Raw genomic sequence first — 71744 nt, forward strand, 5'->3', positions numbered from 1 at the left:
GGCCAAGTTTTTTTAAAACAAAATTGGAAATAACCCTTTTTTGTGTGTGATTTTGATTGAAAAAACCTTGTAGGCAGTATCTGGTTCCAAACAATCGGATAAGAGAAAGGTGAAGATTCCATTTCCATGTATTCCTTCCCTTTTATAATGTTCTTGACAACTTACACCACCCAAATTTCCATGAACATTGACTAATGTGCATTTGGGGACCAATATGTAATTTTCTAGGAATAGCAACGAAAGTGGTAAAAAGTAGTAAATATAGAAAGTGGAGAAAGTTATTTGGAATTTGGATCGTATCCGGATTTTAATGTCGGGAGCCTAAGGATTAAGAAATTTGAGTTCTTAGTTTGTGTGAAAGAGAAATCAGATCCCTTGATTTGTGTGAGGCAAACCATTTGAATGAGTTAATTGATCATTAAGGGTACTTATTGGATCACCGTTTTAAGTCTTAAGGTGACAGAGGGTAGAAAAAGGAAGTTGCTTTATTTACAATTACAAAAAAAGAATTTAGGCACATCTTATTGTTGGACTCGTTTGAGTGGTTCGTATTGCTTGGTCTTGAACTTCAGATAGTGAGATCCGTAGTGGATCTTTGTTTGGCAACTTTTGATGCATATGCACAGTGTATTTACAAAGATGGAAGCTATTTTGGGCATTTGCGTTACGATTTTTGCGAGGTGAAACCCATAATTGTCATTAGCAAAATTCCATTCAATAATATAAATATAAATGAGAATAAACTCAGTAGGATTTTAGCAAGTGAGAATATGGTTTTGGATTGTGTTTGCATAGTTCCATTTTTTTATGGTTTGAGAAAATTGTAGGTATCCACCCATCGTTCGATCTTGATACAATGGTGGACGATAAGGTACAACATCAAAGGCTAAATAATCACCTACCGTTAGATTAAGGTCAAATGATAGGAGATCATAATTTCCTTGGACCATGGGGGTAAGAGAACAATACCGACAACTTGCATACCATTGTTAGTAAAAATCACAATACGATATTAACTAGTTTTCAATCTAAGTTGGTGACAAACACACAATTTTATAGTTGTTTGCCAAACGTACAAACCACAAGAATCACAAAAACCACAAACTCATATCTGGATAATGATTGTCGCTCTAAGATCCTAAGTTAGGCACTAAGGTATTGTCACTACAAGAAACTCTCATCGATAGAGCGAGTGAGTGATCACAACAACGAAGGCTCTCCTCGATAGAATGAATAACGACCACAAACAAGAAATGAAAATGGTTAGAAGGTAACAAAAACATTAAATGGAATAGAGGGAAAAAACCAATCCAGATTGCCACCGACCGCAAGGCCAAAGAGAAATGTTGTCAATGTGAGTTTTTTCCTTTGTTTTTTTTTTTTTTCTCTAGCTACTTGGATAACAAGTATTGGGTAATGCTAGGGAAACTAAATTTGCAAACCAAATAATGTGTCACTAATAAGAAACATGCACGTTAATCAACGGTTAAGTAATAATCCAATCATCAACAATTACATCATTTGGTTTACAAATTTAATTTAAAAAAATTTGATCTCCATAGCATTATTAAAAAATACTTGGATGTAAAATTTCAGTAATATGGTCCAAAATTAGCAGCCTAAACTCCAAGTGTGTACTTTGACATGGATCAAGATGGTTAAATAGACAGAAAGTGAAAAATACACCCACGGAGAGACGGTAGGTTTCAAGTGCAAAGAGGCAAAACCCAAAAAGTTGCAGCAGCTGCCTGCATCAGCTATAAATACTCAGCCAAACCCTTTTCTCTAATCCCTACCTTTTCTTCTCTTTCTCTCTCCCTCTCTGCAACTTTAATTGAGAAAATGGGAAGAGGAAAGTTCAAGGGCAAGCCCACCGGCCACCGCCACTTCTCCACTCACGAAGAGATGGGTAAAAATCCTCCCTCTTTCTCTATCTCTCTCTCTTTACTTCAAATCTGGTTCGAACAATTTATATGTTTTTCTCTATATCTGTATATGTATATGTATATGTGTATTGATATGTGTATGGGCAGGGTCTCAGTTGTTTTCGACTCTGTTAGATCTAGATTGATTTTTCAACCTTTTAGGCATTTCTGATTGTGGAATTTTGGTTGCCAATCTGAAATTTTGTAAATTTTTCCATGAAAGTTTGTTCTTTGAAGAATATTTTGATAATTTCAGCATGTGGGTTCTATTTGTATTAATTCAGTAAGCATTTCTGGTTGTAAAATTTTAGCTAGTCTAAAAGCTCGTAATTTTTTCGTGAAAGTTAGATTTTTTGAAGAATATTTTGGTCATTTTTGCGTGTGGGTTCTTTTTGCGTAGTTCAGCTTAGGAGCAGTTAATTGGATAACCTCTGTAAGAAAACAAAATGGAAAACTTGTCCAAAGTGGTTGCTTTTAGCTTATTGGTAGTGGATTGGCTTGAAGACTATTTTGTTCATTTTGGTATGCGGGTTCTTTTTGTTTTCACCCGGCTTAATGTTCTGGAGTCTGGACCAGTAGATTGGATAACCGTCGTAAGAAATAGAAAATGATAACTTGTTCAAAGTTGTTGCTTCTAGCTTATTGGTAGTTATTTGCCTTGGAATTTGTAATATATTTGCTGGAGTATTCACTCGGGTCGGCTTGAAATTTGGGATGATTAGTTGGTTAAATGAATCAATGTAACCAAGCTTTATTAATTGTTAGTTGGGGACCCTGGGGTTGGTGCATGAATGATGAATCCCTTTTCAGATATATTCTCTGAAAACATTCTCAGTCAGATTTTCACTTCCCTGCTACTTTTACTTGAAAAACCCATGACTTTGTAGGGACGCTTTGAAATTTACACCAAAGTAAAGAAAATATGAAGTTTAACTATTGCTTGGGTTATAGTATATGTCAGACTACGAAAGAATATTTCCCTCCACTATGTTAATTCTACTCATGGTTTCTCTTGGACGGCTTTATTGGTTTATGTAAGGAAAAAAAATTAAGATTTTTTTTATATCAGCAATTAAGATTTGTTGTTTATGATTGTTTAGTTGTATTATGAGTTTATCAGTTGTACTACTGAAGACTGTATGAAGTTAACGGTTTGTGAGTTTGTATATTTGGGTGATGTTAACAATATCAGTTTCACTTAAGCTCAGACATTTTTCTTCAAATTATATGGATGATTGGTAAAGTTGTTTCAAATGCTTTTGAACTTTTATATCTGCTATGAGCTGACTCAGCTTGCCTTTGTGTCTATACTTCAAATGGTTGCAGTTGCCGGTAGCTCTGCTCGTCCACGTAGTTTTAAAAGGGTAATAATCTGCCCCTTCTCATTTTGTATTGCACTTTTCCTATATGATTTAATTGAAGACACTGCACTTTTCATGCTGCCGTCATGATTCTCAATTTTAGAGGCGACGGCGTCAATAGGCTTTTATAGTATTTTGTTTGAGCATGCATACGTACAAAGTGTATAGGTGCTCATTATGCTCATTATGGAGTTTGCATTGATGGGACTACATAGAATTGGAATGTTAAATTAATGCACTGAAGACATCTATATTAACTTAATGATGTTTCATATCCGTCATATTATCAAAGGAAAATTATTTTAGCAGAAGTCACAGAACCAAGATGTTCTGTAACCCAAACTTTCTGGCCGATAGGAATCATATGAATCGTGGCTGAACCAACCATAGGCAATAAGAATGCATGTTTTGTGGATGCCTCTAAGCATTGCATGTTTCAAAGGATGACCATGTGAAACAAAGTTTTCTTTGCCCTGTAGGGTATGTCTCCTTTTGGCAGTTATGGGCAGGCTCCAGTGTTTTAAGGACTCTTGTAAACCCATCGACCCAAAACCCATAATAGATTTGTCCCTAATATGAATCTCATATAAGTAAGGACGTATTCTGATTTTGGTCCCTGTAGGTTTCACATTTGCCCAAAACACGCTGACTTTGTGAAAGAAATTGACAAAATTATTTCATTGTCCTGAAGTTGCAACGATTAGTAAGCTACATGTCTAAATTTGAAAATTAAACTACTGGAACCAAAATAGAACTTCTCCCAAACTATGGGGACCAAAATCATATTTTTCCCGATAAATGAAAAAGAATTCTTAATAAGAATTGCTTCTTGAGTAGCATGTTATATTTTTCCTCCTTTTGGGGTTGAGCTCAAAACAGTCAATAAGTTCTCCTGATTTGCTCCTATTGTAGTCTGGCATTGGGAGTAGGACTTTGAGTCTTTGATCCAGTGAAACGCGCACATTAAACTTAAAGTAAGAATGACTTGGGCAGGCCATGAATGTTGGGCTATTAAGTGCTTAGTTTCCAAATATGAGATTACTTTCCAAATATGGATATTAGCTACAAGCCTACAAATAACATGGGCACTGATATTTTCATGTAGTAATTTTGCTCAATTACCAGTTTAAGAAAGAGAAATTTCTTGTGCCATTGATATCATTGTGTGCAACGTATGTGAGCTATATAGTGGCTTTATTGATTATATCCACCCTGCCTCGTCTGTTACTATGTCTCCCTCTTTCTCTTGGATATGGATGAATTTAAGTTTTGTGCTGTTGCTGGGTATTAAAGGTTTATTTCTTTGATATCGTCAGGAAGAAGCCAAAGAGGAGGAAGTAGAGTCTGAAGAGGAATCAGAAGAAGAACAGGAAGAATCCGAAGTCAGCATACTCATTATTTCTATTCCATTCTTCTTTTTATTGAACTATCTTATTAATTCCTACTTGTACCTTACTGCAATTTTGGCTGTGTGTTAACAGAAACGGAAAGGCACTCAGGGAATCATTGAAATTGAGAATCCCAATCTAGTAAAACCAAAGAATGTAAAGGCTAAAAATGTCGACGTAAGTTGGTGAAGAGAATTTTTGTATATTTTCAGTATTAACTCATTATGGTAAATTTATTTTCTGTTATTGTTTTGCAGATTGAGAAAACGACTGAACTCTCAAGGCGTGAAAGGTATGCAATGTTCCTGACCTCCTGTACATTCAATATCTATGGAACAAGTTCCGTGGCAAGTATCTGAGCAGTGTCTAAATTGTGAAACAAAATCTTGCTTCTTCATTGATGATTCTTCTATCCCATTTTTCTTCAGTTTTATTTTCACATATTTATAACTTGTTAATATCAAATATATGATTATTAATGCATCTTCCATGCGACTGTCAGTAGAGCATGAGGCTTTAATAGTGGCATCCAGTTTTATCTCTAAGCACCGGAATTATCCTACATTATCTAGGCTGACCTGGATTTTTTTTTTGTTCTCCTGTTTCTAGTTTTAGTTTTGATATCACACAGGCAAAAGAGACCACCGGAATTTGTTCAATGGATATGAAATCTGTTAAACTGTACCTCATATGAGGCTTTTGACTCTGTACCCTATGATGATATGACCTTAAAACATTTTTGTTTTGGTCAAGCCCTTAAAACATTTAACTCATCACTCTGTTTTTAGTGTTCTGAACCATAGGGAAGCGGAATTTTACACATAATTTATCAAAAATGAACTTTATAGGGGTAAATTATAATTTGTTTTTTAGATTATTTTCACCAGCCGGCAGCCGCACTCTTGAATAAAACAATAGTTTTATCAAAAGTTATGTTTTGCTGAAAGGATTTAGGAAAATGGTGGATGAAATTGAATTTATTGAAATATGTTTGTCATGTTATGCTTATGCCCTGGCATTCTGTCTGTGATTCCGTGTATCTTTAGTCATAGGGGTACTGGATGTTATTCTCATAGTTTTATGCTTCCAAATAGTACTTTTGACGATTGAACCTCCTTGAGGTCACATAATTTTTAGTTGCAGTTTTCTATTTCGATATGATTGATTTGTGAAATCTCATGATCAATATTTTGAATTTCGTTGTCCCTAGTCAAATATTTGAGTGATCCAAGGCCAAGTATTGTGTCAACTTAATGTCCATCCCTTGCAGAGAGGAGATCGAGAAGCAAAAGGCGCATGAGCGGTACATGAGGTTGCAGGAACAGGGAAAAACGGAACAAGCAAAAAAGGATTTAGGTAATGTGGAAAATTGACAAATTCCAGCTTTGTATTTGGCAGTCGATTTAATTATATTAGGCACGTAATGATATGTTAACTGATTTTTCTTAATTCGCGTACACATAACATGGGTTCCGATATTTTTGTATGAAAAGTCATATTTTATCTTGTAATTATATCTCCTTGCTGATATGTCACTCCAGTAACTAGTGGCTAAAACTAGATGTATGCTTCGCCCAAAGTTGAGTGACAATTAGTTGTACGGGAGAAACATAGCATGTCCAGGCCATCCATGGTTCTTCCTGGATAGATTTTTCAACTTAGGTGGTGACTTTTTGTGTACTCCAACCTATGAAAGTTCTGTTTCTGGAACTTTGCAAGTGATTTGGAATTTTGTCTTTTGTTTCAGTCACCTGCATACTTACAGTGTCGTTTGGTTGTGCCGAATATCGATGTGATCATGTATCCCTGCATGGTTCTAAATGCTTTTGGTTAATAAAAAGATGCAGCTCATAAAATTGCTCCACTGTACCCACTATCATATTGTGTTTTCCATATTTGCTTTCCTTTATGGCTTTCTGGCATCAAGTTCCAGGATATAGGAATAATTTCTCAATACGTTTGTTACCCTTGTTATGTGCGTCTCTGTGTCGCTTAACAATATGGTCTGTGACCCTGTATATCTCTATCTGAGTCGGTAGTTTATTTTCATGTGCATCGCCTCGATTGCCATTGTTTCATTCTTTAATTTAAATTGTTCTTGCAGAACGCTTAGCCATGATTCGCCAACAAAGGGCTGAGGCCGCTAAGAAGCGAGAGGAGGAAAAGGCTGGTGTGTACCCTGATTCATCATTATTTTTTTTGTTCCCATTTGTGATACTCCTCTGCCTTTCATGTTTTATTTGTTCAAAATCTTAATAATCCTTCTTCTTTTTCTCCTTACTCAAAATGGTCTATGATCATTTCAGCTAAAGAGCAGAAAAAAGGCGAGGGACGCAAGTGAAATAAAGTTATGGAGATGCCCAGTAATTGAATTCGGCTGCTTTCCTTTTAACGTTTGACCTTTTTATTTGTATTATCTGTAGCCCAAGCAAACTCAAATTAAATTACCATAGTTTTCGCAATCTTATTTTACATTACTAGTGTCTTTATGAAGTGTATGGAAATTGTTCGTATTTTATTGGAAACATGGTTTGGGGAAAGTACCATTTTGGTCATCTAAACTTAACATCGTCTAGGGATGGCAATTCTAACCGTTAAATTCGATAACCGTGGATAACCGTCCGAATGGATTAGATTTGGATATGAAAGTTCAAGTATGGTATGGATATGGGGAAAAACCGTGAAGTTTATTCGGTTGTGGTTTTGGATATGGTTATAAGGATCCTTAATCCGTATCTGTCTCTGTATCCGACCTAAATATTTTATATATATACATATATATATATATATATTTGATATATAATATAATTTTATTCAATTTACCGAACTCTCCCTATACTAATTCATTATGCATGCATCAAATCCTATATTATCTTTATTATGCACGATGCATGTGGCATACCAACAACCTCATCAATTCAATACTCTTATTGTTATATTCAACCAAATTAATTCATTGAATCATTTTATATATCAATTATCAAATGTTACAAGTTTATCAGATTCATCTCTCTTCAAGAGTCTCGCTGTTAAGAAATTGGTGCGTGTTATCATGAACAACTTCAAATATATTGTTATGTTTTTTGTAAGGGAATTGTTATTGGTACTCCAAAATTCTCATTCTACACTCCAAACTTTCTATATTTAGAAAGAAAAATACACTTGTGAGGAGTGTAGAATGAGATTTTTGGAGTGCCAATAACACTTTTCTAATTGGATGTTGCTATTTAATGAAGGAATTAGTATCTACTAAAATTTATAATGTGTCAATTGGATGAATATAATTTTTTTGACGAAGATGGATATAACCGATAACCGATTGAAAATCTGTTACCTGGTGGATATGGTTATGGATAATTCCCGATGGTTAATTTGCGGTTCTGAATATGGTTAATTTTCGTGGTTATGAGGATAAATCTAGCATTTCCGTTCTCAAACCGAACCGTTGCCATCCCCATCGTCGCTATATACAGGTTTCGGTTACGTTGAGTTGAGCACACAGTAATCCTTTGTGAGTTTCTTGTTCAACTAACTCCACTGTATCTTTTGCCTTGCAGAATTTGTCGGTGAGTGAGTTGTTCGAACGAACTTTGCCGTTTCAGGTACCTAATGCTTCTGTAGTACTCTCTCTCTCTCTCTCTAGACCCTCCTACCTTGTAACCAAATTTTCAACCTTTAGTGATTCTTTTCTAAACAAATACAAGAACAAAGAATCTCTGAGGCTTAGGATAAGGGAGAAAAATGGAAAACATAGAAGTCGTGGCCGGCGGGTTTTCGACAGGCAAACATCCTGAATTGACAAAAAGCAGGCAAACGTATGCGTATCTGTCGATGGTCTTTGGTTTGAGGTTATGGAACGTGAAAGAATCTGGTCTTAAACCACTGTTTAAGCAAATTACAGAAGGAAGAAGGAAGATACTTAAATGTCTGATTTGGTTTATTTTGGCATCATTTGGGCGGCTGCATGATCCACAACCCTTTTAAAAGCATAATCTTTATGAATGATGAATCTCTCAATTTTACAATGTGTTTGTGCTTTGCTTTTGTCCATGCTCAAGTTTTCTGCAATCAACTTGTAGCTTTCGCTTTTGCATAGAAAGTGAATTTGAAAGCAAATGCTTGTGTGTTGTTTCTTTGATCGAAGGGACAGATTCAAACTTAAAACCTCTTCTAAGATTAAGAAGATAGATACCATTGGATCAAAAGCGAGCAACTCCTTATTTCCTTTTTTTTTGGGTTGTATTATAATCGTCTTCAACTCGCCAAGGGCATCAACCCCAGCACTAGAGACACCGTATTTGATTCCCTCGTGTCGATGCTGCATCTTTTTTTTGGTTTTTTGATGATTCTGGCTCTTTGCAAAATAAAGATAAAACTGAGTACGATAGAAGTTTTCTTTTCCCGACGAGCCTCGCAAAGCAGGGAGTCACGTTGGTTAAGAGTTGCCCTTTTTTTTTTTCTTTTTTTTTTTTTAAATTCTGGCGAAGAATAACCGTGGACATGCCAAGTGATGTGGAACGTTGACTGGCTATTGTTTGTACTTTTGCTAGAGTCGAACATATGCGTAAGGATTGAACAGATATGCTTAATTTATTAAATATTTATATGTAGTTAATAAAAGTTTCTCATGGACAACACGTAAACCCAAATTTGATGACATAATTAGATATTAAATATTGGAATGGCTGGGCTGCTGCTCGGCAGCCTAAGAAAGAAAGAGAGAACAAAAGAGGAATTCGAGTCTTCGTTTCGTATGTGGTTTTAAATTAAAAGTAATTGCAAGTGGCGGATTGTTATGGTTGTTAAGGTTTTCATTTTCAATTTATTACATCCGAGTTTAATTTTTCTTTCTTTTTTAGATTTTTAGTTAAAATAATCATTGAGATTGATACAATTCCTTACTTTGGTTCCTAAAATTATTCACTGTCAATTATTTGGGTCGTTCTATGAAAAATATCTTTTTAAGTTGAAGAAACCATGAGATCAAGTGGGGTGGTTAATTTGACAAAAATACCTTTGCTGAAGATTTTTCATAGAACGACCAAAATGATTTACGGTGGATAACCTCAAGAACTACTTCTATCGATTTTCAATCTCAATGACCAAAATGAGAAGTTATATCAATTTCAGGACATTTTGGCTAAAAATTGTCTCTTTAGTGTTGTTAAAATAGAAATATTTCTTGTAGTTAAAAAAAATATAGGTAATCAAACTATTGATTAATCATAATTTTTAATTCATTCTTTGACTCGAGGCTAATTCTAAGAGCTTAGGAGCTGAAGTGGTTTGGATTAAAAAGAACGTATTGAAAACTTAAAAAGTTTAGAGACATGACTTTAGTTGAGTATAATTGGTGGGTAATCTCATCTTCTTCTCTCTTTTTTTGGTCAAAAACTAATCTCATCTTTATAAAAGGGGATTGTTTCTTTGAAGATGATATGAACCACATGTTTACTTACAGGGTAATACTAAAAAAAAAAAAATTTAGTGTGCCAGGAATAGGGTCCAGAACACTAGATGTCATAATACAATAAGTTGAATTTTTTTTTTTTTTCAAGTTTTCAACCAGTTGTATTATGACACTTCGTGTTTTGATTCATGTTCCCGGCACACTGAAAAACCTCCTAATATTAAGGAGACCATCTATTAAAGCATATTTTGTAAACCGTATGACGTGGTTGTTGATGATTGAATTATTACTTAAATGTTGATTAACATGCTTATTTTCTATCAATGCACATCAAATGCAAATGTAGTCAAAAAATTAATCTACATAGCATTACTCCTACTTATATAAAATGAGTATTGGTATTTTTCCGATTCTTAACTTCACTCTTTTAACAAATTTTATATTTACCAAAACATGGATATTATAACTATTTTTATTACTAACATACATGTATTATAAAGTGCGAATTCCACATTAATGACATATTTTAGAATCATATGATTCTTGATTGTTTTGTGCTTATCATAATACAGGTGTTTAGAATCATTTCATGGTATTGTCATACGCATTCGTTCTCACCTCCATACCAAGTAAACATGTCCTCAACTCTAAACTTTTCTTATGTTTACTAATACATATAGAATTAGAGAAAATGCGGGTTTCTCCTTGAAATATATAAATGAATACCTGAAAATTGAGATTAAGATTAACTTAGGAATAAATTGATCTGAATACATTTCCTTACTTCTCATATTCATAAATTCCCCAATTCGCGTCTCCTCACATTCATATTAATTAAACATGTCATAAAATTCATAATTTAATACCCGAAATTAAGAAAACGATTTCTGAACGCTTTTTTTTTATTTTTGTTTCTTAACTTTTTTATTTTTATTTTTCATTAGTCACTCTAAAAGCCAGAAATAAAAAAAAAAAAAAAAAAGGTAATGAGCCCACCTCAACTCAATCCTTGTTATTTTAGGATTTAGAAGAGAAAGGACCACATGACAAAAGCTGCACTTTCCCTCTATAAATAGGTAATTTACAACCCTGATAACATGTTTACATATTCGTAATCGGAATAAAAATGTGGAATTAAATTCCGATTACGGAGTACTCTAAGGTTTACTAAACATGGAGGAATCAAAAAAGCTGTGGGGCCCACAAAAATTTTGGAATTCAATTCCTTGTATTGGTGGAATTGGATTCCCTAGATATAGGTGGTAATCCAATTCCTGCTTGTTTGGGCAATCGGAATGACACTTTTGTTCCCTTTATGCCCTCACTTGCTTTTTTTTATTTCCAAGACTATTCCTTATAAACCCATTAAAGTATATAAAATATTTGATTTGTGATAAGGGCATTTTAGTAATCATACTGGTTTATATTCCGATTCTACTAAATTAGTAAACAGCTTTATGGAATTCTATTCCGATTCCAGAATATTTAAGTAAACAGCTTCAATAAGAATCCGATTCTGACTTCTCCTCATTCCAACTCCTCCTCAATTCAATTTTTTTTTATTTTCATTACCGTTACGTAAATGCACCATGAATGTGAGAAATATTCTTTTGGCATTTTGAACCACTTGGCACCAGTAGACCGTAACGAAGTATGGTTCTCTTTTTTTCTTCTTTTTTTTTTTCCACCTTCTTCTTCTTCTTCTTCTTCTTCTTCTTCTTCTTCTTTCTTCTTCTATTTGAACGGTTACAGTTAAATCACGTTAATTTTTTATATTACTTTTTTTAGAGAGACAAAATGGAGAGTGTGAGAGGAATGGAGAGAAGGAGATGAAAATAAGAGGGGAAAGAATCCAAGTTCGACCGTGACATAATGTTTTTTGTCTAAAACAATGACGTGGACAAAAATAACATATGTTTTATTTCATTGTTAAGAGACAACCGTAGTAGTTTCAAGAAGGTCTTATATAGGACAGTTACACTGTTACGGTTACACTCCGTACCACCAAAGTAAAGGCATACTTACGTTTTTGTCCACATGTCATTGTTTCCTTGGCACATTACCTTGAGGTCTGAAGAAAGCTGCTAAGATTTTTCTAATCCTCCATTCTCGAAAGGAAGTACGTAAAATTTTATTTCCTTTCCACAAGGATCAGGAGATTAGATATAACTGTAAAAAAATATTGCAATATAACAATGTACCTGTACCATTTAAGTCGTCTCCCCCCTCTCTCACATATTTCTGCTTATCACAATAGAAATAAGTTGCAATAAGGATAACGATTTCTGATTTCAAAACACACATTTCTGAGCTCTGACCAAAATAAAAAAATTAACACACTGACCGAAAAGCCAAACGGCGGCTTCGTGAAGAGGATGACACAGAGGAGAAAGAAGCACGATAAAAACGTTTTTGTTTTTAATTTTCTGTTGTGTGTGTGTGTGTGTGTGTGTGTGTGTCAGTGCGTGTAGGTTTATTGTTTAGGTCAACAATTCTACATATTGTTTATTTTGTAAATGAGTTTCTGGGAAGTGGGTTTTATTGGTCACCAAAGTATTCATGATTTATTGTTTTTGTTTCAAAACAAAATTAATTAAAGAAAAGATAATTAGTGATTATTTGATGCCATGTGGGATTGATTAAGGGGTGAATCTACGGGAAAGGATCCTCTTCGGATTCCTTCCATTTAAGCCAACTGAGCACAAAATATGAGCCCTTGAAATTTTATCAAACAGTTAAAGTTGTTATAACTTTTAATGAGACTCCTTGTTTTTAGCCGTTTGATTAATTTTTCGTGCTCAGTTGGCTCAGGTGGAAGGGATCCGAAGAGGATCCCTTTCCCGAATCTACATATACCTAATGCCACCCCCAAAGGGTACTCCATCATTTTAAGGACGTGATATTCACACTCATTCTACTTTTTACACATTTTTATTAATATTTGACCATTGATCTTTTCCGGATTTAGTAATATCATGCATTCGATATCATTTGATATAATAACATCATTTGTTTTATAAAAATGTCATTATCACATGAATTGATGCCCCTTTTTTTTGGCATGTGGATATGAAACCATAATGCAATATTGTGGTGCTGGTGGTGGTGGAAGCGGTCAACTATGTACATAGTACACAAGAGAGAAAATTAATAGATATGTTCTTATGTTGGAAATAGTCGTACTCTGAAATTACGTAAAATTACTTGTTCTAATTGCACTATTAGAAATCATCGTATTACATACATGTGAAATGCATTCGTATATGAGATAACCTTACATGTGTCCAATTGATTATTGTTCTGGTCATAGTTTTTTGGGGTTTTTGAAATTTAATCCTTTAAGAAGATTAAAATTAAAAAAAAACCTGGTGTTAGATTGAATATTGATTTTAGTCCCTAATGTGTCCTTAATTCAAAATAATTAATGTGCATTTTATTTAATGTCTCCCATTAAATATTTTTATTAATACACAAATTTTAATTTATTTTTTGACCAAAAAAGAGTTTTTTAATTTATTAATTTTATTTAACATTCTTCAAACTTGAAAGACTCAATTAATGTACCTAAATGTTAGTACCGAAATATATAATATTGAACTAATATATTTAAATGTTAGTACCGAAATGTATGTACCTAAATATATGCACCGAAATGTATTAATATTAAATTAATGTACCTAAATGTGTGTACCGCAATGTATGCAACGAAATGATAGTACCGAAAATGTATTATATTGAATTAATGTACTTTAATGTTTGTATCGAAATGCATGTACCAAAATGTGTGTACCTAAATGTATGCATCGAAATGTATTATAATGAATTTAATATACCTAAATGAAGAAGATAAAGTACATCGAAATATATTGTATAACAAAAATTAGTTTATCTAAATGTTCACAACAAAATATATTGCGATGAATGAAATGAAAATAAAAATTATAATGAAATAAAATTAATACATTAAAAATTAGAAAGAAAAAGATAAATAATTAAAACATCAAAATATAATTAATAAATGAGGTCATTAATGTATCAAGGGACTAAAATTAGATTTTGATTTTACTCATGGTTTTAATCAAAAAGTCATCTTTGCCGAGGATTAAAATGAAGTTTTCTATGTTTTTTTTTTTTTTTTTTTTTTTTTTTTTCTGTTTGGTTAGAAGATCTCCTAGGTTTCATTTAATTAACAAGATTCAAAACGATGAACATTTGCGATAAGTTGATGCATAGTTGCGACTATTCATATTACGGGATTATTTTGTTTACTACTCTCAAGTAATGGTGATGTTCATCACCCAATTTATTAAAGGTAGACAAAATTGAATTTCAAAATCTGTGTAGTTAATAGATACATATCTCACAAACTCATCAAATGGTAATAAATATGGTGGTGAACATTAATATAATGAGTGTTTGTTCAACAACTCTCTTACAATTTATAGAAAAAATAAAATGCAAAATAAAAGTTATTTATTTTCTGTCTAAGTGAGAGTCACGACCTAGGTGAGTGCCTAGGAGTCATTTGTTAATTTTCGAAAGCCTAAGAAATGCTAGGTGGAAGTTTTTAAAACAGTGCTTGAGAGTGCTAAGCAAAAATACACTATTCATATAATTGAAGTGTATCTTTGTTGGCAGATGGGACTATTTTTATGAAGGAAAATAAATTATTAAGATATTTTTTGGGAATCTTTATTGGCACACTAGAATTCTTATTTTGCACTCTAAATTTTTTATATTTAGAAAGAAAAATAGACTTATAAAGAATGCATGATAAGATTTTTAGAATGTCAATGACATTTACTATTTTTCTAGCTCATTCTGAAAAACATCTTCATAAATACAATAGTTTTTCTTAAAAAAAAAAAAAATATTATTAGCAATCAAAATGAGTCACTATGCATTATTTCTTCTTTGTAATTTTTTTTAATCATAAAAGAGTGCATAATGAATTTTTGAAATAATAACTCCTAAAAAGCATTATCGTTAAAAACAAACAAAATAAAGCAAGTAGTCATTTACTATAGTAGTGGAAATGTATTGATCTCTCTTACATGACGGCGTGAGTTCAAACTTTGTCGGTAGCTAATCTAACAAAATCTATCGTTTAACCAAAAAAAGAAAAGAAAAGGGGAATGACTTAAATCCCCTCTTTTCATTGGGAAACTAAAAAATATATTCCTTGGATCCCAAGATATTCGCATCACAATGTCACACCCCGACTCGCAAATAAAGACTATTCATGAGTTAGGGTGTGAGCCATATCTTAGCTATAAAAATAAATTCTACAACCAAGATATGGTGGAAAATAAAATAAAATTATAACAATTACACCATACATCAACAAAATCTAACATTCAAAATTTTAAAATAGGCAGCGGAATAACTATAGTGCAAAAATTAATGCACAACAAAAACTACTAACAAAATAATAATTAAATTGTAACAATTCTTTCAAATGCATGAAATATATGCAGATGAGATGGATGAATGTACTCACTCCCTTCTAATCTCGTCAACACATACCTAAGGCACTCAAGTCTGCACGTCCCATACCATGCTTATACCACTTGGCTTCGGATACGTTAGAGAATGAGTTAACTCCCGTTCATCCCTTAAACCCAATTTTTATAATTAAACTCTTAGTTTCCACTTTATTATACAGGCACTTCCCCTGACACTCAATTGTATATTCAAGTCCTTCCCCCGATGCCTAACATATACAAGGTTTCATTATTTTTATAATCAACCAATTGTATACTCAAACCCTGCACCCTACGCCTGACATATACAAGGTTCAATATTTTATATTCAAAGCAAACTTCAGCTCTTGAATATCCTCACAACTCAAACACTTTACAAAACTCAACACAATTGAACTCTCTTTCTTGCTTTGCATGAATGTTTATGTATGTGCCATGTAACAAGGATATCAATAATCACATGCTCTATAACATCAGCAACACTAATTAAACTGTTAGTAGCCAAAATTGTATTATATATGCAACACTAATCAAATTGTTAGTAGCCAAAATTATATTATCAATAATATATAGTATGAATAACACACAACAATTTAATTGAGAACTATTACTTTTACCATTTTACTCCATCTCTCTCTAGGTCATATTGATGCATAAATCCATTTGAATTCCATAGAGCAATTCTGTTGGCTAAGCTCTCATGCATTTTCTGGGATTTGTCCTCCCCTTATTTTACAACATTCTCAAGGGAAGTAAATGGATATTTTTTTTATAGTTTAGTGGGAGTGCTTCTTATGGCAATGATCTCCAAAATAGAAATGCATAAACAACACACGATTTAAGTGGTTCACCAAATCGACTACATCCACTGGGGTTTGCTTTCATTGTATTTCACTATATATGAGAGACTTACAAATACAATGAAAGATGGCTTAAAGCCTTAACAACATGTAAAAGAAAAATAAAGAGGTATATGAAAGGGAGGATGGCATTTTCTTGGAGTTGTTTTATTTCTTCTTATTTCTCTCTCTTTTCTCCCTTTTTCCTCCATTGGTTCTTTACTCATTCATTTATAAAGATTGCATGGCATCTTCATTCCCATCTAGTTTGAGGAGAAAGCTTCCAAGTGTGCCAATAGGAAGAAACCAAGTATTGTGCTAATCATTACAATGAAATGTGTTCCAATAACAAGGCAACAAGTGTTGTCCTACTCATTAAGAATGAAATGTGGTCCAATAGAAAAACAACAAATGCTAAGCTAATCACTTGCCCTATTATGTGTTCCATAGAAACACACCAAATGTTAACCTAATCATGAACTAATGAATATCATGCAGGATGTCCCTTGCATCAAAGTCCACATGAAATGTTTTAACCACAATAAGTTGTCATATTTCTCTAGTTAGAGTAGTGAATATCATCCTAATAATTAAGATTCCTATAGATTGATGAGTAAGCACTTCTAATACCTCAAAGCGTTGCCACCTACATGCAAATAGACTAACATACACATGCTATAGACTCCACCTCTTTACCCTAATTATTAGCTTCTATTAATTACCAACTTCCACCTCAACCTAGAGTAGTGACTAACCCCTCCCCTTTATTCTCTAATGGTTGCCAAAACGCCACTTAGCCTTTGTGAGAAAAATTTATCCAAACTCATCATAATCCCCTTCTCCGATTCAAACTAAAAATCTCTCTAATTACATATGAACATGAAATAATACTGTAGTTTTTGAAATAATCTTGTAGCAAAATGAACTTATGTTGACACTAGTATACATATCAAAAATATAAATTCATGTACATATAGCGTATAAAAAGAAACCCAACAAAATTATTACATAAAAATAACTTTGCTCATCATCTATAATCATCATTTTTTTTAAATACGGGATATTACACACAAATACAAATTAATTTCAAATCAGATGATTAAATGTAGTAAAAGTCCTATGATTTTTTGATCCACCTACACTTTATTTTCTTTCCTAAAAAACAAAGGTGCAAAATTTAATGCATGAGTAAGGCCTTAACAATTCGAGAGAATTTTTAATGTTCAAAACACAGAACAAAATTATATATTATCATACAATTATATAACAGGTCAATTGTTTTTTAAATTATATAATAACATGTAGTATTTGGTCTTGTATTCCAAGCTCGCTATAAAATCTCTCTAACAGGTCAGGTGTGTGTAACTTGCCTTCGAGAAACAGAAAACCAACGTTGTTATTGGGCAAGTAAAATCTCCATTAAAAAACTACAAAATCCAATCTAATTTTTACATAATTTAATTGAAATAAATAAAAAATTAGATTTTAATAAACCTAATTATTAGCTAATAAAAACAGAACCACCTAAGTCATAACTGGAATCGAAAAAAGTGACCGAAGAAAAACTGGAAATAAAATTAAAAAATTATTAAATTTGTTTTCCTTTTTGAAAAATTAAATTATAAACGGTCAGAATTAGAAACTCAGAGCCATTAAACCGTATATAAAATCAATATTCCCTTCAATCCTGATTCCTGGATATAAAAGAACAACACCCAGAATTTCAATTCTCTCTGTGTCCCAATTACATTGAATACCCCATTCTCTCTCTCCTCTCTCTCTCTCTCTCTCTCTCTCTCTCTGGGAGTACCCTTTCGATCTCGCTTGCTTTGATCGGTTTTCGTTACGGTGAGGTTCTTTTTTTTTCTACGCCGATTTCACTGAAATTCTCAAACTTTTTCATGATTTTCTCTTTATTTGCGGCAAATTTTGAAGCTTTTATGGCCGTTAGCGTTTAATTTCAGCTCTAGGGTTTTTTGCTCTTTCCGATTACAATTTCGACGATTTGAATTGGGTTTTTTTTTTTTTTTTTCTTTTGCAGGAACTTTTTGAAGAAATTCGACATTCTTCGGATATAATCCCTTTGTTTATGATAATAAAGTATGTAATTTGTACTTATGTTAATTTTTTTCTAAGAGTTCGGGAAATTTATTTATTTTTTGTTGAAATAAATTTGGGTTTCTTCTGATTTTCTTAGCAAAGTAAAAAAAATTATAAAAAAAAAACTTCAAATTTAAATAAATATTACATAGGATTTGTCCCTCTCCCTCTCTCAAACTGATGAGCAAAACTAAGGGGTAATTTATATACGTCCAACGGTACTCGAATTTATGGAACCAAGTTTGTTGAAGTTATCATCTGCATGTTACTTTTATTTTTTTTTATGTTATATTAGATTTCATGGTGTAATCTGTGATTGTATGGTCTAAAGCTGTGTGGTACTGTATTTTCTGTCGCTTGATTTTCTTTCTTCACGAGGTTTGTCAATATAGGACTTGTTCTTGTTGTTTTCGTAGCTCATAGAATCTCATAATTATGATAATTCGCACGTAACTGCTGATTACATTGATTTGGAGTGTTTTGTTTGTTTTCGCCCGTGAACCTTAGCTCAAGTGGCATGAGAAGGGTGAGGTGAGTATGAAGATCCTAGGTTTGAATCGAAAAAGGACGTATTGTTTGTGACCATGAGATCAATGCTATACTTAAACGCAGTGGTGGATCCAGGAAATAATATTAGGGAAGTCAGTAAGAATAGCGTGCGCAGCGCGCAAATTTTTTTACCAGAAATAGCATGCATATTGCCATTTTATCGAGTCTTGGTAGGCCTGAAGTCATTTGGAAAGACATATTGCACACCTGTTAATGTATGCAAGGGGCAGCACCCAAGGTATCCATAGACATTCACCAAGTCTTGGTAGGCTTGAAGTTAGTTGGAGGGCATGTATGAAGCCAACTCTAATCTTCAAAAGGGCAGCACCCAAGGTATCCACGAACATTCACCGATGTTTGGAGGGTTAGCACCCAAGGTATCCATGGACGTTCACTGAAGTTCGGGGGGTCAGCTGCCCCTCAATGCATCCGCCACTGCTTAAACGTGTGTATGGCCGAGTGGGATTCTTTAGTAGATGGGTTAATCAATAATGGGGAAGTTTTTTACTTTCTGAAGAGAATAGGAAGTTATGTATGGAATTAGTTTGGACAAAGTCATGGATAAGACTTCTTTGTATGGTTCACGGGATGTGATGAGAAAGGTAATATTTGTTGGTATAAATTTGGAAGAGTGAACTTCTCTCCCACATTTTCTTAAAAATATTTTTTAACAGTGAAACCTGTGCTTCCCCCTTCCATTAGTTTCAGGTGCACATGGTATCTTTTAAGGTTACAAACTTGTGGTAGAGAGTAGTAGACTAAGACAAGCAGTGGGTATTTGTTTTATCAAAATATGCTTATCTTTCATCATGTTTCACTAGGGAATGGGGATTCATGATTTTAGTTACCTTTAAAAAGAATGAAATATGCTGGATAATTGGATTTTTGGCAACCTAAAGAGTTCACATTATCTCGTACGGCGGATGAAAGAAGCAGTTTTCTTTTTGAGATATTTTTTGCTTCTTGAGGGTTTTCTTATGCTTTCCTTCCACTCCTGAAGTATTTTGTGGTCAGTGTGATCACCCTGTTATTGTGGCTGCATGGACTAATCTTTTGCTGGAGTTTCTATGATGATTTTGCATTTTGAGTATCAAATTTCAGTTACCATGTTACTGTATAATTGACCGAACCTTAATTGGGAGATTGATTCTGACGTTCTACCAAACCTTAGGTTATTTTTATTGTCATTGACAGTGACATCGGTTGTGCTTAGTTACAAGATTTGAACTTCTTACTCTAGAAGACTATATGACCTTTTTTTTTTTCTTTTTTTTTTTTCTGCTTCTTCTTCTTTGAACAAAAAAATTTATATAGAAAATGACCTTATTTTTATTTTTCAAAGATTGTTTATAATTTAACTGAATCATTCATAAAGGATGGCAAAGGAAATTAGTGCTAAAGTTTGAACGTTGGAGGGTATAACTTATAGACCTGTTCACCCACTCCACGGGGAGTGAGGAATTCCACGGTCAACCAACCTTTCAGCTACTAGATGGACACTTATATTGTCTGTAAACACTAAAATAATAGCTGAGGATAATCAAGTGGTTAAATGATTGCATATTTGGATTATTTTTGGCATGATCCTTAAATGGACACTTTAAAAATAAACGGTTTAGATAATTGAATCACAATGTATGGTGGATCCCAAAAAGTTGGTAACCCTGGAACTCCTTGCTCACTGTGAAGCAGGTAACTGGACCATGTATGCATCTAAATGTTATTTTTTGACTTGTTCCATGTTCTATAATGTCCTAACTGATCATTTGACTGATTTTTGTAGATACCTTGGCTGGAGTGAAGGGATTATTTGAGACTTCAATGGGGCAAAGAAATATGCTATGCCCTAGTCAGATGATCGATTTGGAAATGAATCAACAAGGTGAAGGTTATCTCTGTCCCCCACCCTCCGTCCATTTTGGGGGCGCTTCTAGTATCCAACAGCGCAATGTTCACACAATGGTAACAGCTTCAGGGGGCACTACTAGTTTTGATGCCCAACATTTACCCGAGGGTTATGATAATGCTGCACTCTACGGGATGGCCCAGTACACTGGTGTTCAGCATCATCATAATCTTGATTTGGGCGTTGCGACTCCTGCCAACTATTATTATTCGTACATGACTCCTTCGTCTAGTACTGGGGTGTTACCTGTTCCTCTAAATCATGGTGCTTCTGATCCGTCGCCATCTTCTAGCCATTATGGAGCCATTGGAATTTCTGCAGATGAGTATGGTAGAAATAATCGCATAATGGATGATGCTAGAGGTCAGTTTAAGAGAAAAAACCCTGAAGGCCTACCAGGGAATTTCCAATATCTTAATGGCTTTGCAACCCCTAGTTCTTCAGTGCCTCCTTTGAATTTGAGGAATCCTGATGGAGTTGCTGTAATGGATGCTGTAACTTATGCCTTGCCTCAGTATGCGGGAACTGGCAATCCACCAATTATGGAAGCAGGACCTCAGAGTAATATGAGGAACAGATCAGCTACAACTGGGCTTGATTCTGTTATGACACATGACCATAACCTTCTAAATCAAGTAAATTATGCGGGTCAGCACTTTCAGCCGGCTGGAACACTTTGGTTGGATCAACATTTAAGTAGTAACAGTGGGGATGGAAGTTCTCCATCCTGGAATCCAGTTCCTACTATTCCTTTTATGCATGGTCAGTACTGGCTTGTATTTTCTTCCCTTATAATTGGATTCCTATTTGCATCTGCTTAGGTCATTTAATGTCTGAAAAGTCATGTTTCAGTTGCTCTTACAACGTATTGATCTAATTAAGGAAACACACCTATGTGTCTTAATTTAATGACCAGTGTGCTAATTATTAATTGGAACACTCACTCTCTGTGGCTCATTCTCACAGGGGGTAATGTCACGGTAGGTTCGATGGACAGCGCGAACATGGGTATGCAAAGATATCATGATTCATCTAGCAACAGAAATTCCTCTATTCTCCGGCATCCTCCTCCGCTCAACCACCACCATCATAATCAACGTGTAGCACCACCCATGCAAGGATTAAGAGGCCACAACCTTAATTTTATCCCCCAGGGTGCCACAGCAGCTTCATATAGATTACCCACAAGTTCCTCGCGCAGCACCATGAATCCTTCTCAGAATGGTTTGGAGATTGGTCGTAGGCAACCAGGATCTATTCCCTCGAATGGTTTTAGGGTATACAGGCCACACCAAGGAGTTATTCCCGAGGCAGCTTTAAGACACCAGAACCTTCCCCACTTCAGAGTTCTTCAGGCTGATGTAATCTCTCTTTCTCTCTCTCTACACACACACATATTGTTTGTGTGTTATTTGGAAGTATATGGTATATGCATTTAGTATTTACCATCTACATTTGAGATTATATTTGGCTGAACCTTTTTGGAATTTTTTTGTAGGAGGGTGTCATAGTAGATGTTCCTAACTTTTATGGAAGCTTTCTTGACCAGCACAGAGACATGCGGTTGGACATAGAGGACATGTCATATGAGGTAACTGAAGTAGTTCCATTATTACCTACTTGTTCATTTAGATACATCAACGAATTGCGGAATCGTGCAGATAAAGCAAAAGATAAAAGAGTTCCTTAGCTATGCCAATGGATTCTCAGATATATTTATGTTCTTACCACTTTTATTCTGTTATTCCGATAGTTATGCTACTTCTGCAGAGTTTTAACCTGAAAACCCCACTTTCGACTGCAGGAGCTTCTTGCATTGGAGGAGCAAATTGGCCATGTAAGCACTGGGTTGTCAGATGAGGCCATTAGAAAACAACTAAAGACAAGGTCTTATTTATCATCTTCAATTAATTTAAACCTCGAAGATGCTGGATCCCCAGGGAAGGAAGCCGATTCCTGCATTATATGCCAGGTACCATAAAACTTGTTCCAACATATTGTTTCGTCTTGATAGTTACGTGCAATTGAGTAGCTTCATACTTGTGAATCTCTAATAGTTACCGTTTAAAAAGAAAATACATATTGCTGGTCAATTCACCATTGTTGCGTTCGGGATTTTACAGGATAATTACAAGAACCGCGAGAAGATAGGAATTCTCCACTGCGGACACGAGTATCATGCAAGTTGCTTGAAGAAGTGGTTGCTTGTGAAAAATGTCTGCCCTGTCTGCAAATCCGAAGCGTTGAACACAGGGAAGAAGAATGTATAGAGGGGGCGACAGTTGAATGACAAGGGATTCTTCCTTTGTTCTTTCATCTAACTTTATTTTGTTATATATTTTTGTATATGCACCGGCATATAATATATATCGACCAATTGTTACCAACATTGGTCATGTACCTATCAAACTTGTACAGACCTTTTTGTTTTTTTTTTTTTTTAAATTTTATTATTCTGCCTCTGCGGTATTACTCTTGGTAATTAAGCCACATTTTGTTCATTTGTGCCAACTATTTGTTTATTTTTTTGAATAATTCATCTTTGTCGATGAAAAATGATCGGTCGACGCTGAAATGACTATGTTTGAATGAGAATTTAATGCTTCTGTTTCTTATGTTGATATTAGGCACTGTAAATTTCATGTTGCATGTTTGTGGTGTGTAGCTCCGTTGGTGACTAATTGGATATAGAATATGGTACAACAAGCTATGAGATTCTTTTGAGAGATTATAATCTCTAAATTTGAGAATCTATTTAACAAAATATAGTAACACTTCAATAATTTGATATCTAATTAATTAATAATCACAATTAAATAATATTTTAGGTCGGTCTTGACTTGAGAATAATGTGTTATGTTAATAGTTTGCGAAATTTATAATATTAGACATCATAAAAAAATTCATACAAGTCTCACGCAATACATAAATTAATAGTTTCCTGATTTCTTTACACCTTTGACACGAGAAGCCATTGATGTATGTATGGTGTGTTGTGTTACTATGGCTTTTTTTACTTGAATAGAGTTTTTGCTTGGTTAAATGTTCATGAAATAGAACAATATATTACATTGAATAATGTACAATTTGTTTTTTAAATTCATAAATTTACTTGATTAAACAAAATACATAAATTTATTGGTCCAAGGTTTTTTTTATTTTTTTATTTTTTTATTTTTAACATGCGATATTATTTACACTAAGAGGTGGAGGAGCGGTGTAAGGGCTAGTTTGGTATTGTTGTGCTTTGAAAAAAAAGCTGCTTCTGCTGTGTTGTGAGAATAAGCATCTGTGAAATAAAGTAGCAGAGTGTTTGGTAAACTTTTTTGTTAGAGTGCTTTTGAAAAAAAAAAAAAAAGCAGTATAATAGTGTTATAGTGTTTGGTAAACTTTTATGTAAAACAAATGTGAAAAAAAACCGGTTTTTCAAAGCTGGGTTTTGCAGCTTCTTGTTTTTGACTTTTTTCACCAAAAACTGTGAAAAAAAAGCTGAAGCTGAATGTTTACCAAACACAAAAACAGCTCCTAGCTTTTTTTGATACCAACTTTTTTCAGAATCACCTTAGTACCAAACCAGGCCTAAGCCTCATAGTGGGCTAACCATAATAATTTTGCTCGAAGTCGTCTGTGGCAAGAATTGAATCTTCTCACTTATAAATGAAGAAGAATACCACTAGGCCATAGTACTAAGTACCATTGGTCTAAGGTTTTTAAATCAAAAAGGTTTAACAGTAGTCGCTTTAGAAAGCAGTCTCCTCCACAGCACCCTGAGTATGGCAGACTCCAGATGTTTTTTACCGTAAATTTTTATTTAAAAATCAAAAATCAAAATCTAATGGTTAAAACACACGAAGTACCTCGTACTCTGCAGCATTCTAGAATTTTCTTCTGGTAGATAAAAACGGTGTAAAAGATTTTGACTTAATCGTAACAATGGTCACTGAAAGTGTCCTCGAGTTATATTTTGATCTCTTAACTCGAAAATGTTTCGGAGTCCTTAAAACCGCCTCGTGTTATGATGTAAAACCTTTTCGACTGGCAATGTACTTATTTGAGCCATAAAAGGGAAGACGCTAAATCATCATACATTCAACTAATCATCCATCCGATACAAAAAAATTATCCAGAAACTGTTCCTAAACTAGAGCAAACGAAAGTATCAACAAAAGATCGTAGGTAAATAATCAAGAAATTGACATAAGACGGAAGCTGTGACATTTCTTTTGACTCCAAAACTAAGAGCCGACCCCAAAAAACTCAGGCAATACCATACGGTAAAAAGTCAATGATAAATTCCATGTGTTGACAGGTACAAATCTTGAAACTTTAGGGGCAGCAAAATGAGAAGACGACGCCTTTCAGCTTGACCTATCGCTCTCACGATTAGGCAGAACAGCAACCATCTTTCTTAACAGCAGAAACGTCATCCTTGTTTCCGACATTTATGGTCTGTCCCTTGGGCAATGCTGCAGGATCATCTCCGACCTCTAGTGCTTTCCGGCTGACTACATGGTATATCTGTGTTAGGACTTCAGTGAACGCATTTTCAACGTTCATAGACTCAAGTGCTGATGTCTCCATAAAGAAGGTGTTTTCTCTCTCAGCAAAAGCCTTGGCATCCTCAACAGAAACAGCACGCAGGTGACGCAGGTCAGCTTTGTTACCCACGAGCATTATCACAATGTTGGAGTCTGTGTGATCCCGTAGCTCCTTTAACCATCTCTCAACATTCTCAAATGTCACATGCCGGGTGACGTCATAGACAAGCAAAGCGCCAACAGCTCCTCGGTAGTATGCACTTGTGATTGCACGGTACCTTCAACAAAAGAAAAAATCACTCAAAACTTAAAATTCAGGCAATCATCATTCACAAATGACAACAGCAACCACATCAAAATAACAAATTATTCAATGCCCTGAAACCTATTATCTCAAATCTTCTAGTCTGCTACCGAAAAGGTTCAGCAACACAAACTAAGGACTACATCTGCTCGGTAGAAGGAAAGCAACGAATATTCAGTACCAATCCTATTTCCGAAAAACACACTATTCAACACATAGAGCCACATTAGTAGAATCCCTTGTTGGATTTACATCTGACGGTACAGGAGACATCTTCACATACCCGATGACCTACTTATACTGTTCAAAAGTTTATCCTTCTGCAATGAACCAAGCAGAAAGAACTAAACAAGTACTTTTTCGATGCTCAATTCTTTTGAGATTATAGCTTACATTTTCTTAATTTGATAATTCTATTATTCAATACAAGAGAACATGTTCAAATTCAGCAGTGATCTTACATTGGTGTCAGATTCTGTTCAGCGTTCAAACAATAAACCGAAAACAAAAATAAAACACAATTCGTTGACAGATCTCGATTCGTATGGCGAACGAAATCTCTAAACAGTCCCTTCAATTTTCCCACATTTTCTCAGCACCCAATTACCCATTTCCCCACATTTTCTCATCATCAAATCACCCATTTACCCAAATCCCATAACAAGAACAACATAAAAAGAGGCAAACAGATTGAAATAATCAAAGTATGAATTGATCGAGAAAGTTAAAAACCTTTCTTGGCCAGCGGTGTCCCAAATCTGGGCCTTGACGATCTTCTCATCAACGTGGATACTCCGAGTGGCGAACTCGACGCCGATCGTCGACTTCGACTCGAGGCTAAACTCGTTGCGCGTGAATCTCGACAAAAGGTTGGATTTTCCGACGCCGGAGTCGCCAATCAGCACCACCTTGAACAGATAGTCATAGTCGTCATCGGCCCTGTACGCCATGGCTGCCCTCCTCCCTCACAAATCCAAATTCGACTCCGCGGTTGGGTTCGGTTGGGTTCTGGTTTCCGGTTCGGATCCGAATTGGGTCCCCGGATTTATTCAATTGGAAGAGCACGACTCGGAGGCATGCAATGAAGGAGGAGGGAGGATTGTGTGAAAAGGGGAAGGACGGCGAATTTGAGATTTTCTGCTGCTGATAAAAAATTGATATGATATTTGGAGAGGTATACCAGATTGTGCCTCGTGGGCCCACCCCAAATTTCATGGCCCTTGTTTTTCACTCCTGGGCCTGCAGGGTTAATAGTTATTTTCTTACGAACACTAATGAAAATGGTTTGAAAACTTTGAGTTTTAACAATAACGACAAAATAAAGGGTAAAGTGAATAGTACCATGATTGATTTTTTAATGTCAAAATATGATTTTTCGTCAAATTAAACAGTACATGAAGTTTTTCGTTAAAATTCCCTATTTTCTTAGAGGAATCTTCGTACACTCAAATTTCATTAACCACTTGTACACCGATACGTAAAAAAAATTTAGGTCGTTTTAAAAGTACTAAAGGAGGTTTCAAATTTTAAGTGGAATGTCACGCAATCAAATTTAAAAGTATGAAGAATTCTCAACCGACATGTCAATTCTACGAGGATTGACATATGAATTTTCTTCTGCCAAAATTGACATATGAGAAAAGTGCTGCCAAATTTTTTTTATAATTATCTTATTGGATGAGTCTTACAAATATCATTTATAACAAAATATATATATATATATATATATGTATATATATATATATATATATATATAGATTGGAGGAAGAGAAAATTTGACAATTGTCACGTTATCTATTACATTAACATTTGATATTTATCTTTTGACACATTAGAGATGCTCTTAGTGATTTCTTAAAGAAAAAAAATTATTTATTTTATGGCCATAAAATTTAGAGGGAAAATTTGGAGAGAGTTGAAGATTTCGTTGTAGATGGTACGATTCAGAGTTTTCTTACTTTGTGGATGCTTATGCCTGTTTAGAGAAAGAAAAAACGAGGGAGTTGCTCTTGTTCTTGCAAACCAGCATTCAAAACTCAGAATATATTCAAACTTCGAACAGAGAAGTAGATGAGTTTGTGGAGACAAAACTTGGTTATATATAAAATAAAAAAATAAATAATAAAAAAATAAAAAAACTCTTTTGTTTCCTTACATCTCAAGCAATCAAAATCAAGATATATCTTATGTTTTTATTTTTTTTTTCGTGACGAAAATAACAATTACAAAGAAAAGACCTTGTGGCAAGAAGAGCTAGCAAAATCCCGTAATGGATTTTTAGATTTACACTTTTTTGGTGAAGCATTTAACTCCAAGATTCCATGGTAAGGGGCCTAGTGGTAATCTATGCCCAATTATACAGGAATAGAAATATGTTGTGGCCAATTTTCTAAAGGGTTAAGAGAGGGTGCGGCTAGTGAGAGCGTAGAGAGAAATTGTAGAATGCTTAGGATGGTGTGATTCTCTTTATGCCCCCTTTTATTAATTGTAATCTAAGAGGAATGAGTGACTTGTCATCTAAGAAATTACAATTCTAATAGGAAAGACTTGTCCTCCAAGAAATTACAATTCTATGTATGCATGTGCTCATCATTATAGTGACGGTGTAAATCCTAGTTATTAGATATTGAGTTTTAGATTACCACTTATTACAGTGATTCTTTACTATTAGAGTTGTAATTACTTGGAGGATAAGTTATTCCTTCCTCTTATATTACTATTAATAAAAAAGAGTAATGATAGGGTGATTAAATTTGTAAACCAAATGACATGGATGTTGATGGTTGAATTATTACTTAAACGTTGATAAATGTGTTCATTCATATTGGTGACACATCATTTAGTTTGCAAATTTTTTGTCTATAAATTTAGTCTCCCTAGCATTACCCTTAGTAAAAGTATTGACATGTGAGAATCACACAATCTTAAACATTCTACAATTTCTCTCCACACTTTCATTTGTTGTACCCTCTATTAACCCTTTAGAAAAATGGCCACAACATATATCACATCGTTATGGTAAAATGTTCGTATAATTGGCACATATTGCTACTAGGAATTGGAACTTGGGAGGTAGCGTTCTTAAACGTGTTAGTTATCCGAAATTTCTAGAGCATACACCAATTAAATGAATGGTTGGATCATGTGGAGTAAAAGATCCAACGGCCAAAAATAAAAGATTTGTGCCTTGAAGGCTTGGCCATCAGGGTGTTTGTGTGTGTAGTGAGAAAATGCACTTGTTTACCGGTTAAATCTTGCACACCTTACCAACGAAACAAAAAACAAGAAGAAGAAATCCTAAACCACACTCTACCTCGTCATCTTGTGAGACATTCGTAAAATGTTGCAAAAATTAATAGTGTTGTGAGAACATTGTTCCGATTGAGTTAAAGTTGAGTAATTCATTATCATAATTTTCTTCAATGCAATATATGTTACGTGCCAAAAAACTGAGGTATATATTATACTGCTGGTGAAAATTATGCAACATACACATAACGTTTAGCAAACTTACGAGAAAAAAATCACTTCAAAGTCAAAATAGTTAGGAGAAGAAAGTAGGCAAAATAAGGCCGTTAAGGGATGCCATGCATCGTGGCCACTCTATACTACACCGTGACCCTCATCCATGCAAACTATACAGCGGCGGGGGCTTTCTAACTGTACCTGCAACCAAACCCAAAAAAAAAAAAAAATACTAGTTACTTCAATAAATTATGTTATTAAATAATAATATCAAAAAATTGAATAATTAAATGATAATATTATTACATTATTAAATAATTTGGAATTCCGTCCGTTTAGCAGGGAGAGAGAGAAAGATCATAATCGAATATTAAATAATAATATCAAAAAATTGAATAATTAAATGATGTCATAATCTAATATTATTAAATAATTTGAACTTGAATGCGGTAAAGTTAGTTACGAACGTTGATTTTCCCGGAAAGGAATCTTGCACGCGGTAATTTAATTAACCAAAAAAGAAATCGTGGCCCACCTACGCACCGGAGCCGTTGGATCTATTTAATTCATTTATTTTCAACGCATCGGATGCTAGGTTAAGTTTGAGAGTTTAAGGAGAGTATTGAATTGAGATTTTGAAAGATTTTAATTCTTTTAATGAATCCAGAGATATTCAATCAGGATTTTAATTGATTCTCTAAAATTCAATGTGTATTCAATTATGATTTTAAGATATTTTATTAAAAGTCTTAGAAATCCGAGTGTATTCAATTAGAATTTTAAAAGAGTTTATTGTTACATGTGTATTCAAATAGAATTTGAATTTTAAGAATTTAGAAAAGTTGAAGAATTAGAGAGAATTGGAGAGATTTTGTAGTGTATTTTAAACATCTACAAATATCACCTCCCCATGAGATTTCAAAGAAATTGAATCAAAATTTTACATATAATCTTTATAAATCAGTTAAACTCCATAAAAATCTCTTAAATTCTCAATTGAATACACCCCCTAACTTTGTGTTCAGAACTCCTGACGGCTGCTTTATAAGCAGGAGAGTCGAACCACATAGACATTTCCCCTCGGGGCTAAAAAAAAGCCCATCTAATTTCTCTTCCCTCTCCGCCGTCACGATGCCCGCCTTGTGAGGATGGGCAGGAGAGCAAACCACCATACATGTCATCATGTCACGAGTACACCAGCTTCGTCACGCCAGCTTGTTTGCAGATGTATGTTGTGAAATGAAATAGGCAATTCTGAAGCAGAATTCTTCGTAATTTTTCGTGTCTCCTTTGTTTATATTACCACATGCATCTATCCCTCACTATCCCCCTCTTGAAACTCAAACATAACAAACCTGAGCGTCTTTGCATTTCAGACCATGTCTGGTAAGATCAATGCTTCAAATTTCTTCGTCATTGTTATTCTCTTACTTGTTATTGTCTTTTCTTCTCTTACTCGTTATTGTCTTTTGTTTTGCTGGATCTTCGTTTGTCTTTTCTTTTATTCATCAATGTTTCTAAAAAAAATTGGCATTCGGTTTTTGCAGCATTCAATTTCTGCAATGTTTGATGTTAATGCTCTTTCTTTGTACTGAATTTGTTGTTATTTATTTATTTTTTCAATTCTGCAAACAATGATGATCACAACAGCACCACTGTTGTTGCCTATATACACAATAACAAGTACTATTTGTGTCGGACTCTAGGATATCAACGGTTGGTTTTGATGAAGATAAAAAGATTCAGACTTAACGTAATTTGTTTTCCTTTGTGTTGAATGATTTTTCTTTTCATTTGCTATTAATTAATAATCTGTTTCATCGTGTTATGTTAGATTCCCATGTGTACACCAAATTCACTAAATTTGGAATTGATGTTTACGCGACATTCGACAATGTCTGGTGTCGAAAATGTCATGGAGAAATTATTTCATGAATTAGCCACTTATCTTAAAAGTCAAAATGATCCTGTTTCTTTAAAGGACCTTGCTATAACTACTTTCGATAATCTTCTAATAAGATATGGGAATGCCAAGAAGGGTTAAATTGGAACAGAGCCAGAAAATAAGAAATATGAAGCATATATGACTTACTTATCTTCTAGCTCTGATCCAATTTGACCCTATTGGCATTTTCATATCTTATTAGATTGTTGGAAGCAGTTATAGCAAGTTCCTTTACAGAAATAGGATCATTTTTACTTTCAAGATAAGTGACTAATTCATGAAAGAATTTACATCAATTCCAAATTTAGTGAATTTGTTGTACACATCATAATCTAACATAACACGATGAAACATATTATTAATTAATAGCAAATGAAAAGAAAAATCCTTCAATAAAAACACAAAAGAAAACAAAGTACGGTAAGTCTTAATCTTTTTATCTTCATCAAAATCAACAGTTAATATCCTAGAGTCCGACACAAAGTAGGTGCCATTTTAATCATCATCGTCTGCAGAATTAAAAAAATAAAAACGTAACAAAATAATAAAAAAAAAATAACAACAAATTCAGTACAAAAAAACAACATTAACATCAAACATTGCAGAAATTGAATGCTGCAAAAACCGAATGCCAATTTTTTTTAGAAACATTGATAAATAAAAGAAAAGAAAAACGAAGATCCAGCAAAAGAAAAGACAATAATAAGTAAGAGAAAAACAATGACAAAGAATGCAGAAATAATACGAAGAAATTTGAAACATTTATCTTACCAGACATGGTCTGAAAACCCCCCGAAATCAATCTAGCATGCATCTTGGCCACCTGGGAATGAGTTGTGCTCTTGTCATTCTAGCAGGTACATTAGAAAGGACGCCCGAGTCTATTCGCTCACAACAGCAACAACAGACTATTTCAGCCAAATCGCTAACAGCCGACTCTGGTGGGCAACACCACGTCAACGGGCAGCTCATTACACCGTGACCCTCCTCCATGCAAATTAAACAGCGGAGGGACTCTTTAACACAATGATTCAGTCTAACGGGTACCAAAGCAAATTAAGAATTTTCAACGGTTTATTATAAAGGTCTAATGTTAGTGTGTGTGGTCTCAAAACCACGTTCCTCAATCCTGAATCTGACTACATATATACCACTACACTCTTAAAAGCAAGTTTGAATCGTTAATGAAACATATAAAGTTAATTGAGAAGCTAGCTGCAGCAAATTGATGAAAGCACATATTTATGAACGAGTTACTGAATATCGACAAATTACTAGTTACTAAATATCCATTCTCGGAAACAACACAAGGATAACATTATCTCCCCAAAACATCACAAGCAAACGATTGATGCAACCAGAAACTGAAGACCAAGAAAACAACATATCTACTGCCTATAATGGGCTTTTCTTCTAATTCCCTTCGGAAAGGTAAAAAGTTCCTAGTTACTTGGTATCTTTCAAGTTTTTACTGTAAACTGTTCTTCTTCTTCTTTATTTATTTATCTAGTTCGTATTCAGATACCTACTTGACTGCTTCCTCAATTTCATCATCACCCGGCCCTCCTCAATTCTTTGCTGCAATTGACCCAAAAAAAAAAAAAAAAAAAAATCTTTGCTGCAAACTGGGCAGCTTTTGCATCTCTGTGCCCATCAAATATACCAAAAATCACCTGCAGGCTAATTCATTTTTTGAGTTTTTGATTTTGTGAATTTTTAGGTTTGAAAACAATTGGGTTTTTTATTGGTTTGATAATGAATGGTTTTGAAAACTTGGATTCATATAAGATTTAAGGTTTAGGACCTTTTTTGCTTTGATAACGCATTACTCTTCAACGTATTTGTTATCATCTGTAGCTCAAATCACACACATAATTTGTTTTCTCATTTTCACTAAAACTGTCATTTATTTACATAAACAACTTCCATTTCCCAATCTTTGTAACAGTGAAATAAAAACACAATATATGAGAAAAAGGAAGTTCTGAAGTGCTGACGAGTGAAGAAGAAAGTTCTACCGCTGATTAGTCTTGAACTGCCCGTTGTCCAAACTATTCTAAGTACCGTTCTAAACCCCACTCTTTGACAACTATTTTCTCACCTGTTGTAAATAGGGTTATAAATAGATTTCCACATATATGTAAACAGTATTGTCTGTCGTTATATATTTAAGACTCTTAACTTGTTTTATATGGCTTTAAAACCCGCAGCATCGCCCGGGAAATACTTGCTAGTGTATTCCAACTCATCTACTTCTCTGTTCCAAGTTTGAATATATTCCAACTGAATTTTTAAAGCTGGTCTGCAAGAACATGAGAAAGCCCCTCTCATTTTCTCTTTCTAAACAGGCATAAGCATTCGCAAAGTAAGAAAACTCTGACCCCTACAAAGGCATAGGCACCGCACACGCTGCCTTGTAAGTTATGAGCTGCAGATCACCCGTTGCAATCTCTGAGGTCACCATCTTGTGGCTCAAATGACGTGTACGCCACCGTCTGCAACAAAATCTCCAACTCGCCACATTTTCCTTCTATAAACACTTCATTTGAATTTCTTGTTACAGCCATTGTCCGCAAAAAGCGTATTTCATTTCAACTAATCTTAACCAAAATCAAGTGAAGTTAAAATGCTAGAGACTCTAGAGAGCAAAGATTATCTGAATGATAAAATATGAATGCAGTATCTCAACAGAAAAAGTACACATCAACAGACATTTCTGCCCTTTTTTTTTTTTGGAAACTTTAACGAAAAACTTTTGGTACTGTTTACTTTAACGAAAAACTTTTGGTACTGTTTACTTTAACGAAAAATCATATTTTTACACTAAAAAGTCAATTTTAGTACTATTTACGTTACTCTTTATTTTGTCTTTATCGTTAAAACTCAAGGTTTTCAAGTCATTTTCACTAATTTTCCTTTTTTCTTTAGCACCAGTTACTCATTCGTAAAGGTATTCGTTACCACCTCCAACTTCACTACCATGACCAACCACCACTGCAGCAATCGTCACAGTTCAAATCCTATATAAGAAAATATTATTGCACCTTTTATCCCATGTTATTCTAGAATTCATCTGGTGTGCTTTTTAACTTCTATATTCGATTCGGACTCACAATAAGAAATAAAAAGAAAGTTGGCAATGAAATCAATACCGAATAGCAGGTAGCGCAGTATTTCTCGATCTCATTAAGGGCTCTTTCACCTGACCTCCAATCAGCAACTGATGCCACAAAAAGAAAAACCTGAGAAGAGAGTACTTAAGTTCTGGCACGGTACCATAATCTGCAACTGTATCACTTGGTAGTACTTAGTGGTGAATGCTCTTTTAATTCCACTTTTTCATATATATATTTTCTAGAAGAACTCCTTACTAGATAAAAATATCGGATTTGGATCCTCTCCTGAGCTTAGGAAGCTGACTTTTAGAGGGTCTCCTGTTTGTAGCCATTAGATCAAAATCCAACGGTCCGTGTGCTTTGCTCAGGAAGCTCAGCCTTCTAAGTTCAGGAGAGGATCTAAATCCAAAAATATCAGTCTGGCAATCGTATGGGCAGTAACAGTGACTCCAAGCCCTCTGGAAAGTTGGATGATAAATCAAGTATATATCATATACGTCCATAACAATAATTAGAAAAAAAGAATTAGGAAGCTGATAAACACCTAAGAAATCCAGCGTGAAGGGAAACAGTTGTATGTTAGTAAACGTATCAGATGTGTACTACACACTCACACACACATTATGTTTAGTAACGACAATGCATTCTGGTGGCCATATTTTTCTTGAATGCAACTGGGAAATAGAAGTCATTACAACCCGTATCTGGTAGTGTAGTCCAGTCCAGCACACTAGAGAACGCGTGTACTATTTTGAACCGTGCTAATTTAAATCAGCAGGAACTAGATTTAAAAACTTATTCCTTCCCCCATTATAGCTACTGCGTTTACAGATTCTCCTCATCATGAACATAGATGCGATAAGGGACAACGAGTATCTTTCCTATTACAAAGAAAGAAATTCAATGATGGAAAGCCTAACATATAACTTCAATGAGAATGCAGAAAACTGGTTACTCACCAAGGGCTCCAACATTGAATATGGCAGTACTAGCCTCGTGAGCATTACCTGCATAATGCCCCTTGAGTGCGGAAGTAGTTCATTTGATTCTCTAGCAGTGTAAAACTGGTCAGACTCCCTCCATTGCATCTCTTTTGGAAGTTGGAATACCACAGTTGCTGGTATGTCAATCCTACAATCATCAACAGCGGTTCATTTTCAAACTCCTTTGATTGCGTGAGACTGGAAGAAACAAACACAAGTGATCAGATGATGTCTTGCATATGGTATCTCCTAAAGGCACCATATTTACATCCTAAATCAGATAAAAGAGACGAAAACGTAATTCAACGCCAAAACAGAAGATTGAAGACTCATTCCTGAAGATTGAAGACTCAAGCATTTACATCAAAACCCAAACCCCATTACCAAAAACCAACAATAAAATTACCATACCGTTAAAGGGTTATTCTCAAAACAATCAAATAGCTCGATAAAAACACTTCAAGTTCAATCTTTGGAAGAAAAAAAACCCAAGAATCAATTAGAGCATGACAAGTGGGCAAATGACGGGATTTTTCCCTTTCTCATCGAGCTTTCAAAGTGTGTTTTTCATAAAATTTATAATTGTCGGGGTGTTTTTTCTAATTTACTACTATTCGGTTTCGAACACCAATTAAACCCAGAAAGCTACAAACTTTGATCTCATTACCAAATACTTGAACCGGTTGTTTCCCAGCGACCTGGCTTTTTGTAAGGTTTAAGGATCATCTATATGTTAGACTCAGCAGAGAAGAATTAACATGTATTCTTGTTTTCAGGCGAAAGCCGATGGTTTTCTTTCTGGTGGTGCAAGCCTAGCTTCATAGCTGCATGACTCTCCATGGTCCTGATACCAAAACATACATAAAAAACAGAATAATAAATAAAAGATGCTCTCTCTTCTCCCATTTCAAATTTAGCACAGAGCTTTGTTTCTTTTGTCCTTACTCCATACTTTGGTTCCGGTGGAGATGTCAGTAGAGCCATGCTACTATGGATGAGAAATTACGGGTGGCGCAACTTATATTCTTGTGATGGATACACAGGAAAACAAACTACATATTTTGGTGATGTCAAATGTTCACACACTTTTCTAGTAGTACGGAAAGAACGGCTTGATGTTCACTGATATTTTATTTTGGGTGAATTCGCCGAGCCGATGTGGTTGACTGGGATTTCGATTTTCACTTGTATAGTCATACAATAACTGTAAGCGCTGAATGATCAGACCTTGTGTAACATGACTCTGTTGGACTCACAGGCTGTCATTGCACGTGGAAATGAGGCAGGACCATTTAGAATAACTGACACTTTGGCTTTTATGTTTGAATCATGTTTAATCCCCAGAGTATGCACATGGGCTCTCGAGTCTCCGTTCATTGATCATGATTATTACCAGTGCGGGATTGGACTGCAATCACATTTCACACGTGAAGGGACGGATGCTAAAAATGAAGATGTTCAGAATGGGCAGAAACCTGATTAAGGTGTACATAGTACAATAACACAAGTGTTAGTGTACCAAATATGCTTGTTTGTATCCACTTCTGTATTCAAGTACTCTGCGTTAAACCGGTTAATTTATGGCCAGCATGAGGCTCAAAGACTATATGTATCTTTAGTTCAAAATCAAGCACATAAAGCATCTTATCAATAATCACGTGTTAAACTCGCAAATTCCCCACACCATATGTGCCTTTGTGAAGTAATTTGCCTTTGTATCGATTCTGGTTAGCGTACAAGAGGCTATGAAAGATTCTAAATGGAAGAACTAATGCAATGAATGAAGAGATGCAAGCTCTCCAGAAGAATGACACAAGTGAACTAGTTCCTCTTCCCATCAAAAAATGAATTCGAATGTAAAATTAGGAGCTACACTCTAAAGTTAATAAAATGGTAGGGTTGAAAAATACAAAGCCAGATTGGTGGCAAAAAGATTTCTTGACAACCTAAGTTTTTTAGGCTAGTCGTTTTACCTAATATTTTTTTTTGGGCACTGAGCTGATAGCCAGTGCTCCTTTTGAACGTGCATAATATTTTTCATATTACTGAAATGTTTGAATCTATTGTACTCAAGATCATAAGTACATGATGTATTATTTTTGCGTTTTTGACCTCTTTATTTACCTTGGTTCTTATCATTTGGATCCTTTGTTATGCCAACAAATCGGATCCTTTGGTGATATCCTTACTCAAGTAGGATCCTCTCGGATTATCCAAACTTATTAAATCGGTTTAGAATCCCAACTTATGTAAATGATGGAGCAAATATCTCTCTCTTTGCCGGAAGAGAATCAAACCACGTACGGTCTCCAATCACACCGTAAATCATAAAGATTTGGCCTGTTCGGTGGTTTCCCACAGAAATTGTGATTTACAATCAGGATGACGTTCATTGAATCTGTAAGGTGCAGATGTCACGGAGGCCTGTAGGAGGTTGTAGAGGCAAGAGACATCGGTCTCTTTGCTGGGTGCAGAGAGACGGCGAACAAGACACTTGAACCTCTGTTGCTGCTCCGTAGGTTCTTTTCTGCTCAACCGAGAAATGACGAAGATGGGTGTGCAGACTATTTCAGCAAACGATGCGATCCATATATGAAGTTTGGTGATAAATTTTGTCAGTTAGACTAAAAATTAGGCACCAATAAAAATACGCTTCCTAAAGGGCTCCAATAGATTTAGATTTTTGTTTCACAAAAATATATAAAATTCAAAATCTAACGGTTAGAAATCTAGAGTATCTTATACTCCTTGCAAACCAAATACAACCTTAAAGGTTGAGTAGTTATCCTCAAATAATGTGGTTGTAATGCAATATATTTTACGTGCAAATAATCAAATTGCTGTATAATACTGCTGGTGAAAATGATGCAACATACACATAACGTTTAGAAAAACATACGAGAATAAAATCACTTCGAAGTCCAAATAGTTACGAGAACAAAGCAAATTATGGCCGTTAAGGTCTCCCATGCATCCTGGCCACTCAGGCTTGAGATGTAAAAACCACATTTACATCTCACTCTACATCTAGCAAGCATCATGGCCAATCAGCAATGAGCTGCGCTTTTTTCATTCCAACAAGTAGAGAATGGATGCCTGAGTCTATCGGCTCACAACAGCAATAACAGAGTATTTCAGCAAAATGGCTAACACGCGCGTCCTGTGGGCAAAACCATGTCAACGGGCAACTTAGAACACACTTTCATTTTCGTTCAGACACGCGGACATTCGGTCCTCATCATACAGAGTGTAGAAAATGATTTTCCTATATTTCATTCATTCCAGAATTACAAGATATATAGAACATATTTGATACAATAATTTATTACAATTGAAAACACCAAGTCAACCCTATACAATCATTCTAAATTTAACACAAATCAAGAGGATTGAGGAGAGATTTGTGGAGATGATGGAATCTTGCTAACACCCCCCCGCAAACTGGACGGCCTCGGTTGGACAAGTTTGGAGCAAAGAAAGGTGTGGCGCGGCTTGTGCAGCGCTTTAGTAAGAACATCAGCTGGCTGATCGATGGATGGCACAAAGAAGACGCGATGACTACCAACAGTAACCTTTTCACGGACGAAGTGGTAGTCAAGTTCAATGTGGTGAGTGCGAGCATGGAAGACGGGGTTGGCAGCCATGTAGGTGGCGCTGAGATTGTCGCAGTAAAGATGAACAGGAAACTGTATAGAGACGCCAAGTTCATAGAGAAGATAGGATAACCATGTTGTTTCTGCACAAGAGTGAGAGAGGGACCTGTATTCGGACTCGGCACTGGATCTAGCAATAGTGGGCTGTTTCTTTGAGCACCATGAGACAAGGTTCGAACCCAAGTAAATTAAGTAACCACTTGTAGAGCGGCGTGTATCAGGGCACCCCGCCCAATCGGCATCGGAGTAAGCACAAAGGCGTGCGGTTCGTAATTGAGGTTTAAAGATAAGACCATGATCAAGAGTTCCTTTGACATACCGAAGAATACGCTTAGCGGCAACAAGATGAGGAGCACGAGGGGCACTCATAAACTGAGAAACTGTATTCACCGCGTAAGTAATGTCGGGACGTGTCAAGGTGAGATATTGAAGGCAGCCAACAAATTCGCGAAACTCCGTGGGAGAAGAGAGGAGAGGACCATCGGTATTTGACAAAACCACCTTTGCAGCGATGGGTGTAGTGACGGGCTTGCAATGTTCAAGATTGTGCTTTTGTAACAAATCATGAGCATATTTGAATTGATTGATGTGTAGAGAATCACCATGAGGAAGAACCTGCAATCCCAAGAAATAGTGAAGTGGACCAAGATCTTTGATGTCGAAACCACTGCCCAATGCATCAATAAAACGTTGGAGCAAAACATTATCACTACCAGTGAGAACAATGTCATCAACATATAGGAGCAAAAATATGGTGTGAGAACCAAACCGATAAATGAAGAGGGATGGATCAGCAACACTTTGTGTAAAACCGGCAGTGATGAGGAAGGAGCTAATGCGATGGAACCATGCGCGGGGCGCTTGTTTGAGACCGTAGAGAGATTTGTATAACTTGCATACGTAATGGGGACGATCAGGGTCAACGAAACCGGGAGGTTGAGTCATGTAAACATCTTCTTGGAGGAACCCGTGAAGAAATGCATTTTTGACATCAAGTTGACGTAGTGACCAACCACGAGAAATGGGAACACTGAGAACCGTTCGAATGGTGGTAGGTTTTACAACGGGGCTAAAGGTCTCCCCATAATCGACTCCGGGCTGTTGATGGAAACCTTTGGCGACTAAACGGGCTTTATAACGGTCAATAGATCCATCAGGCTTGCGTTTGATCCGGAACACCCACTTGGAACCAACCGTGTTGTGATGAGATGAAGGAGGAACGAGAGACCATGTATTATTTTTAAGGAGATCATTGATCTCTTCGGACATTGCAGAACGCCACGCATGACTTTTGGAGGCTTAAGAGAAGCAGGTGGGCTCAAGGTCAGAGAGTGTTGTAATAAGAGCTTTGGGCAGAGGATAGCGTACGGTGCCATCGGTTGAATGTTTGGGCTTGGTGATGCCAAGTCAGAGACGGGTTACCATGGGATGCATAGAGGGAGCAGTGGTGACAGGTGGTTCGTGGGCCATGGAACTAGCATGGGAAGACATCATGGGATCTGCATGGATTGCATGCGGTGAGACAGGAGGCAGTGCAGTCGGTGCATCATCAGAAGGGACTTGCGGTGGAAGTGACATTGGCAGTGGCTGTGGAGCTGTAATAGGGGCAGCAGCTGGAGCCCGCGAGTTGGGGGGTGTGCTCGGTAGATCACTGGGGGAAGAAGTAATCTGCGGAGGAGGGCTCGGCAGCGGGGGCTGCGGAGTGGAAGACAGTGGTAGAGGAGGGCTCGGCAGCGGGGGCTGCGGAGGTGCGATTGGTTGAATGTCCAACAAAACTGTTGGAGAGGCATGAGGATCCTGCAAATTAGTAAAAGGAAAATAATCTTCTTGAAAAATGACATGACGGGAGATATAGACACGACCAGTGGAAGGGTGGAGACACCGATAACCTTTATAACTCGGATTGTAACCAATGAAGACACATTCTAAAGAACGAGGAGAAAGTTTGTGGGATGTATAAGGACTGAGGTTGGGAAAACATGAACAACCGAAGACGCGGAGATGAGAGTAAGAGGGAGAGCGATGGAAGAGTTTGGCATATGGGGATTCCCAATTTAGGAGGGGTGTAGGAAGAAGATTAATGAGATGAACCGCGGTGAGAGCCGCTTCAGTCCAATAGGAAAAAGGTAAATGAGCAGTATGAAGAAGATTGCGAATCATGTCAGCAATATGGCGATGTTTTCTTTCGGCGACGCCATTTTGTTGAGGGGTGTGAGGGCATGAGAACCGTTGTTGGATACCCAAGGTGTTACAAAAATTGGCAAATGCATTGTTCACATATTCAGTACCATTATCACTCTGTAAGATTTTAATACTAGAGTTGAAGAGATTCTGTGCCATGGCAACAAATGTTTGAAAGTGTGTAAACACTTCCGATTTACGGCGCATGGGATAAATCCAAGAATAACGCGAAAAATCATCCGTAAAAAGAACATAATACCGAAAGCCACTAATAGAGGGCACAAGAGACATCCAAACATCGGAGTGAATGAGGTGAAAAGAAAATGAGACTGAAATATTACGATTCGAAAACGGTAATTGTGTGGATTTGCTTATAGCACAATCCGTACAGAATGTTTTATTAAATTTTATTTCTTTTCCTAACAAAGGTCCTAGGTGGGAAAGAACAGAAGACGACGAGTGACCGAGACGACGATGCCAAGTAGAGGAATGAAGAGTGGTAAGAGCATGAGGAGCAAGGGGCTGACGGGTGGAGGAAAGTTGAAGAGGATACAAGCCATCTTCACAAGGGCCCTGAAATAAGAGTGCACCGGTGAGCAAATCATAAATTTGATAGAAATCTGGAGCAAAAAGGAAAAAGACACGATTATCTTTGGTGAACCTAGCAACGGAAAGTAAATTTTTGCGAATGGCGGGAATGCGAAAAACATCACGAAGAGTGAATGTAGAAGAGCCTAAAGAAAAAGGGAGAGTACCGGTGTGGGTAACATGCATGGAATCTCCATTACCCATAAATACATTTTGATTACCATTGGAGGGATACGGGTTTTGAAGGAAAGTGCCGGGACCCGTCATGTGATGAGTGGCGCCGGTATCAGGATACCAAACAGGATCGGCCGCAGCCGCGGTGTGAGCCATATGTGCACCAGCGAAAGGAGGGAACTGAGCAGGGCCGGTGTACCGGTGCGGGCAGTGAGCCTGGTTGTGTTGATTGGTGTTGCAATTGGGACACCAGGTGGGAGGAGGACCCAACAGTCCATTAGTTGAAGCAGACCAAGAAAGGGGGCGGGGAAGCCATGGTTGCTGACCTTGCGCCAGGGGAAGAGAGAAGCCAGGATTATTGTTGTACCGGCGGTGAGAAAACCGGTTGTTACGGTAGTTACCACATCCAATATGGTTTCGATGGAAACCCTTGGGATTGTGGGGCTTATGTCCCGGGGTAGGTTGAGGTGGAGCTAGGTTTTGAGAAGCCGATGGTGGAAGGTGGTTATTAAAGAGAGCATGGGAGGATGAAGATGATGCGTGGAAGTGGGGATCTTGGGCTTCAAAGGCTAGGATGCGAGAGCGAAGCTCAGTGAAGGTTGGAAGGGAAGAACCTTGAAGAATGGCGGTTCGAAGCATGAGATATTCTGGACCAAGGCCGCGAAGAGTGAGAGTGACTAAATACTCAGGATCCACAGGTTTGTTGATGGCAGCCAAGGAGTCAGCAATGTGTTTGACTTGGAGCAAGTATTCATTAAGAGATTTGGTTCCTTTTGTGAGGTCGAGGAGTTGAAACTGAAGTGAGGCGGAGCTAGCAATGGAGGTTTGGGAAAAATGATGATGAAGACATTCCCATATGGCCTGGGCTGTCTCGCAACCGATGGTAAGAGAAATAATGGGCTTGGTTAGCGTAGTAGTGATGTAACTCACCACAAGTTGGTCTTGTTGAATCCATGGGAGCAAAGCCGGATTAGGAACAGTAGCAGCTGGAGCATTGGTGGGGGAAGAAGGGGTGGGGGTCACGGCAAGAATGGTAGCTGAAGGTTTTGGGTGAGAGCCATCAACAAACTTGTAGAGTCCTTGACCAATAAGGAATGGTTTCATCTGGCGAAGCCATTCAGGATAATTGTCTTCATCTAATTTCAGGAAGCTAGCAATACTAGGGCCGGAGGTAGCCATGGGAGAAGAGGTAGGGATCGGCTAGTGTTTTTCCGAGAAGAAGGAGGCAGGGATCGGCTAGGGTTTTTCGAGAAGAAGGAGCCTAGACCTAGGTGATACCATGTAGAAAATGATTTTCCTATATTTCATTCATTCCAGAATTACAAGATATATAGAACATATTTGATACAATAATTTATTACAATTGAAAACACCAAGTCAACCCTATACAATCATTCTAAATTTAACACAAATCAAGAGGATTGAGGAGAGATTTGTGGAGATGATGGAATCTTGCTAACACAGAGAAAGCTTCAGGAAACATGAAGCAAATTCTCTCCCGGTGTTGTAGTCTGCATAGGTAGCATCTAAATGCAAAGCTCTCATCTCCAGTGGGGACTCGGCACTATATTCTTCTGCAAAATATATACGAGAAGAAAACGATAAGAAACAATTAATAATCTGTCAAAACACTAGTCCCTTCTATCTGATTGCGAGAATGATGAACTCATTCTCGTCGACAACATAGAGTATCAAAGTGAGAAAAATCATGTACCCTTTTGATGCAGTTGAACAAGTTTTGCGAATGAATCATAACAGGTTGGATCTTAATGTTAGTGCAGTATCTCATAGCAGAAAAAGAAGGAATCATCACCATAACAGCGCAGGCGTTGGTAAGGTAACTGTCAGACTTTTTAAGAAGGAATTCCAATTTGTTAGGATCTACTTTCGACCCAAGTATCTGTAGTGGAGCCGATGCCGGCTTTCTTAGCAGGGTTCAGAGAACCAGACCTACCCGTCTCGTCTGATCCGACTAACTCCGAATAAACTTGGCGACTTTCTTACCATATAAAACCATTTACTGAACCAATCAACAAAGACCAGGAATACGCTCGCAGATTGAAGAACGAGTAGAAAATTTGGGTTCCAAGGTTTGGTTGAGAAGTTTATGAATAAAAATTAAAATAAATGAAAAAAAAAATGTTCCGCTGCCGGGAGTCGAACCCGGTAGATCAATATTCCAAGTTTAGTATTGCTACAGCGGATTTGTTAAAAGCTTCGTTTACTGTTTTTATTTAAACGTAAATTTGCAGTCATATATTGATTAATTTTTCTACTATCGGAAAGAGTTTATGCACATTTTTTTCTTCACATTTTGCACATCTTGACTTAATACGCGAATAAAATAGAATGTCACGTGAAGTATAAGGAAACTTATCTACATTATTATATTATTTGACAAAAAAAATCATATAACGGTGATCTGTTTTATGTATGTCTTATATCTTTATTTTCTTGTCCTAATATATAAACTCATACGATGTAGTCACGAGATTCTTTATAATAGTGCTCTAGAGCATCCGATACTATGAACATCTTAACCGTTAAAATTTTATATTAAAACAAAAAATTTACCCAAAGATAGAGAGGCTTGATGTTCACCGAAATATTTTTTCTAGCAGTCACGAGATTCTCTGTTCACACCCTTTTTCTAGTAGCACGGAAGGAAAGGCTTGATGTTCACTGAAATATTTTAGTTTTTTAGTGAATTCACTGGATTTAGATTTGGTTGACTTGGGTTTCAATTTTCTTTTCCTTTGTGCTAGTTGACTGGATTTAGATTTTCACTTGTTTAGTGGTACAATAACTGTAAACGCTGAATGATCAATTACTGTGACAGTTGGACTCACAGGCTACCATTGCGCTAGGAACTGAGGCAGGACCATTTAGAATCAGTGATACTTTGGCTTTTATGCACATGGCTCTCGAGTCTCCGTTCATTGATCGTGATTATTACCAGTGCTGGATTGGACTAAAATCACATTTCAAACGTGGAAGGGCGGATTAAAGCGGAGACTGCCGTGCCGAGTTTAGACAAATAAAAATAGTAGCGTACATATACGAAGACTGTAAGCAAACACACAACCCTACTGTGTACAGAGTGCAATAATGCAAGTGTCATTGTACCAAATATGTGTGTTTGTATCCACTTCTGTATTCAAGTACTCTGCGTTAAACCGGTTAACTTATGGCCAACATGAGGCTCGAAGATCATATGTATCTTTAGCTTCAAAATCAAGCACATAAAGTATCTTATCAATAATCATGTGTAAAACTTGCAAATTTCCTGCACCATATATTGCTTTTGTGAAGTAATTTTCCTCTGTATCGATTCCGGTTAGCGCACAAGAGGCTATGAAAGATCCTAAACGGAAGAACAAATGCAACGAATGAAGAGATGCAAGACAAGTGAAACTGGTTCCTCTTCCGTCGAGAAATGAATTGGAAATTTGGAATGTAGATTTAGGAGTTACACTCTAAAGCAGATATTAAATGATACGGTTGAAAGATACAAAGCCATATTGGTGACAAAGAGATTTCTTAACAACTTAAGGGTGCGTTTGTTGCATCGGACTATTTCGGACTGGACTAGCTGCAGGGACTAAGCTGAACTGTCTTAGACTAGACTAAGTTGGATTAACTTAGTGATGCGTTTGGTGCAGTGTCGAACTAAGAAGTAGGATAATAAAAATTTCAACATGCAATTCACAAATCCAACACCAAATTAGCACAAACAACTCAAATTGGGTCCAAACAGGGACTCTTTCTTCTTCTTCTTCACTGGAAATTACAAGCAGGGACTCTTTCTCCATGTCATTGTCCCTAGAGCCCTGGAGCACATTGCACATTGCACATTGCACACTACACACACACACATAGCAATATGCTTGAAACCCATCAAACAATCAACACAACGGGTAGAATCCAATCAGTCCATAAAATTTAACAAATTGACAAACTCTAACACATAAACCTTAACTAAATCGCATTATACAACCTGCAAAAACTCAACTTAAATTCTGAAATTCAACGCCTTTCAATAAACCCAGATTCCATAAATAAATAAAAAATAAAAAAACAGATGGAAAAAATTCAAAAGAACCAGAGAGAGTGAGAGACAGAGAGAGAGAGGGTTAGTTCGACTGAGATCGAACGGGGTGGGAGGAGGGGCGATTTAGGTGGAGGGCAACCACGATGCTGATGAGGGGAAGCAGGACACAGAGATGAGGGTGATGAGGATGAGGATGAGGAAGTAGGGCAAGGAGGGAGCAGGGAATGCAGGGAGTGATGGTGACGACTCTCTCTCGCAAGTGGTCTTACGAGTTCGGCCGAAATTGGGGTTCTTGGCCAAGAACACCTAACGAAGTCTTTAATCCCAACATGTCCCATCTAATCCCATTAAACCTAATCCTTGTGCAAACCAAACATGAGACTACCTAGCAATTAGTTAGTCTAGTCCAGTCCCCCCTAATCCGGTCAAACCAACACCCCCTAAGTTTTTTAGGCTAGTTGTTATCTAATTTCAACCTATTAGGTTTAGTGTCAAGTCGTCTAGTACAACTAAGTGAATTTAAGATCTAATCTTTGGCCCAAACTTAAATGGATGTTACTCGAAATAATGCAATATCATACAATTGTCGATCTTAAATACCAAGGGTTTTTTTTTCCTTTTTTTTCTTTTTCATTTGATACATTAGTAGTCTATGCTGAATTTATTTAAAGTAGAGAGAAAGAGATTTGAACTTGGATGCAAAAGAAAACACACTGGTCGAACCAATTTGGATAAACTAAGGTATGAAATTACAATGAATCATTCAGAACAAATGGCATATTTAATCAAAATTCAGATAAACAATTCAAGATGCATATGAATTTTGATATATTTTACAGTTTTTTTTTTTTCAAAAAAATCAAATAATATAAATATTTGGCATAACACATTATTAGTCCGAAGGGGAAAGAAAAGCACAGAAAAAAGATACAACAATTAGACTCAGACATGACCACTCCTCCCCGGACCAGTTCTTCTTCAATGTTACAGATCCCTCCCTCCCCGCCAAGGAAAAAAAAAAAATCCCCAACCATTCTTCCAAAATTAATCAAAAGTTAAAAAAAAAAAAAAAACAAAGAAATCTGAAAATAATAATCTGAAGAAAAAAAAAAAAAAGGAAAAAACAAAGCCAAGTGGCCAACCTCCCCAACAAAAATAATTGATTACTGAAAATAAAAAAAAATGTTTTCAGCACCCTATCCAAGCAGTCCACGTGTCCATGTTCTAGCCTCCAATCTCACTACATTGTCAGGGGTACCACATATAGCGCATATAAGTGGAAACACTTCACGTGAATGTAAGGCCAAAGTTAGCATTATATGCCACTATATGCATCTGCATTCTGCATTGTATATTATATCATTCACGATGCATCTTCGACTTCAATTGGGAATTTGCTGCTCATTGTGATCCGTACAGACCATGATGTCTGGGTTTGATTGCTGCTGCTGCTGTTGCTGTTGATGCTGTTGAGCGTTTTGGTTTCGGTTTCCTTGGTTGTCCATCTTCTTTAGGGTTTGGTGGTGATAGACCTGCCTTAACCTCTCTATTTCCTTCTTTAGTGCCTCTTGATGAGCTGCAAAATGTCAAGTTGACATAAAATTTGGAACAAAAACAAATTTTGGGAATTTGGATAAAATGTATGTTTTTATTTGGTTACATGTAAGATATTCTGAACTACATTTATTTAAATTATGAAAAAAAAAATTCAAACTTGAATGCAGTAGAGAGCACACTGTTCTAGCCAATTTGGCTACACCAGATGTGAAAATAAATCTTGAGATCAGCACTCTTAATCGTATCAATGTTTAATAGAAAAACAACTAGTAGTAACAATTAGGGTTAATAATAATGCAATAGAATACAATTATGCTTCCACTTTCTCTTTTTTTTTTTTTTTTTGGGAAGGGATTAAAAGGTATTTCTAAATCAATACTTTTTTTTTTTCCTATTAAGGAAGTTGGACAGCGAAAGGAAAGAAAGGACTTTCGGTGATATTCCTATGAATTTGTTCTCCACCATAAGATGAAGATTGAGATAAAGCCTAAAGGGTTCATGCATGTATTATCTTCATATCACTAAATAAACACTAATTAATCATGGTTTATTAATTAAACTTATATCTTAATTACCATCTTTGAAAAGCTTGTCTTGAGCCAAAGCAGCAATCCGTTGCTTGAGAGCACTATTATCAACGTTTAGAATCAACCTTTGGTGGTCTAGAAATGCAACCCTTGGTGACAGCGCCGATACCTCCGACTTCAAATATTTTCATTAATCACAACACATACAAGTTTAATTAATTCAATTATTCACCAGACCAAGTTAATTACCAATGATAAGGAATTAAGCAAAGCAAAGTAATTGATCTTCTTGTATACCTGTAATGTTGTAACGCTGCGCTCAAGCTCCGAAATATATTGCAATTTTCTCACTCTCGACCTCTGTGCTGATTGCCGGTTTGCCAAAATCCTACAATCACAACCCAAAAATGTTTGTAATTAAATTAAGCTATCTAGTTATAATTAATGACATTTTGGCAGCAACCCAAATTTTTTGAATGTCCAAACCGTGCATGCATAATCTTGTAACAAAATTGTAAATTAAACACATTGTTGTGAAATTACCTTTTGACCCTCTTGGGGTCAGCCGGGGAGGTGGGCGGTGGCGGATGAGATTGAGCATTAGCGTCAGCCTCGCACGACGAGCTTTCAACCTCTCCGGGCTCCGTTTTAGGCTGCTGCTGCTGGTCCAAATGAAGCATCAATGGCTTCATGTTATTATTATTGACATTATTAATATTGTTCTCGTCGTTATTGCTGTTCTGGTCGGACGGCGTGGACGGGTTGGACGACGAGATGGTAGGTGGCACGGTCACGGACATGTCGTCGGAGAACATGGACATGAGCTGCTCGTCGTCCAGTCTGTCGAAGCCAAGGTTGTTGGTGGATCCGTGATGATGCATCATGGTGGCGGTAGGATTCCTGCATTCCTCGTCAAGTATCAACGGGGACTCGAGAAAGGCAATGGAGTCGCTTGCAGACCTCCGATGGGCCCCGCGCCTGGCGGAGGAGAAGTCGAGGAACTCGTCCATCCAATTGCACGACGAGGATTGTTGTTGTTGGTTCGGTTGGTTGGACGAGGGTTGAATTGCGGCGGCAGAAGTGGTCGTCGTGGTGGGGATGAAATTGGCCATGGCGGGTAGCTTTTGGTGAGGGAAGGATGGCCAATTTTGTGTCATGCTTGGTATTTTAGGAGGTAATTGTGCCATTCTCTCAATGCGACCTCCCCTCCCAAATATAGGGTACCCTAAAATATGTGTGTAATTAGAGAGAGAAACCCAAAACCAGAAACCAAATCCCAAGGAAAAAAATGAAAAAAGAAAAAGAAAATGGAAACACCAACAACCAACCCAACAAACAACCTACAACTGCAATGATCCCTTAATATTTAGGGCAAATAAATCTCGGGAGTCCTAAAAAAACAGTAAAGAGATATATTAAAGGGAAGTGAGCAGGGCAGCAGGAGTACATGGGCAGCTGCAGGAGAAACAGGAATCAGAATGCAACATGCAGCTAGCATAATAATCATAAACATAAATGAATGAGTGGCATTTCCTTTGGATTTTTGGGGACATTTTTTTAAGGCCCTGAGGTTTTGGAGAGGGAGGGAGGTGGGTCACATGGGGGTGGGGATTAGGGACAGCTAGCAACAGCTGGGGTGGGAGGGAGGTGAGGAGGATTGGGGTGGTGGGACTCCCTCCAAAATGGTTTCGATTCACTACTGGAAAAAGTATCCCACCACTGCATTCTCTGCATAGTTTATCAACCGAAGGAGAAATTTTTCAGTGTAACCGGTACATGGGGTGATACACCACGTGTCACTAAGAATGGGCAATGGTTATGGTGGGTGGGTAACAGCGGTTATTTACCCATAACCGTTTATGTTCATATCCGCATAATCGTTTACCCATTGGGTAATTGCATAAACGGTTATACCCATACCCATAACCATTTATAAACGGTTAACCATACTCATAACTGTGTACCCATTTAACCATAACTATTTACCCGTTTACCTATTTTTGAACCCGTTTATCATTTTTTTTAACCCATTTTTCACCCGTCTACATGTTTTTTTTAACAACTTAAAAATTAGAAAAGATAAATTTGTTATAATTTTTGTTTTCTGATAATTAAACATCGTTATAGGTACATCTTAGCATGCATTTCCCTATTTTAATCATTTAAGTTATCATACAATTCCAATAATTAAAATAATAGTTTACGAACGATTTTTTTTTGCTACACCCAAACAAGTCTTTAATTATAAATGGGTTTATCAGAATATGGATATCGTCGGAGAAAGGTCACTGCAGTCGTCTGCACTGCAGGAGCAAAGAGCAAAGAGCAAATGGCTTTTTTTAGGATCTTTGCAAACTTGGTTGAAATCTCTATGTATCTGAATGACCGACTGAACCAACATTACCATTATTTTGACCAAAATAAAAATCAACATTAGCATTACCCCCTCACACCTCGTAGCATTTCCAAACAAGATGTCAAATTCAAAGCATTAAATTTCATTTAAATGAGTAAATGAATATCCGTTATAACCGCGGGTAATACTCATAACTGCCCATTTAAATTTCACGGATAAACGGTTATACCTATAACCATTTATTCGTCTAAATGGTTAACCATAACTGTAACTGTGAACTTTCAATGGACGGGTAACTGCAATTACCCAAACCCATAGGTAGTTTGCCCATCCCTACGTGTCACTATACAAATGGTGAGATATGTGTGTTAAAAAGTTAATAACTTTAAAAAAAAAAAAATTCCCACCACTTTTATGAAAACACGTGGTGTACCCTTCGTATTCCGGTCACAATGAGAAATTTCTCTAACCGAAGGGAATCAGCCCCCCCACCCCATGTGCCGATGTGACACCTCATCCTCCCCTTTTTCCCTCTCAACCCCATTACATTATGTGTATGGATAGTATTTCTATACTATATACTATATATGATAAATCTCAGTTTACTACTCTTAAGTTTCGTGGTTTTCAACATTTTGTACATGAAGTTTTTTTCGTCCTAGATTCATACCTAAAGTGTTAATTTTGGGATAGTCTCATACATTTGTTAGTCTGGCTGTTAAGTCTCCCATTAACTGATGATGTGACACCCACATGGACAATGACTGGGCACCATGTGTCAATAAGGGTCCCACGTGGATATTAAAAAAAAAAAATTAAAAATTAAACATTAAACAAATTACAAAAAAAAAAAAAAAAAAAAAAAAAAAGTTGTCTTCTTCCTCAAACCCCGACTTTCCCTTGCTTCTCCTTCCCTTCTCTCATCTGCACGCACCCAACCTTTGCACATCCATCATTCCTTTACCGTACCCCCCGACGGCACCGTCCAACGCCATCGCTCACATGCCGCACCCTCCCTCTTACTCTACCACACCCACCGCGCCAGCCACATATTCCCCCTTGTCGTCGTCGAAGCCCTAGAAGAATCGAAAAGCTCTGCCTCAAGAGGATGGACAGGGAAGGCAAGGTAAGCCAGATGGTAGATCTGGTCAACCTCAAGCAGAAGTGGCTCAACGACGTCGTGTCGGATGAGCTCGAATCTCGGCAAGCCATATGGTATATCTGGTCGACCTCGAGTAGATAGTAGATTTGGCCCTGCCCATCATGATGATCCAAAGCCCCTTTCGTTTCAGCCCTAGTGGCACATTCCTACTAGAACCCCAGCTATTCAACCCGAATCTAAGTTCGTAGGCCGGCTTGTACTGGGTCATCACCAGCGAATCGAAGTCGTATCTGACGTAGTTCAAGATTGGGACGTTGTCGGAGGCGTAAGGAGAGTGGGGGGTGGAGGACGGGAAGAGGGTGAACCCTACGGTGGTGATAGCAATGTCAACGAGGATGAAAATGAGGCGCTGCTCTCGGAGAAAATATCGAATCAGGTGGGTGCAGAGGAGAGAAGGGAGGGAGAAAGGAAGGAGGGTCGAGGGTTTGAGGAAGAAGACAACTTTTTTTTTTTTTGTAATTTTTTAATGTTTGATTTTTAATATTTTTTATTTTTAATATCCACGTGGGACCCTTATTGACATGTGGCGCCCAATCATTGTCTACTTGGGCACCACGTCATCAGTTAACAGGAGACTTAACAGCCAGACTAACGGATGTATAAGACTGTTCCAAAATTAACACTTCAGGTATGACTATGGGATGAAAAAAACTTCATGTACCAAGTATTGAAAACCATGAAACTTGAGGGTAGTAAACTGAGATTTACCCTACTATACATGTATCCTATAATTTAACGAATTGAAGCACTGAATACATAGTGTGTTTGTGTGTGTATACATATTATATATATCACTTATGTATTACACTATGCATATACAAAAGATATGTCATATGGATACGAGTTTGAAGTTGCTTGTAGTTGTAGAGCATTATTGAGCTTTTTTGATCCTTTGGATACAATAATGCTGCAAAAATCTACGGGACATATGGCCCATTTTTGTTAGTTATCTCACACCATTGACCAAGGTCTTGGGGATGAATTTTGATTGCAATCGATTTGTAGGATCTAATAGTTATGGGGAATGATTTATGCATTCTTTTAACTCTTTTTTTGCCCTATTTTCTTAAAATTGTTTACCTCAATTTGCTTTTTGTAGATATTTTTATTGTGATCGTAAAACCGCCTAATAGTATGATTTTGACAAAAACAATCAAGTTGTATGATCAATCCAAAGATATTATAATACATGATATTAGTTACATTATATTCTAAAGTGTAACTATGATGCTCATTTATGTCATATAATACATAGATTAGTAGAGAGTGCTATCCAATACTAACATGTGGTGTGATCGCAACATTGTCATGTGGCTGTCACACCACCAATCAGCTAATGTGGCTAGACCAATGTTATAACATGTCATATTTATTGATGTTAAATTATAAAGTATAAGTTCATCGTTCATCTATGCTATAACACCTGAATCATTAACACTTAGTAGTGATCATATGATTTTTATGATACATAAATATATAATATTATTGTTTTTCTGTAATGAAAAAGAATGGAACGTGACCATTATTATACGATCAAATGGCCATGTTAATTCACAAATTGTCGTGATTTTGAAGTATGTATGTACAAGTAATTAGGGATGTGGGAGACTAATTACATATATAAGAGAAGTCCTATATATTTCGGTATATAAAATACATGTAGTGGAAGGATGTAGGAATTTAGAGAGGATGAGCTGTGAAAGGGAGGGAGAGCTTGTAAGAATCATGTCCTCCTCCTCCCATGTGAATTGCTAGTAAGAGTCCACCTTTGTTTGCTTTGTCTCCAAATCAACCTCACATGGGAGGGTTTGAGAGTCCCCTTTTGCCCCTCTCTCTCTCTCTCTCTTCTCTCTCTCTCTCTCTCTCTCTCTCTCTATATATATATATATATATGCATGACAAGTTTCTTGGTATTTTCCATTATCTTATGTTGGCAGTCATGTTGGGTTTTTAATGAAAGTACTTAGGAGACACTAATAATGATTAGTGGAAAAGTTAGAAAGCATGTTAATTAATTAAGTACTTGATCCCATAGTTTGTCCCATAGGTTTACCCCATCTACATGCATTAATTCATTTCAAATTTCACCCACTTGATAATGTACTTATAGAACACATAATCCTAATTTGTTCCACCATTTGTTAATAATCAAAAGTCAAATGTATCAATAGTTGTAATTCAGTATTATGATCTGGTGGTATTTCTTTTCACTTGTAAGTGAGAGGTGTTAGGTTTAAATCTCGTAAGTGGAGAATTCAATATCAAATTAGGTTGTCCATTATGTAGTTTAGCTGAACTCCCCCTTCACTTAATGTAAAATATATCGGTGTACTAAAAAAAAAAAAAGTATCAATGGTTTGTAGCTAGGGTTTCCATCATCGCCTCCGCTGATCACATATGCTTATTCCATGATTAATAGATAATTTTTATAACCGACCTATTGCTCTAATTTTGTAATGGACAAGTCTTAAGTATAAACCTGTGAGTTTAATATAAATTTATTTTTCACCTCTAAGTGCAAATAAATTGTTGCATATATATATATATATATAAACTACATAAAAAAAAAAGGAGAGTTTGAACTAAGAACAGTGAGTTGAAGCGTTGAGTACAACCATACAACGAATATATGATAATTAGTGGTTTGCATGTGCCTTTCCTTTACCATTCACAGCCAAAAGAATTTCCTAATGTAATACAATAATAATCCTTTCTGTTATTTCGAATCCCAAAAATGCTACCGTACAGGAAAGGGGAGAACGGGAAAGGGGGACTGCAAAATACGAATACAAAGCATTATTGAACGTGGAAGGAGCGCTGAGGGCCCTGCCTGTTTTTTCTAGGTTTTTTTTTTTAATAAAAACTAGATGGAGTCCACACAAATAGAAAATACAAAAAATTTAAAGAGAAAAAAATAAAATAAAATTATGAAAGAGAGAAGTTGAACAAAACTGTGAGAGAGAAAAAAAAACGTGGGTACTTTTTTTCTGAGTTTCTATTTCTTTGAACCGGAGACATGACCAAACAAAATTAATTACATTCCTGATCAGCTTGACCATCATTAAAAATATGGGGTATTACTTTTGGTCCAAACTGTTGAAAGTTCAGAAAACAATGGCCGTCGAATTGTTATTAGCCATAAGTTCTTGCAGGCAGAGATATCTTAACATTAGATAAATTTCTCATGACGGAGTCAGATTGATATTCTGAATGTTTGATCATTTTGGAGTAGTGCTGCCTTTATATATATAGAGATGGTTTTTTATCATAAATGGTCATTAAAATTGACCCTCGTCATCAAGATGGTCCCTGAAATTAAAAATCAATCAAAGTAGTCGCTGAAAATAGGTGTTGCAAATCAATGCGGTCCTTCCGTCACAATTCTGTTTAAAATTCCGTTAAGTGATGATGTGACACATAAATGGGTTCCACAAGATTTACGAGTTTTTATCACAAATGATCCCTGAAATTGACCCACACCATCACGATGGTCCCTAAAATTGACTCACACCATAAATATGGTCTCTGAAATTGAAAATCAATCAATGTAGTCCTTGAAAATAGGTGTCGCAAATCAATATGATTATTTCGCCACAATTCTGTAAAAAAAATTGTTATGTGCTGATGTGGGTTTAATAATTAATTTAAAAAGTTGTCAAAATACTTTTTACAACCACGTCGTTTATAATGTTGCAATCAATCACATAGCGTATGAGAGAAACCTTGTGCCACAAGGTGTCATATCGCATTATTTCATTCATCTCATTCGTCATAGATTGATTCTTTTAGTTAACCAATCAATTCTACGTCAACACTAATCAACGGAACACGGTTCGTTATCGTCACTTTTCATTTATGTCGGTGGTAACCATATAAATGAAACATCATCTATGATAATCTCATTCCAATTCCATATCTCATCCAAATTAGTATACAAGACGAAGAACTTCAGGTCTCGGGAGTAATCCGAATTTAATCTCATGAGATGAAAAGGTTTGAGATAGGGATCGAGGGACAGATTCGTTTGTGCTATATTCCTCCAATTTTGAGGAAGTGAATCCTCGAACCAAGTGATCTGCCACACTTCTGGCGTATGACAGATTGATTAGCTAGCCGCCAATGTATAAGGGTCGGCCACAGTAGTGGCGTTCCTGCTTTCGGGATGAAGGTCCATCGTACATTTGGTACATATCTTTGCAGGCACATTTGCAACGGGTATTTGTGATCTCGTCACTTTTGCTAGATTAGAGGAAGTGTCTGGTTATACTCTGACGATCTAGATTGGGATCGAGATGAGACATAGTGGGGACGTCTTCTTAAGAAACGTTGACGTTCTTATCTCCCCCTAACGACGGGAAGACTGTCTCATAAAAGTGATAATCCGCAAAATGAGCGGTAAAGAGATCGCCTGACAAAGGTTCTTAGTAATGAATATTAGAAGGAGAATCATAACTGACATAGATTTTCATCATTCCCTGAGGACCCTTTTGTTCTTTTGTACATAAGGGCAGTGCAAAATGGCACATAGACCGCACAACCAAAGACGCGTAGATGCAATATGTCGGGTTCAGATCTAGTAACCAACTGACACGTGCTTTATAAGGCTGGATCATAACGGGCCTCAGGCGGACCAACATGGTTGCTTACAATATTGCATGGCCCCGAGCAGAGATCGAGAACTTTGGTACGTATGACCAATTGATCGCACAATCATTTGAAGGTGTTTAATGAATGCTTCTGGTGGGTTGTTTTAGGTATGAACATGGGACTGGATGTTTAACTTTAAAACCCAACTGACATGCATTATCCATCGAAAGTTTTCAATATAAATTCTCCAACTTATCCAATCAAATAAATTTGATCAGATAGTCAGGGTGGTGAGCCTTGAGCTTGTTAATCTGAGCCGCCAGTGTGGAGAATGCAGCTTGTGGACAACAGCCACACGTGTGACAAACGTGTAGAAGCATCAATCGATACTATAAAGTATCTAAATAGTCTGCAGAGTGGTTGAATTAGTCCACAAATGTCCCCTTTGAATCCTTTGTAGAAAAGATAGAGGGTGCTAAGGTATAATACGTGTCCAGGTATGATTTCTTTACTTCTTGTAAAAGGATGCCCAAAACGGCGTATACAAATCATCCGAGATATCCCAAACGTACACACATAGAGAAAATTCCTTTAGAATCGCAGGCTTCTGGCCTGCCACATAGTGGGCCTGAATGGGTATATCCATTTTTTAAGTGTTCCATCTTCTTTAGAATATGCATTTTTGCGATATTCGTAGGAAGTGCAATATGGTAATATGCTAAGGAATTTTACTCTATTTTTCTACATTGGTTTTAATATGGTAATAATACTCTCAACTATCCTTAAAGCTCAAAAAGGGCGTTTTCCGGAACGAGTGAGTATAAGGCTTCCCTTTTATGGTAAAATTAGTACCATTTGACAATATAGGACAATGCCATGCCCCACAATCAGGTTGGATAAGCCTGAAAGGTTGTCAGGGGATGATTAGGTATGAAGTTAGCATAGAACCAGATAGCTAACTTCCCCACAAAACATACCTAAGCATGAGTTAATTGTAGTCACATGTGGTAGTTTTCGTTAATTAACTCTTTATTCGAGAATAATAGTGACATCCGAACACCAATCTTAAATCCTAGAACAAAATAAATTATTCATAAAATAAACCAAATATACAAGGGGGTTCGGCTAGTATGGCCTTCCATGTCAAATTTCACTCTTCCAAATGTGTTAGGTGGAGCAAAATTAGTCTCATAGATTGACTACAGGAATGGTACTCCTCAACAACATTGGTAAAGGTACAGAAAAATGAATAACCAATGATCTATTCTGTCAAAACGGAGTTAGATTCTGCAAGGTTAAGGTTCAGGAAGACTATCCCTTATTCTTGAAGTTTTAGGTGTCAAGGATCATGCTTCAGGCATGATACCACCTATTGCCAAGCCTAGATTCTACCATAGGTTGTAAAACAAACTTGAAATTATGTTGTATGAGAGAAAGACAGACCCAGACTTGGGTTCAGTAGGCTCCAGCCGAAACTGGAGGGGTTTGTTCGGTAGACCTCTGCCGAAGCAGAGTAGTACCATTCTCTCACAAGTGTGGTAGTAGTCAGATCCGAGAATTTGGTGAACTTCTGCTATCTATATTGCTACTTAAGGAGCAATTTAGATATAGAAGGACGAGAAAGATTTTCTTCCCGTCAAAATTTAATCGAATATAAACTTCAGAATTGTACCTATTCATGGACGTAAAGGTTTCAATCATGTTTTACTTCGAGCAAGAATTCATCTTTGCATGATTTGAAATGGTCCATAGCGAGTCAAAGAGCCATAGAGTCCTTGGCAGTGAGGTACTTCCATTTGATATGCTTCAGGCATAAGTCTTCGAATGAAGATTATGGTGGAGGCTTATTCAGCTATTCCACACCATAACTGGCTACAATGAATTTGCAACTAGTCGTAGTCAAGCACGGTGTCACGTCTTGTATCCACATAAAGTAGTTTCTTGTTCAAAACTTCCAAATCAGTGAAATCGAACTTTTTACGGTTCAACAATACACTGAATGGTAGAAATAAGAATGTGATTGGTGTTTTAGGAAATAAAATTTCCATAAACATCAACGTTAGAACATTCAAGTTCTAAGACATGGTTTGGTTTAAATGGATTTAAGCATGGAGAACTTTGGGTCTTAACATGAGTGTTGCACGTTAAGAAACTTCAGGTTTCTATGGCACTTTTCCGAAACTTCGAGTTCCCAAGTATGAACGTCAAGTTCATAATTTGTCACATCCCGGCCCGGGCCCCCACCACATCCCTAGCTCGACTCCACGTAGCACGATATTGTGCATTTTAGGCCCCGACAATGCCCTCATGGTTTTGTTTCTGGGAACTCACACGAGAAAGACTCAGTGGGTCACCCATCATGGGATTGCTCTAGCCTAAACTCGCTGAACTTCGGAGTTCCGACGAACTCGAAAGCTAGTGAGCTCCCAAAAGGCCTTGTGCTAGGTAAAGATGAGAATATACATATAAGGCTTACAGGATCCTCACCCCTGGGCGATGTGGGATTTTACATAATTCCTGCAAACAAACGTAATATATACAAAACAAAAATATATAAAGCAAGAGATTATAGTGGGTAGCTTTGGGACCCTTTGTGTGAAAGTTTAGGGAAACGACCCTAAAAAATATATGGAGCTTCGGGTCCAAAAAAATTATTATTGTAATTGGCTTGGCTACCGGCCAGCGTGAAAAATTTGGATTAACGGAACCCAAGCCCAAATATGGGCTAAGAAAGAAAAGTGAAAACCAAATCCCGATTTATAGGGTTTAGGGTTTAATATGGGCTAAGTAAATAGGCCCAAAAGAAAAACATTTTTTTTTTCACGAATTGGACTACAGGTCTAACTGGAAAAAAAAAAATTGACTTAAAGCCCCAAAAAATGGAGAATGAGCCCAAGCCCAGAATGGGATATTTGGCAGGCTGCTAATGCAGCAGGTCTCAGAAAAACAAAACAGGCCTTGAGGTCTTAAACCCAAAAACTGGGGCTGTTTATTGGGTGTGGGCCGAGAGAAGTAAAGGCCCAAGGCCTCTTATGTAAGATCCGAGCCCATTTACGATGGGTGAAGGGTTTTGTTGGGAAACAATGGAGACCGACGGTGTCATATGGGACGGCAGCGAGCATGGATCACAAAGGTCGAGGTCATCGTCGTGGAATCTCAAAAAACAAGACGGCGGAAGACGGCTGGGGAGGTTCCAAGAATCGCAATAGGAGTCGACCGGAAAAATTGATCTCCAACATCGAGATCGACGATGGTGGATAAATTTTGGTATCACCACTGTCCTGCAATCACCAAGATTTGGTAATGAGTGCGGCTGCGAGCACAGTCCTCGATTCCGTCGAGGTGCAGAAGGCTAGACGAAGAAGACGCCTAAAACAACGTCGTTCTGTGTTAGGGCCAGGAGCTACGTGGCTCAACTGGGCTTGGCTCAGTCATGGGCTGCAAGCCATGGTGTAGACACACACTAGTGCGAGCTTGGTGCTCAAGCACTGAGCTTTCATAGATCAGGCCCAGTCTAAAGTAGACTAGGGCATCTAGGTCCATTATGAGTTCTAGGGTTTCAACATTTTTTGTTTTTTCTTTCCTTTTTCTTCTTTATTCACACATATTCAATTCACATAATAGCAATATTATGGATATAATGCATAAACAATTTAAGTAAAATCTAAAATTCGTAAATCGTAAAGTTGGGTCATGCATTATGGTCTGAAAAAAAATTGAGATACACACCGTTGTTTTAGAAGAAACTGGATTGCGTGATGAATTTAGTGAACGGGTTTGTAGGAGTTCTTTCTTCAATTTTGGCTTTCATCTTCAAGGTTGTATCACGTTCAACATAAGAAGAGAAATAAATTGAATCAATAAAAGTATATGAATTGAAAAAAATCAAAATTTAATCAATTAAAATAAGGGAACTTTAACAAAAAGCTCCTGTACTGTTCACTTCAACAAAAAACCACATTTTTACACTAAAAAGTCAATCCTGGTACTATTCACTTTATACTTTATTTTGTCTTTATCATTAAAACTCAAAGTTTTCAAGCCATTTTCATTAGTTTTCCTTTAAAATAATTAGAACGTAATACTCCCTTGATTGAAGACGAATAAATTCTCTTTAGCATAGCTTGAAGAGCGTGCTGATAACGTGTTGTTGCCTATATTTAGTAGAGAGGTGCGGCAAAGGGAAGAGAAAAAGATTGGAGAATAGACTTGAGGAATTGTGTGTTAATTCTCCAGTCCTTGTGACTTTATTTATAGTAATAAGGAATAAGGAGGAGAGAAACTTGCTCTCCAAGTAATACAAAGTCTATTAGGAAAGATCTTCTAGATCCCAAAGGATTCCTATGATATCTCTACCTAGGATTTACACAATCACATATTGATAAGAACATATGTCATATATATATATATATATATATATAGACTGCATTGTGTTTACCAACTTTCTTATATATAATGGTGCTGATCATGGGGACATGGTGGTGAAGAAAATGATGGAAGCCCTCTGCTGGTTCTTGAGAATCAGACCCTTCAAGTAACAATTCTGCGGAATAATAGAGCACTATCTACTTCGAATCGTAAAGCAATACATAATGCACAACTTTAGGGACTTTGACTGATGATTATTCTTTTTCACAAAACTAACTGATGATTATTCTTTTTCACAAAACTATGTTACAAGTTTCAGTATTAAAAAACACCATGTTACAAGTTACAGTGTTGATTCTATGGCATTGAATACAAGCCAACAGATCGAAAAGAAAAGAACTCCTCACAAAAGTAACGGATCGTAGAGTTGGCCTATGTTTTCAATGCAGTGGCTAAAGCTGTACTCTTTTATTTGCAAAACTGAATTCTATCCTAATCTACGTTGAAAAATCTTTTCGGTTATCTAATTTTGTTGCAAAAGGCATCAATGTCTAGACTTGAGCCTGCAAGGCAGATGCATTCGAAGGATATGCATGACTTTCTTCATTAATATCGCTGTCTCTTCTTGAGACCCTTCTGTTTGGATTTCCCCATCGTTTCATTACATCCAATATTAATTTCCAGTTGGCTTTGTGTAGAAGAAATGATTTACGAATGCGAAAAATGTAAACCACAAGACCAATTGTCGATGTCCCCCCTGTGAGTACGAATAGTACCCAAAAGCTGTTGGGGCTTAGACTAGGATTAGCACCATCTGTGTCTGCATCCAAGCACTTCAGAGAGGCCAGCATCTTGTTCTCTAAAGTCCGAAGGTCACCCCTTTCGGTTACCTTTAACATTGCTTCCGTTACACTAGGAAGCAACATAGACCCTTTTGGAAATACCTGTAGCATAAAAGCTTAGTTAATATATGGTTACTTGAATGCAGAAGAGATTGACTGGGTGAAAAGCTAGATAATTACAAATCCAAATCCTCCAACTTTGAAAGTCGGTCCCGCTTGCATAAAGGCTTTGCAGTATTTTGCAAGGAATATTTTTGCGAAAGGGGCTTCGAGAAAAGCAGCAGCAATTACTTTACTTCTGAGGGCTAAGGCATATTCTTCTGTGGAGTTAAACTGCATAATATTGTTGTGGGGGAAGTGCAAGACTTCCGTTAAATAGGCTGAAACAAAGGATGCCTTACAATAACCAACCATGGCATTGGTTCGCAGCAGTGTATCGACATCTGCTACGGCAGGTTCAAGCTGCTGGACAGTGAGCATGCTGGCAAGGTTAGCGGTGTATGTCTGTGTGATGATTAGCGCCATAAATAGCCAGACCACCATTGCCATCCGAGACAAATTGCTATGCAGCTTATCTCCTTTGCTCAGTTAATCAAATAGAAGTTGTATTTAGACAATTTAAAAAAAAATAGAGAGGAAGAGAGTGAAATTAAACATCAATGCGGGTTACGAATTTACCTTGTAAGGAGAAGAGAGTGGTGAAAGATAGCCAAATCAAGCTTCCTATTTGATTTAGCACAGAGCCTTTAAGTTCGGGACAGTAGTTTCGCTCTATCAGCCATACAACAAAGCCATTGTAGACATTGATGGCTCCTATAAGTGCCCACATTGCTTTTGTGAAAGGTTTCATGAATAACCAAGCTTTGTTACTTGTTTTGGACCTGACTGGAACTATCATTACCAATCCTGATTCGGTATAGGGGTGTGTGAATTCTGCGTGTTCATATCTCCGGGACACTATTGCTACATCACCAACTACAGCATCAAATTTCTGCATGACAAGTTTGATTGATCTTAATTATTCCATGAAATTAAACATCAAATATTGGCATGCAATTTGGATTAATTAACCAACTACATGAAGAGACTAACTACAGAAAGTAAATGTCTTACATGCAAATGGATTTGCTTCACTAAAGAATCATATGTTCCTTCGAAAGGAAATAACTCGTAGGGCAAATTGTAAGGCAGCTCATTTACGGTTGCTTTGAAGAGATCTATTGCAATTCCACTGAAAGATAAGTTATTTCCCAATGGATCTTTCTTCACATTTACGTACTGTTTGAATGTTGCTCCTGTCGGCACACCAATTCTCAGCACGTTTGCATTTGTTGTTGGTGCAGCCCACCCTTTTGGAGTATACAAAGGCCCTCCTGGCCAAAAAACTTGCCCCAAATCTCTCATAGAAGATCTGTTAGTAGCACCTTCACCGATAGTCTCTGAGAATCCTAATCCATCTGACCAGTATCCAACTTCTCTGTAACTTTTTCCATTCACATTGATGATTTGAAATACATGTTGTGGTGCTAATTTTTGGTCATTGAACTTAATTCTTCCACTTAAGCCATGAAAATCACTTCGTAAAAGTTTTGCTAACAATTTCCTCCCTTTGCTGCTTTCTGTCATAGCTTGAGCCACTGCCCTTGCAGCATCATAAGCCTGTGCTGCAAAGATTCCAGGCTCATTGTTACCGTCTTCAGGATGTTCCGTGCTAAACCTTTTTCGAAACCTATGATCAAAATCCTTAAATTGGTTCCCACTTTCGGGGAAGTAGCTCTTGACTCCGATGATCCCTTGCATTGAGGAGATGGTGGAGGCATTAAAAGAGTGGACAAGGCTTGTAATAGGATCAGTGGTGATCCATACATAATCCTTTTCCATCATCTTCATTTCTTTTGCCTTTTCAAATAATTGCACCGCCAATGGCGCAGACAAATGCACAACAAAGACTCTACATTGGTCATTTTGAATTTTCTCAAGCTCTTTGATTAATGAAGAAGAAGCAAAAGGAGGGAGAGCTACCAGGCGGCTAATTTCTGCACCAACTTGTTTCAAGGCATCGGAGAGGTGAGGTAAGACTTCATTGGCTGAAGAATCTCTATCTGCGTAAATTACAGTGACTTGATGCCATTCCCAAGACTGAACTATATCGGCAATTGCTTCCATTTGTTTCAACTGGTTACGAGAAGATTGAACCAGAAAGGGCCACAGCTCAGCTGCCCAAATTGGATTAGCCTCAGCAAATGAAACAATTGGGGTATGAGTCTCACTGCCAACCTCAGCTACTAGTGATGTCTCTTCCCATGTTTGAGGTCCTAGAATGGCTTGCACTTTTTGCTCGTCTATAAGACCTTTAGCTGCAGATTGATAAAATGGCACATCTTTCAACAGTCAATTACTTACCTTACTATTGAGTTTTCTCAAGCTAAAATTAAAAGCAAAGAAGAGAGAAAAATGAATGCATACATGCATGATACATCGATCCCTATATGCACTAAAATTCCTAGATTGAAGAATATACAATTATATAGCTTTTGTCAGGACCGGTCTAGATTTTGAGGCCCAAGATGACATAAAAAAATATGCCCTCACTTTATATAAGAAAATTATTTGTTTTCACATGTAAGATATCAATAAAATTATACTTAGAAAAACACTTTAAACTTAATAATTTAAAAACAAGGATAAACTAATTTATTTTGTATCGTGAGAAGAAATAAAAAAACTCCAGGTTTACAAGTAGATAGATATGAGTTTTGTTTTTCATTCTCCCCTCCCCATCATATTTGCCGATATAAAAAAATAAAATAAGGGACACCCCGGCACTTGGGCTTCGGAGCGTCAGTGCAACATAGATATTGCCTTTATAAAAAATAAAAACAAGGAAGTTTAGAAAGCTTAATTACCTGCAAGAGCTGCCTGCGAGGGCTTCCTCTGAGAGTTTCTTACGTGCAGAACCAGTCTCTGATTCCCAGTGGTATCAAAATGATCGTCCAGTGCCATTTGAATTGCCACTCTCTCTTCTTTGCCAATCCGAGAACTGTTGTCGATAATAGCACCTAGTATTCCCATCCCGGGTCCATTCTCGATTGTATTGGCATTTCCAAATGTTGTAATTCCTTCCCTAAAACCTGAAACTGTGATCAGGAAATAAAAAAGAAGAGCAAACTGAGACATCCTTTGTTGTTTTTGTTTTGAAGAACGACTTCAGAGCTCTCTTCCTATTTATATGGATAAGATTCAAGAATGCTGCCATACTTTTTACTCGGTCAATGTTAAAAGATTTCCTCCTTTTTATTGAGTCATAAGTCAGCACTAAGACTTAATCAATACTTCGGTCTCTTTTCCTTGCAGGAACATATATACATAATATTTCTGCAGTATGGTGCGTGGAATTAATTCAACTCCTTCTTGGCCAAAATTACATCCGGCTTAAAATTTCCAAATTTGTTCTTTTTATATCTTTGTTAATTAAACTTCCAATATCTGATATGAATCATTAAGTTACTCATACACATGCGTAGTGTAAATGTTTTCATGTCAGATTGTCTTGCAACAGAACTAGAATTCTTCACATTGATTAGGTTGAGTTTTTGTCGAAATGTGTGATCAAACAATATAATTAAATTTGTCAAAAAAAAAAAAAAACAAATATTGTGGTTGGCAAATTAAAAAATAAATAAATAAAATAGAGCTTTTCGGGATCATGTCGACTTTAGTTTCTTTTGGATTCAAGTTTCTCATATATATATCGTGAAGGTAATTACGTGGCTGATTGTTTAGCCAACTGGATTTATTGGTGGTCGGATTCTTATCCCTTGTATACAGCTGCAACTTTTGTTCATAATCTTTGGGGGCTCCTGAACTTTCACTTCTCTTAAGAGCTATTTTAATGGTTTTCTTATGATCTAATTTTGAGTTTCCTTGTTGGTTTGAGCCTTGGTCATTCTTTCTAGCTCTACCATTTTCATTTTTTGTCGTTTCTATTTGCTTTTTGATACTGTATTAGGGTTGGGTTTCTTGTCCCTCTAACTTATTGTACTTTTAATTTTTATTTTATGAATTTATTCTCAACAATGTCTTTTCCATGATACCAATACTAAAGTGAAATTGACATTGTTGTTTAATTGAAAAAATATTATCAAATCGACTCTTGTAAATCTATACTTCCTTGCGTAGTTTACATCCATGTGCAAGAGAAACCTAAAAGAAACAGACTAGTAAATTAATTGATGCTCTAATAATATCTATCTAATTATTAATTAGAATTGGCGAAGTCAAGGCCACCATTTGAATTTCCTGGTAATAACCCCGGCCCCTATTCTTCATACACCTTCCCAAAAGACAAAATAATTTTTCTTTGAATTTTCATCATTTGGAATCCTTCATCAAGTAATGAGTGGTCAGATTCTTTACTAGCTGACTTTTTAGTTTTACTGAAATTCATTTGAGTACGTTCGACTGCTCTATACGAACACATTCTATACTGACTGCACATATTTTCAATCGGGAAAGAGCTAGTAAAATCATATTTTGTAAATTATATGTGATGATTAATGGTTGGACTTCTTTTTAACGATTTAGAGAAGGAATCAAACCTTTAACCTTACATCATGTGATTTACAAAATATGATCTAAAAAGATAGTCTCTCAAACATTATCCTTTCAATAATTTATTTGTTAGACTGTTAATTTGATTGGCATTGTTTCCTGAATTTATTTATTTTACAAGAACTTATTTGTTGGACAATTCCTTCTAGTCAAATTCATATATATATATATATATATATATATATATATGTATGTATGTATGTATGTATTCATATTCTGAACCATTAGTTAAATTAGTTTATGAAAATTGTTAGTCTATCACGTGCTATATACGTGATGAGAGACCAAGTCAGTTCTACGGTATTTAGAGAATCTTCGAATTGAATCGTGAGTTGAGTCATGATGACTCTCTCGTTCTAGATTATTTGCTCAAGCCAATATAATAGGAACTTCGTTCACATTACTCGTTGTTTTCTTTGACAGTTTAATTTTGACTTAAATAATTAAGCTGATCATAAAATGATTGAAGCTCAAGGTTTGTCCTATCATCCTTATGTCCACACGGAATTGGTAAAGCGTTGGAAGAAACACTTGAACCTCGAAACTTAAACAAGAAATTCATAACACACGAAATAAAATAAACACCAAGAAAACAACAATTGAACTTTTCTCTACAACAATATTCTACTAAAGGGTAAGGGGATTTTTTATTCTAAAGGGAGGGGGAGATTGGACTAGACCACAAAATGAGCTAGTAATCTAAGTATCGAACTCAACACAAATATAATACGTCATCGTCATTCATGTGAGTCGAGCTTGAGATCTTTCATTTATTAGTGAAGAATAAAGAGGAATACCAACTAGTACTATAGTTTACTTGGTGTTAGGGCCCAAAAATTTCACCTATAATTTCAATAATATCTCAAAACCCAATCATTGCATACATGTCACAAGCCAAGCTTAAATTCATACATAAAGTGCGAAACGAGGGGTATGTAAGCTTATAATCACGCTACACGAATAAAATAATGCTATAAAATGAACATTTGTAATATCACACCAAGCCAATACAAATCATGCATATTTATTGTGCCAAGCAATATAATAATATTAATACGGTGACGTCACGCCAAGCACACGACACCCTTAATTGGGCCCAATCCACGTAATGGGGCTTACTGAGTGGGTCATGGTGTGGATAGTTACGGAAGTTCGGTGGGCCTACATGGAATTAGAATTGTGGAAGATTTTGCTGCTTGAGAGCACCAAAAATTTGAGCCCATTATTTTAAGCTCCACGTAGGAAGGCTTGAAATTGAACAACCTTATCCTTCCCTTTTTCCCTTACAAACCAAGTAAGACACTTAGGAAACAACTAAAACTCAAAGTTGAGCTGACTAAATCAAGATGAGATCACTTTTTGGCCTAGAATCGCATGCTTCTTTAATGAGCAAAGAGAAGAACTATTTTGTCCAAGCATATATAGGAAAACGAGAGAGAAAACAGAAAGGAGCGTCACCAAAGATAGAGTCATGATGTGGGACTTGGTGCAAGAAGAAGAGGCATTGGGCAGCGTGTTCAACCTATGCTTCACGAGGCTACCAACCCTATGCAACGTTATACCAAAGAAGAGCCATATAGCTGCAACACTGGAAAGAAGAAGAAAAGACTCAGCAAAACATGAAGAAGATAAGAAATCAAGGATTCTCCAGTTGGAAATTGGAGGAATCCATGCACTTACAAATTAAAAAAAGAGTTTTAACGAAAAGCCCACGGTACTGTTCACTTTAACGAAAAACCACATTTTTACACTAAAAAGTCAAACATGGTACTATTCACTTTACTTTTTATTTTGTTCTTGTCATTAAAACTCAAAGTTTTCAAGCCTTTTTCATTAGTTTTCCTAATAAGGCCAGTACATTGGAAAACAACAACAACGACAAGGATGAGGACAAACTAGGACAAGAACGCACCAAGAGCAAGCTACCTGTAAGTGCTAGATGTTGGAAATGTGCCCTAAAACCAATCATATGATGATACTTTATGGACATTTCACATGTTAAACTAATCTAGTTCAATATTAAGGGCAAACATTATTGTTTGAGCCGTCTCATATAAATGTTATATGCTTAAACGATAAGTCCAAGGAATATGTGATTGGAAGAATGCGATCTAAAGAAGTTAGATTCATGAGACTATTCTTTCGTTGACACATCCTAAACGTTCCTGATCATAGGATTGTCAATTGGGCATTGACAGTCCGTTAAGATCAGTACGTGTTATGTCTTCTCTCAGGGAGAGTGACTAGTCTCGAGTCATTGGTGTGTGTGACATCAAGACAAGTACGTAGGTGCTCAATAGAGAATGAGTTCACTGAACACGATCAACGAAGAGTTCTCATATTCATGTCACATGAGAACTCATGGTTGGGATAATGCAAATTAGTCTTTTGACCTGAGGCATCACAGTTGTCTTGTGGTTAGGTCCTTAATCTTTGATTATGTCAAAGTCACTCCATCAGGAGGGTGTCCAAGGCATCGTTGGGGTTAAGCCACTTAGCTATGGAGGCAAGTGAATGCGCAACAAGGGATCTCTAACCTTCAAACTGTTTGAGGGAGAATACTCTATGATATGATTAAGAATCTTTGGCCAAAGTATGAATGAGATTTAGGAATGTGTTCCAAATCACATTCAAGGTAATCATATAAGCACAAGACTCACATTGGATAGTAGACATGAATAAACTATCAAACCAAACAATGTGGTCAAGAGTATTGTATTAGAGAAAGACCGTATTGCATTTGTAATCCTAAAACTGAATAGGTTCTCCACCTCTTCTGATTAGCTTGGGTAACCATGACATGCTGCTAGGCGTCAACCATGGTTTGTGGAAGCCCTAAAAGTATATTATCACTAACGGGAGAATTGAAAGTAAGTTTCAATTCACAATCGATTAGAAAGAGTTTTAATCGCCCACTGCCTCGCTAAAAGGAACCTAATGGATCGTTCACCGAGTAAGGTAGAGTTTGAAGAAACAACGGAGATGAGTAAGAATAATTGTGACATCCCGTCCCGAAACTATCGAACCGTACGTGTGAAATGACCATTTTACCCCTAGTTTGTTCTATTATGTTTTTGGTGTTTTGTGTGGTGTGGACAGGTGTGGGGGTCACACACACACACATTTACACTTGCCATCTCTCCCTCTCCCTCTGACTTTCCTCTCTCTCTCTCCCCCGAGCTCCATTTCTCCTTCTTCCCTTTTGAAAACGTACGGACAAACCCATAGCCCACACAATCCTAACAGATCGTGGAAACCAGTTACACCATTGAACTCGTGAGGTCGAGGCGAGCACAGCCATACCCTTTACAGGTGAGAAACCCTTTGTTTTCACGTTGTTTCGAAAATGGCCGATTTGAGTACTGTTCATGCAAGAGTAGTTTATCGAGTTTTTGGACATTTGAAGCTCATAGTGTTGTTTGTGAGGTTCCCAGGAACTTGGGAATAGCTCGTTGGGCGAGTTTGGACGTCTGAATCGTGGGTGTTGGAGTTGGCCGAGAATTGAAGATTTGGGCAGGTATAATCTCGACATTTTAGGCCTTAAAACTTGTTGGAACTTATTCTACTAGCTTTAAGGTGGATTTTGGTGCAAGAAACATGAAAAAAGGTGGAAAAATGAGTGAGATATGGCGAGTTGCAGGTTTCCGGCGACGGCGCCGGCGAGGGGGGTTGGCCGGAGAAGACAAGGAATATTCCGTTAGGATTTAACGGAATATTCCTAACTGACAGTAACGGCGTCAGTCAAGGATAACGGAATATTCCAGGGAATATTCCTGACGGCGTCACTCGACGCCGTCAGCGTGCGTGACACGTGACCGCGCGTGGGGGCGCGTGGGTCCGTGCATAATCAGGCGCGTGGGGGCGCGTGCGTGGTCCAAAAATTATTTTAAAAATATGGTTGTGATCGTGAGGTTGTGTAGGTCACGTTGGTATATTCATTTGTCCATTTTGAGCAATGTATGAGAAGTTATTTTGAACGGACGGTTATGTGTTTTAAAGTTAACGTTTTTGTAGTTGATTCGCATATAGGTGACACGTATCCCGAGGACGAGCGTGCACATTCGAGGCAGGGGGGCTACGACCCTTCTACTTACCAGTGAGTGGGCTTTCGTTTTTCGTATATACCTATATACATGTTATTTCCCAGAAATTAGTATAAATACCTTGTTTTACGCCGTAATTTTATATGATTGATGACTATGCATAATTAGTGGCATATGAGTTGGTTTATATATTTATTCTTACGTCATTTACATTTATGTTGGTGCTGCGGCGGCCTAGGTAAGTGCCAGGTAAGCGTTGTTTTACATTCGCATTAAATAGTGGTTCGAGGTGGTTAGAGAGCTCATAACCTGCACCCCCGGTGTTAGTGCTCCCGCCCAGAGTAGGGCACAGTCTTTCACGTGTTGTTCACCTCCCGCACCACACGCTCAGCTTGAATCCAAGTTAGGTGCACAGTCCTGTCGTACAGACCACTATAGGTGGTTCCGACTCGTAGGTGACCCGCGATTATTCGCACAGCCTTCACGTGATCGTAGCACTAGAGCGTTTATATGTATTACACCCAGGCTTGTCGTACAGACCACTATAGATGGTTCCGACTCGTGGGCAGGTTTAGGGATTGAGTTGTGATTTGAGCTCTAGACTCAGCCGTACAGGTCACTTAGGGGACTCCGGCTGCCAGTTTATTATGCTATTGATGTGATGTACATACCTGAACACTTGCATGTTGTTTTGAGACGTTGAGCATGACGGCATACATTTGAGCATGCTGGCATACCCTTGAGTATATTTGGCATATTTATACTTACGTTTATATGTTTATTTTCTGGGAAGTATACAGGTTTTACGGCGAGGGGTTATTTTATGTTTTATGAAATGGTTTTTTTTTTAGAGATTTGTTTTGCCCACTCACGCTTTTGTTTTTGCGCCCCTCCAGGTTCTAGTAGCTTAGCGGGTTTGGTGGTTTTCTCGGTGGACGTCCCGGCATTCTGACAGACACTCACCTACGTAGGGTCACCCTTGGGTGCACTACTGTTGTAACTTTTCATTTGGACTGCTGTAGGCTTAAGGCTCTGATTTAAGCGTCTTACTTTTACTAGCACCTACTTATCACATTACATTTGCTAGTTCTAAATTATTCGTACTTTTATATTATTGTTTCTAGCTTCCGCACTGTGCACATGGCTACGTCACCTCCACGTGACGGCCAGCATGCCCTGATCTCGGTTGGGGTGTGTCAGTTTGGTATCAGAGCGTAGGTTTGGCAGTCCTGTGTTTTTGTGAGTATTCTAATGGTTTTGGTGCCTTCTGTCAGAATTATGCCGCCTCGTCGGGAACCACGCCGTTCAGATGAGTCTAGTTTCCCCGATATCACTCAGCTGGGGGAAGCTATTGCTACTGCTATCCAGGCAGCTATCCGCCCTCCCCAGAGGACTCCTCTGGAAACTATGTACAATCTGAAATTGGATAAGTTCTACGGTCATGAGGGGCACGAGGCCGCGGAGCGTTGGTTGGAGCATATTGAGAAGACTTTCCGAGTGTTGAACAACCAGGGGAATCTCCCTGTTGAGAGATGGGTCGAGGCGACTTCATGGTTTCTGGGTACGGAGTCTGCATCATGGTGGGAGCAGGAGCTTCGTAGTTTGACTCCGGCCGAGAGGACGGACTGGAATGTTTTCATTAGGTTGTTCAAGAGGAGGTTTATTCCCCCAGAGTATATCGATCGCAAGAAACAGGAATTCACCGAGTTGAAACAGCGGAAGATGTCTGCGA

At 37.0% G+C, this 71744-nt stretch overlaps 5 protein-coding genes across 7 annotated transcripts; 2 read left to right on the top strand and 3 right to left on the bottom strand.

The window, feature by feature from the left end:
- Positions 1 to 1754: 1754 nt before the first annotated feature.
- On the top strand, positions 1755 to 7214 carry LOC103932566 (28 kDa heat- and acid-stable phosphoprotein-like). The gene is made up of 8 exons (XM_009342198.3): positions 1755 to 1909; positions 3252 to 3289; positions 4603 to 4668; positions 4768 to 4851; positions 4932 to 4966; positions 5945 to 6030; positions 6779 to 6844; positions 6981 to 7214. Exons 1-8 carry the CDS (start codon positions 1843 to 1845, stop codon positions 7013 to 7015), a joined length of 477 nt encoding a protein of 158 aa, XP_009340473.1. The 5' UTR covers positions 1755 to 1842; the 3' UTR covers positions 7016 to 7214.
- A 10879-nt stretch (positions 7215 to 18093) lies between these two features.
- Positions 18094 to 23576, top strand: LOC103932551 (probable E3 ubiquitin-protein ligase ZFP1). Of its 2 annotated transcripts, XM_009342187.3 has the most exons (7): positions 18094 to 18254; positions 18448 to 18506; positions 20839 to 21723; positions 21928 to 22322; positions 22460 to 22552; positions 22766 to 22933; positions 23085 to 23576. In XM_009342187.3, the coding sequence occupies exons 3-7, from the start codon at positions 20877 to 20879 to the stop codon at positions 23229 to 23231; spliced, it is 1650 nt and encodes a 549-aa protein (XP_009340462.1). In that variant the 5' UTR covers positions 18094 to 18254; positions 18448 to 18506; positions 20839 to 20876; the 3' UTR covers positions 23232 to 23576. The 2 variants fall into 2 exon arrangements, with proteins under 2 accessions (XP_009340462.1, XP_009340455.1); XM_009342180.3 differs by lacking the exons at positions 18094 to 18254; positions 18448 to 18506 and adding an exon at positions 18554 to 20747.
- Positions 23577 to 25027: 1451 nt separating this feature from the next.
- Positions 25028 to 26955, bottom strand: LOC103932541 (ras-related protein RABA1f-like). Its single transcript, XM_009342169.3, has 2 exons — positions 26536 to 26955; positions 25028 to 25777 (listed from the first exon to the last, which is right to left on the bottom strand). Exons 1-2 carry the CDS (start codon positions 26751 to 26753, stop codon positions 25345 to 25347), a joined length of 651 nt encoding a protein of 216 aa, XP_009340444.1. The 5' UTR covers positions 26754 to 26955; the 3' UTR covers positions 25028 to 25344.
- Positions 26956 to 47102: 20147 nt separating this feature from the next.
- On the bottom strand, positions 47103 to 49631 carry LOC103932533 (basic leucine zipper 34). Of its 2 annotated transcripts, XM_048586882.1 has the most exons (5): positions 49491 to 49617; positions 48587 to 49268; positions 48341 to 48431; positions 48092 to 48218; positions 47103 to 47535 (listed from the first exon to the last, which is right to left on the bottom strand). In XM_048586882.1, exons 1-5 carry the CDS (start codon positions 49594 to 49596, stop codon positions 47342 to 47344), a joined length of 1200 nt encoding a protein of 399 aa, XP_048442839.1. In that variant the 5' UTR covers positions 49597 to 49617; the 3' UTR covers positions 47103 to 47341. The 2 variants fall into 2 exon arrangements, with proteins under 2 accessions (XP_048442839.1, XP_009340434.2); XM_009342159.3 differs by having other exon boundaries at positions 48587 to 49631.
- An 11295-nt stretch (positions 49632 to 60926) lies between these two features.
- Positions 60927 to 64574, bottom strand: LOC103933288 (glutamate receptor 2.8). Its single transcript, XM_009342970.3, has 5 exons — positions 64265 to 64574; positions 62472 to 63715; positions 62037 to 62349; positions 61539 to 61936; positions 60927 to 61460 (listed from the first exon to the last, which is right to left on the bottom strand). The coding sequence occupies exons 1-5, from the start codon at positions 64533 to 64535 to the stop codon at positions 61068 to 61070; spliced, it is 2619 nt and encodes an 872-aa protein (XP_009341245.2). The 5' UTR covers positions 64536 to 64574; the 3' UTR covers positions 60927 to 61067.
- Between the last annotated feature and the right edge of the window lie 7170 nt (positions 64575 to 71744).

Source organism: the organism of the source record quoted next, unplaced genomic scaffold (assembly GCF_019419815.1).
Source record: "Pyrus x bretschneideri cultivar Hongxiangsu unplaced genomic scaffold, Pyrus_bretschneideri_v1 Contig25, whole genome shotgun sequence".
In the NCBI taxonomy this organism is placed as follows: Eukaryota; Viridiplantae; Streptophyta; class Magnoliopsida; order Rosales; family Rosaceae; genus Pyrus; species Pyrus x bretschneideri.

Bases quoted from the DNA above. Each gene is read 5' to 3' on its own strand.
- LOC103932551 (XM_009342180.3), top strand. From the start codon at position 20,693: ATGGTGGATCCCAAAAAGTTGGTAACCCTGGAACTCCTTGCTCACTGT. The intron at 20,748-20,838 runs GTAACTGGACCA...TGATTTTTGTAG, and splicing joins CCTTGCTCACTGTGAAGCAG to ATACCTTGGCTGGAGTGAAG. The intron at 22,934-23,084 runs GTACCATAAAAC...GGGATTTTACAG, and splicing joins ATTCCTGCATTATATGCCAG to GATAATTACAAGAACCGCGA.
- LOC103932533 (XM_048586882.1), bottom strand. From the start codon at position 49,596: ATGTCCCCAAAAATCCAAAGGAAATGCCACTCATTCATTTATGTTTAT. The intron at 48,219-48,340 runs GTATACAAGAAG...AAATATTTGAAG, and splicing joins GCAGCGTTACAACATTACAG to TCGGAGGTATCGGCGCTGTC. The intron at 47,536-48,091 runs GTAATTAAGATA...GACATTTTGCAG, and splicing joins AGACAAGCTTTTCAAAGATG to CTCATCAAGAGGCACTAAAG.
- LOC103932566 (XM_009342198.3), top strand. From the start codon at position 1,843: ATGGGAAGAGGAAAGTTCAAGGGCAAGCCCACCGGCCACCGCCACTTC. The intron at 4,967-5,944 runs GTATGCAATGTT...CATCCCTTGCAG, and splicing joins GAACTCTCAAGGCGTGAAAG to AGAGGAGATCGAGAAGCAAA. The intron at 6,845-6,980 runs GTGTGTACCCTG...TGATCATTTCAG, and splicing joins GCGAGAGGAGGAAAAGGCTG to CTAAAGAGCAGAAAAAAGGC.
- LOC103933288 (XM_009342970.3), bottom strand. From the start codon at position 64,535: ATGTCTCAGTTTGCTCTTCTTTTTTATTTCCTGATCACAGTTTCAGGT. The intron at 61,937-62,036 runs GTAAATTCGTAA...AACTGAGCAAAG, and splicing joins CACTCTCTTCTCCTTACAAG to GAGATAAGCTGCATAGCAAT. The intron at 61,461-61,538 runs GTAATTATCTAG...TTTATGCTACAG, and splicing joins AAGTTGGAGGATTTGGATTT to GTATTTCCAAAAGGGTCTAT.
- LOC103932541 (XM_009342169.3), bottom strand. From the start codon at position 26,753: ATGGCGTACAGGGCCGATGACGACTATGACTATCTGTTCAAGGTGGTG. The intron at 25,778-26,535 runs GTTTTTAACTTT...CTTTTGTTGAAG, and splicing joins GACACCGCTGGCCAAGAAAG to GTACCGTGCAATCACAAGTG.